The sequence below is a fragment of the Ornithodoros turicata genome, chromosome 2 (assembly GCF_037126465.1).
Source record: "Ornithodoros turicata isolate Travis chromosome 2, ASM3712646v1, whole genome shotgun sequence".
Taxonomy (NCBI): Eukaryota; Metazoa; Arthropoda; class Arachnida; order Ixodida; family Argasidae; genus Ornithodoros; species Ornithodoros turicata.
Window position 1 is genome coordinate 20,064,237 of NC_088202.1, and position 72,089 is coordinate 20,136,325.

Sequence of the window (72,089 nt, forward strand, 5' to 3'; positions counted from 1 at the left end):
CTTATCACGCCGTTTGCCTCCGACTCCGAAATAATCCCCATAGTGTACAGTTGAGGTCGCGAGTTTAAGGCGGCACGCTCCCCTGCGCTGTTTGTCGAGAGGTAAAGTGTCGGACTTTGATACAAAAGGTCCGCAGTTCAATTCGAGACATTCCCGTCTTTTTGCTTGTCTCTTATTGCTATATGAGTGCTTTGTTATTTTTATTTTGTTGTTATATATTTATGCTATAATTATTGCTTTCACAAGTCACTGGCGTCCGTACTGACTGATTATGGAATTTTAGTTGCTCTTCGTATTGTTGTACTAGTGCATACTTACTGTATGCCGACGTACAAGTGTGATCGGATAGTACGGATGGTAATATGGGCAATACACACACAGATGGCATTATAAACGAATGTTGCCAACACTGAGTCTGAGCACTAGTCGATTGCCGATTAAGAAATCAGGAATTGGCCACAGAAAGGTTACTTCATATGCTATCAAAGCTCGCCCGAGATGCCAGTATCTCGGAGGCTCTCGAATGGATGTACCAGCGGCTGTAAATTAGGCTGCACACAGCGCTTACAATGCCAGTCTGGAAAATAGAAACAGTATTCTTTTTTCTGCAGTCGCTTACACGCAATTTGCCTTGATATACGTCTATTATTCATGCAAAAATGACATTTTGGTATGTATATTTCTGGTAAGTAAGTATTCTCAAATATCTGAATTCCTTTTCAAGGCGTTGGTGCAAAATACTTCTCAAAATTTCCGTCGCAAAATAGACTGCTTATTATTACCCGGAAACTTCAGTAACATATTTGAAAGACTCCTTTTGCCCCTGTTTTCCCTTCTTTTATCTTTCACGTTACACCAGCCCAGAAAAATGATGTCAGTCGACAATCCCCAGTGACAGGAGACTTCCTTTCGTTTCGGTTTAGTGTGCTAGTTTGCCAAACATTACAAAGGAGGTGAAGGGTGATAAAGGCTTCGGGTCGACACCAAGAAACCAACCACGGAAGATACGGAAAGGTCTAGCGGCGAGGCCTCGCAGGGGGAGTCGCGATATTCCTAACACAGACTGTTCTCTCTGCCTCTCCCTCTCTTTTTTTTTCCTGGACGCCAACAAAAACGATTCGACAAAATATAAAAGGACACACAGTAAAAAATAATAACAGTGGTCATCTGACAACATAAGAGGTTCTTGTTTGAGTGTAGGAAAAAGTGCGCTTCGATCTCTTTGTCATGTGGGACAAGAAAATATATGCTTTTTTTTTTTTTTTTTAGCAGTACGTTTGAAGCGTAAATTTTTTTCTCCAGATTTCGTTGTGTTGGATGCTGAGGTCTCAGTTAACTCAATTCTAACATGAAAATGTGGAATTCGGTCGTGTAAAAAGCTGAAGAACGGGACACCATGTGAGCCAAATTCATGCGTATTTTAGGCGAATCACTATTCTTGTAGGTCAACACATATGTAATTATAAAATGGGGGTTTCCAGAGATGAATCTGAGCGCTAGCTGCCAACTGAAGCAATGATAACGGAGAAGTCATTTCATACAATGAAAGCTCGCCCGAGAGGCCGGATTTTCATGGAAAAAATGTCCCCAGGAGAAATCGTCTTCGCAAGAAAAGTATCACGAAAGGTAGGTTTTGGGATCCGGACATTTTGGTGCAGGACATTTCGGTGCGGACATTTCGGTGCACGGACGTTTCCGTGCACAGACGTTTCGGTGCACGGACGTTTCGGTGCACGGACATTTCGGTGCTCGGACGTTTCGGTGCACGGAACATTTTAGTGCAAAACGTTGCTGAGGGGTCCCGGAAAAATGGTCCCTGGAATGGCTGTCACAATGTCGACATATCGTAATAAAACAAAGGGAAGAGCGCGGTTGGCATCGGAAGTGATGTTGTCAGGAAATTTGGTCTACATACAGAAGAACCTGCTTTATGCATTTTTTGTGCACTATTATAGGTTTAAGACCTGATCTGCATGTGTCCGTGGTCTGTCGTCGCTAAACTTTTGAGACATTTTCTTTTTTAATATTTTGCGCCCCATGTTCGGGAGTGTGCTGTAAAGAGGGTCATTTTCTTTTTCTTTTTTCAACAGTAGATGAAGAATTGCTTTTTAATTGTGTAGTGAGTATTACCTCGAAAGGGGCATCTTCAAGGTACGCATATAATGCAATTTGAATTCGGTTTGTTGAGGACGTGCCCATTACATCTTTCGTGGAAGCATTTCATTAGACGTTATTCCCCTTGTATTCCTACATAATTCTTCCTCGGTGATGGCCGCGTAATTTCAAGGCCTAAACGTCCATATAATATTACCGTGGTGCCCCTCCAAAAGCTGTTAGACTCGCTAGCCATAAACTGGTCGTCTTTTCAACCGTAAAAGCAATGCTTTCACGGGTTGTGCGCTTATGCTTCATAGGTATGTCGAAGAGGCCATTGGGGAAAGTATTGCTAAAGTAAAATGCGATAGTCATACATTTAATTTTAATAATCAACAATTTTCGCTCGTTTATTTTTAACATAGTTCATCACAATAAATCACTCACGGGACGGCCATAATGCGATAAAACTGCTTATTTCACGCTTGAAGACTTTTGTTCCATTTATGCAAAGTTGAAAAGCCACGGGAAGATGCAGAGTTGTTATCGAAACGGGAACAGAGGGACTGCTATATTTTCTTCTGAACACCGGGACATGGTAATTTGGTAATTGTTTGGAATATAAGGGGAGTAGCGTCTAATCATATGCTTCCACCAAAGATGTAACCGGCACGTCCTCAACAAATGTAATTCAAATTACATAATATCCGTACCTTGAAGATACCCTCTTTGAGATAATACTCACTACAAAATGACAAAGCAATTCTTCATGTGTTCTTGAAAAAATAAATAAAAAATGAATATCTGTACAGCACCGACTAGAACATGGGGAGCAAAATATTGAAAAGAAAATGCCCCAAAAGTTTAAAAGCCAGGACAGACCACGAACACATGCAGATCATGTCATAAATCTATAATAGTGGACAAAAAATACACAAAGTACGTTGTTCTCTATGTAAACCAAATTTCTTGACAACACTACTTTTGATGCCAAGCCGCCCTCTTCCTTTCGTTTATTACGATATGTCGACATCGTGACAGCCATTCCCGGGACTATTTTCCCGGAACCCACGTTGGAGTGATCCCCCGCCGCTGTAACGCTTTGCACCGAAATGTCCGTGCACCGAAATGTCCGTGCACGGAAATGTCCGTGCACCGAAATGTCCGTGCACCGAAATGTCTGTGCACCGAAACGTCCGTGTACCGAAACGTCGTGCACCGAAATATCCGCATCGAAATGTCCTAGACCCATAGTTTTCGTCAAACGGCGCTATAGCGTAGCATATCGGGGGTGCGCAGCTGTGGGTAGGGCTGTACGCCGAAATAAATGTTTTAAAATAACACATTAAAAAATCTACGACAAAAAAGTCACGGAAGCTAGCAACAACTGTGCAACAGGAACTTTCATTTTGTACTGAGGGAAGGCAGCCGGGGATATTTTGTCCAGGGATACTTTCGGGGACATTTTGTCTGGGGACCTTTCGTCTGGGGACATTTTGTCCGGATCCCCTGTAAAACCTGTGTCTGACCAACAGTAGAGACATACTAGCATCAAGCGAACGACATCGTTAGCAAACTAATGCAGCGAATTATATCCATTTTATGTTGCTCGTTGAATGGAACGTCAATTTAAGTATTCATTAACACATGAAAAAAAAATTAAAAAGAACCCCATGTCTCCCAATTTCAACAAATCCGCAAAGCGAATGATAACACTCGGTCGGGGGGGGGGGGGGGGTATATTTATTAGACGAAAAGGGAAAAAAAACGGGGGAAAGGTCAGCCAAACGAGACGTCGGCTTGCTATTCCAGAAATAAATAAATAAAATTAAGAAATAATAAGTAAATAAAAAGAAAAGAATTAAAGAAATAAAGAAATAGAAAGGAATAATAAATAAACAAATAAATAAAATTAAGAAATGGGAAATAAATAAAAAGAAAAAGAAATAGGAAATAAAGGATAAACTAACAAATGACGAAAGAAAGATGAGGTAGATTAAAGACACTCGGTCGGCTGTGATGTGCTTCTTCGGCTATCTAGATTTTAGTTCATAGTTGCACCTATATCTCAAGGGCTTTTACTGCACAATTATCCGCACTTTACCCACCACACACTTTCTTTTCGTAGTAAACATGATGCCATATTATTGTTTTGTTTTTTTATCTTCTCTGGCTAGTCTCTTTCCGAGCACCAAATTCTATGCGTTCCCGTTATTTGATTTGTAACACAAGAGTAACAACTTTTTCATAATCTGCACCATCCAATTCAGTGGTCATTCACTGGGGTGTCCACCCTGTGTCTCTTTGTCCTTTCCATTTTCAGCCTTCTGATTTTCGGCCTTCTGACAGTTCGGCGTTATGAGATTTCGGGCTTTTGGCTTTCGGCCTTCTGATAGTTCGGCGTTATGATTTTCGGCCTTTTAATAGGCTCAATATTACACTCAATCAGTCTAAATAAATGCATTGCATTTAGCAACAGCTATTCAAAAAAGAAAAAAGGAGAAGAAGGAAGCTCCTAAAAGTCCTTGAACTCCGTCTCTATGTATAAATGAACAAGATAAAATGAAAGGAACTTGACGCGCGAGAAGCTCTCGGAGCACAAGTTCCGTCTCATAATGCGCTGTTTATTACCCGGAAACTTCAGACACTTCTTGGTTTTCACAGGGCACTTCACATTACACCAAACCTTTCGTTCAGCGTTGTGTCACTAGCTCAGCGGAGAATCCCCAGTGACCCGGTGCTTTTCCTTACCTTCGTCAGTAGGCCTCCCTTTGTCCGCGGTACAAAGACAGACGGGTAAAGGTTTTGGGTCACCCCACGCGCAACCAGCAAGCAGTGTCGAAAGATGGGACATCCGGGGAACCGGTATGGAAAAATAAAATAAAATAAATGTTATCTTGCTATAAAATGCACAGTTTTGCGCGGGAAACTGCCAAAGGGCACTTAGACTAACTTGAACATGAAAATGGAAACACCGAATTTATACTAACCTAATCATAAACTAACCAACCTGCTGTTCCGTCTTGTCCGCCCTGCTAAGCATAAGTCGCTAAAATGTGGCTTTCGTTCGCTATAATGACTTGGACAGACATCGAAATTTCGTGAGTTTGTGTGGTAAATAGTGATGTCGGATTTTTAAACGCGGCATATCATCGTACGAAGCGATCGAGCATTGTCATTGGTTTTCCTTGTTTCGAGAATGTGAATTTGCGTTCCGGAAAAGATGGTTCCTCATTGTGTGGGCGGAAATAATGGTGCAGCGGTCACTTGATCGTTTTTTCTTATTTGCTCACCTGTTGGTTCACAAAAATAAAAATAAAAATAAAAAATAAATAAAAGAAGGAGAAGAACAAAGAAAGCTGCAGTTGTAAATGCCGTTATCCTAAGTTCCTCAACCTTTTTTCAAGCAATAATTGACGTCAAATAATAAACATTTTTAACAAATAAATCATGCAAATAAATAAATGACATCTTTGGATGATGCTCACTGGGTGAGCATCATCCATATGATGCTCCTATATCACATATGGTATTTCCTGTATCGTATTTTCTGCTATTGTATAGGTCAGGCACAGACTTTGCAGTTGTTCTCTCATACTTTGGATGTCGATGAGCCGTATCTTCAGCAGAAGCGGAGTTGTACGGGCCATGAAACAATGAATAAATGGGTGTACAGCTTTCATTGTACATAAACATCGACACAGAAAAGATGCAGGGGACAACTGTAAAACCCGTGTCTGCCCAGCTGTAGAAAAATACTCGCATCCGAGGACGGTACCACTAGTGAACTAGTGCAGCGAATTATATCGATATTATGTCGCCCATTGAATGGAATTTCAAATCAGGAGAGCGAATGGTAACACTTGGTCGGCTGTGATGTGCTCCATCGTCTATCTGCAACTGCGCCCCTGTAGTTTTGGCAGCGCAGGTGCTTGCGGGAACATTTTTTCCGTCTGCACAACCAGGGACCATTTTTTTTTTCTTATACCCTGCAAATTTCGAGATCGTGGATTTCACAACCGGGAGTATCGAGGTCCTGCCGAGGCGTGCGCTCTTAGCGAAAAGAAAAGGAAACGGCGAATTATTATTATGAGAGGCGACGGTAGAATTTCTAACATTTTTTCAGCATTAAGAACATTACAGCAGAGTCATGTTGAACGTTACTCTAAAGAATGACTGTAAATCTCGGCTTGCGCTAACCGGAAATATGTAGAGATTCTCGTTAGCCTTATCAGACAGTTCAAACAGTTAACTGAGTCCGCACAAACTCGAACCGGCAAAATCGGGCAGATTGACGTTTCACGTGAAACTCATAAACTCGTCTCACTCTTCTATACGCGCACCGTGCGCAGAGAGAGAGAGAGAGAAAAGAAGAGGGTACTATGCAGGGAATGATCCCTTTACGAGCAGCTAAGCAACCTTTTGTACTGGTCTCCAAGGCCATGCTCTAAGTCAGTGTGCCATGAGAGTAATGAGAAGAGAGAGAGTGAGAGAGAGAGAGAGAAAGAGAGAGAGAGAGAGAGAGAGAGAAAGAGGATGCAGGAATCAGCATGCCATCCACACCCCATACGAACTGGCACCATGATGCGCATGCGCACCGCTTGCTTGGCGGATGGATACGGTCAGCGCGGTTTCTCCATTGCGTCACCGGAGGGCGCCACAGAGTGACATGCTTTGAGTCAATGTGTATGTGTACTCACATTTCATACTTTTTTATAAAAACGAAAAGTGGCAGACATATAAATTTGGTGTCCATCGCTTCCTGAAATATTCGAGAGAAAGTGAATGGGAAGTTTTTTCGGAATGCTATAGAAGTTTAACAAAAACCTGTTTCAAAGAGGGAGGAGAAAAATTGTGTATTTTTTTTTCGCATTCGTGACGTCGCCGTAAAATACATACGATATGTATCAGCAATGTATCAACGTTATCCGATTCACCTCGTGTTCTTCTTTGTAATGAAACCACCCGCGTTAAAATCTGCGCGGTGGCAACTGAGAAAAGGCATAACATATGTTCCATAGGAAATACATTTTGACGGAGGGCTCGTATGCCCTCTTAATACGCCTGGTTTGAAAATTTCTCATCAGTTACCCACTAAGCAGTTGTTTTGTTCTTGCATGACAACGAAGGTCCTGTGGGAGCATATAAAGTCTGCTTGGAAGTGTGACTCCAAGGCTTCCACACTGAAGGCTATGCCTACACCCGTTCGGCGGCGCAGTTCCTGTATGAAGCTGTATGAGCTTTTACAACCTTGCAAGAGCTCCAGAGGGCAGCGCTGTCGGCGAGGGAGTTGTTTCCGCATTGCTATGCCCCGGAGTACGCATCACCGACACCCCCTTTTCTACGAGAACGCATCGGCGCCGTACTCGACGTAGGTAACGTCAGGGCTGCAGAAACAGCAATGGACCACCTGCCTTACGTTTCCGAGCAAAGCGACGCACGTATTCTAATATAGCGAGCTATGCTGCGCGGAGGTGCTTATCAAAACATCTATGCGCCGTGTGCAGAATGTTGTGCTATGGAAATCAAGAAGTGTCGAGAGACCTGCCTGATGAGATCACGAGGATGTTTGACAGGGGCGGGTTGTTGTACCCGACGTCTTCTCTGTATAACCTGGTGCTCACCATTGAGAATGCAGTGACTCAGTGCTTCAGCACGATGGAGCTTCACTCAGAGGCCATACTCGACATCATAGCGTCTGTTAACAGGGCCTACGTGCCAACCGTTCGCTGCCCCGAGCACTCCGACCTCATAACCAGAGACGTTGTGAAATTCTATTGCCTGACACTGGTGCATTTCTTTGTAAAAGACGCAACCGCGAAAAGCAAGAGCGCGAAAAACGGTGAAAACTAAGTAAGCTTGCGAAGTGCTGAATTGCAGGTAGAGATGTGAAGTGGCCTAACGAGTTCTGGAGTGTTGCAACTCAAATGAATCTGTCTCCAAATTTAGGGACTCTTTGCTGTACTTCTGTTAGTGATAGTTCTCGTTATACTTGGAGTACCTTCTTTTTTATGACCTTTCCGTTGTTCGCTATAGATTTTTGGCGGAAAAGTGTGAAGCAAGTACACTGCACACTGTTTAGTCTGTACAATCGTCACCCAAAATGTCCTGGCTCTTCTCATGACAGAAGTGATCTTACATGGGCAATACTTAATCTAGTCACCACAGTCTGCAGTTCGAGCTAACTCATGGTTCATGTTAGTCTTTATGTAATGTTGCGTGACGCTTTCAGTGCAATTTGGATACTCTCACTTGAGAAAAAGTGGGGCCGATGGAGGTCTGGGTTTGTTCAAGTGCCCTTGGCAGTTAGCACCCATCAGGTTGCTGGTGCGAATGCCATCGCGCAACTGTGATAAGTAAATACTGTAGGATGTTTTTTCGATGCACAACTATATACGCAGCTCTAGTTTTCTGTAACAAGCACTGTTGCGCAGTTCGAGTACGGTACTGGTAGAGCGAACGAACTTCTGGAAAAGCAATGTACCAGCGGCGGTTAATCCCGGGTCCCATCATCATCCCATGTATGTGGGTGCACTGTGTGCATGCGGTTGCAACTAGCGTGCAATTATCTCCACAAGCAACTAAAAATCACGTCGGTTATCCTTGGGATATGCGCGCCACTTGGAATTCAACCTCATCTTACGATGTTCACAAAGAAAGTCGTGGCATCCTTGTTACTCGTCACAATACCTCCTCGAATCGAATACCTCGTGTAGAATCAGGGCCGGCGATAGGGGGGGGGGGGAGTAAGGCGACCGCCTTAAGCCCCGCGCTTGCATAAGCCCCGAGCACGAAGCCCTCAAGCAGGGATTACTTTTTTTTTAAATATCAAGTATGCACTTAATCGTGTGAAACAGGCCCCGTGATGTGCCTTTGCCTCAGGACCCGCACACCCCTAGCACCGTTCCTGGGTACAGTTTACTAATTGTCGTACTCATCCTGGCAATCCCTTTTCCAGGAGTCTCATTGATGCTCCTTTTACTTTTTTGACGTGATGTACTGCATCATTTCGGGAATGTTGATGGCATGTGGCAATATTAGAGTCACTAAATAAGGACAGATCTAAATAAGGAACTGTTGTTACTAGCTCGTATCGATTCAGCGTTATGCCTTCCCCCGATGGTTTCGCGATAAAACTGTATCCGCATATTTGTCTTTGAAGCCGGACAACCACGGCAATGTAACGATCAAGCAGCGTTCCATTTGTCTTCCTGCAGTTCGACCATACCACCTCCTCCTCTTCTGTGTGCTGCATTCCTTATTCACTAAGGCATTATTGAATGAGTATTTTCTGTATTTTTTTGGTCTCAATTCCGACACCTTCTGTTCATAGATTTTGAACGGACACCTTCTGTTCATAGAAACATAAATTTCTGATGATCCTAGCATTCTTCCCTTTCTGTAATTGGATGACACCAGTTGGTTTAGGTATTAGATCCTCGACAATTTCAACCACTCGGAATGTATTAACATGTATCGCTATGTTTTTGAAAATGGAAAATAGCTGATCTCAGCGGGAACGGCGTCAGTTGATTTCCAGAGCATATACTATGTTTATTCTCAATGTGTCTCTATGTGCGAAACTTATTCCCACCAAAGAATTCCACGGACACCTTAACATTTCGCACACAAGCTGCATTCACTCACTCCAAGCAGCGTGGAACGGGGTGCATAACGAAATCCAAGCGTAACCAAGTAAGTCAAAATGCTGTAGCGAAGATTTCGTCACCTTCTTGCAATGTGCCAAAACGGGAGAATCATCGAGTGACATTTTCTAAGTGAACATTAAAGGGACTCTGACCAGAAACTGTGGGAGCTCTTTCGTACTTGCAGTCGATAAAGCACCCAACAAGGACTCTCCATGCGAAAATGCATGCATTAAAACCCCACGGTTTCTCTAAACTCGCATTTTAAACATTCGACTTCGTCTGAGTGCAGCACGCCTAGCGTCAAACCGAGAAAACATATGTTTATATAGAATATCCACCCTGGCCCACCATCAAGATGACGTCAACACGAGGGCCACTGGCAACACCCACAATTGGCTCAAACGCGTCACGTGGTCACGCAATACCTGTGAATTTCCTTAATGAAATGGCATTTAAATGTTAATATGTTTTTGTTACAGAGAAACAAAAACAGAAAAATATACCCTGAATTTATCACCTGCAATAGTTTCTATGATTTTCTTTTCAATCTGTGCGCGGCGTTCCAGATGCTTCTGTATATCCGGTGGATGCCGTATGCCGATCTTGCGAACTACAAACTTGTGTGACTCCCGGCTCATCCTGCTTTGTTCGGGTCATTGGGTTGGTGTTGGAACATTTCACCTATCGTTGCGGTGTACTGCTCTTGATCTGCTGCGAAGCAACGAACCGCAACGGCAGTCACTCGCCTCAGCGAAATTCTGTCTGCTGCATCTCAAAGGAGCACCGGGACCTGATGATACCTTCACCTAAACCTTCAACTAAAGAAACCAAGTGTGCTCTGAAGTGGTCCTGACGGAAAAGTAGTTTCAACAAGGTTAGCACATTAATTTTTCAGTCCCAAGTCTACGCACTGAAAACCATGCAAGTGCAGTCGATCATTCTCGTAGCTGTTGTGTAACGAGTATGCTTTCTTACGTATCCCACAGAACCCTCCGCTTTTTCAACCCAGTTATCCTTATGTGATCCTTCTGATGGCTTCTTACTAGGCTATGGCCCTCTGATTATTGAGATGACGAAGCGTCGTGGTGGCTGCACCTCTGCTTTCGAAAGATGAAACAGTCTTTCCACACTGTGTTTACTGGCTTTGTATAGAGTCTGGCAAATCCGACAGACTTGGACTGCCTTTTTCAAGAAAGCTTGAAATGCAAGTATGTGTATATTGGTTTCACATATCCACCACATATTGAGTGTGTGTATGATTGTAGTTTATATGCTACAGCATATCAGCGTACATTATTATTCGACACCTAGTGTCGCAAACTCGACATCAGTCACACAATGCCAACAATTGTTTCTGCCTTTTCTTCAATTTCTTATTTTTATCATATCATGTTTTTGTCTATATCTCAATTTACCAACCAACGAAGTATATTATTTTAGTATAATCGTCTGATTTTTAACTAGTCACAGTTTTGCCATGGTTTTTGCGCACTATAGCCCGAGTTGCTTATGCGCCATTCAATATAATCATCATCATCATCTTCAACTGCCATCATTCACTTGAAGTGCCAGGTCTCAGCTGGATACAATGATATGGCGAGATATATTTTTTGCTTTCATCCTGGAATTGCTCATTTCAGAAGAATAGTCACCGTGAAGTTTGTTTTCGTTTTCGGAAACATTAAGAGGAATAAAACCAAACACTTTTCTTTCAGAGCATCCCTTATGCATTTCAATTCCAGTCTGTATGCTCTGGTCTCCCTTCAAATCCGCGTATTGATCTTTCGATCTTTCGTGGTGGAGGGAGGCGAAAGGGAGCCGGTCCTCCATATTTCGAGAAGGGCCCCTTGATAACGCGGTCCGCCCCCGGGTGGGCCGTGTCTTAGAATGCGCGGCCCGTAAAACGGTCGTCGGGGCAGCATCGCTTGCGGTGTTGTTTCCGGGAAGATTTTTCCTAAAGATTACAAGGATGACAGACCACTCAACAGCGATGAACATCTGAAAGTAAAAGAGCTGGAACGAAGATGCGTTAATCTGTGTGAAAGGTGCTTTGCATGTGTCTGAGTCGAGGACATAGGTCTCAAGCTAATTCCTGTCTTCAGAAGAGGTGACAACTATGCTCCTTCTATCTACTAACCAGCTCCACTTTTTAGGGTTCCCTGTAACCTAATGGAGCACATCATGTATTACCACGTTGTCAACCAAGTTGAGTTTATCAATTTCTTTTTTTAAAATTCCAGCATGGCTTTAGAAAAGGGTATTCAGGCAAAACTAACGTAGTGGAATTCGTTCGCAGCATTTTAAACTGTCTTGATTACTGGGTCCACGTAGATGTAGTATTTTTTTGTTTTGTAAAAGCTTTTGACACTGTGCTTTATGCTCACGTGTTGGCCAAACTAGCCTAATTAAAATTTGATCCTGGTACCATTAACAGGATATACACTTCCTCAACTAACCGCAACTGTGGCAACAATTCGTGAGGAGAACCTATCATATCGCCACCATGCAGCATTTTGCATGTTACAATCACATCACATTTTAATCTAGTCAAAAGCAAGGTCTTTTGGAGATCGGTCTTGTATAATTACATGCCCCTCCATTATGTAACACCACACTGGGTTCTTCAACCTATAACAGATAAATAAATATATTGCCAAGTAATTTGTTTACAAGGCTCGTTATTCCATTTCACCACACTACCACAAGCAATTGTTATAGTAGTGGCCCAGGGTATGAAGCTCGCCACTAATGATCATTCAAACAAAGTTCATAATGTAAAATCCTTTACTCAGAACACCAATTGAACACAACAATTAAGAACAATGAGAGTAAACGTTTCGTTGCCTATCCAGGTGGCATCATCGCTGCAACAGAGAACAATCAAGAACAACACCAAAGGAGTCAAATCGGTGGTGTGCATTCCTTTATCCAAGGTGTTTCATACCCCATTTGGAGGGCACTGTGCCCATGAGGCATTAAGACTGTGCATATCAAGTTGAGCGCATAGAATGTGATGCAACCTACATTGGAGAGATAGACAAAAGATGTGGGACAAGACTAAAAGAGCACACAAGGGATGTTGCCAGGGCTACGAATGCTACTCGAACCAGGACCGAATTAGTCTACCATTGCTGGCCTGAGGGCCATTTATTTAATTTTGATGGTGCAGTAGCCTTTGTACATGACTAGCGATGGGGCCCTAGAAAGTTCTTAGAGTCCTGCTTTATCAGGTGTTATCAGGTGTGATGCTTCAGCCTGTAATACAAACCGTGGCCCCCTATCGGATGTGTATGACGCCCTCTTAGATAGGCTGATGTGCTCATCTTTGGCCTCTGTTGTACTGATGCCATCCGGATAGGCGGCAAAACGTTTACGCTCTGTTTTTAATCGCTGTTTTGAGCGGTGTTTGCAGTAAAAAACGTTACATTATGGGGTCGTCACCCGGCTTTTGGAATATATTTTCAAATAAAGTTGCTGTTTTACAAAGCTCAATACATTGCAGAAACCATTCTGATTGTCTACTGTTTAGGGGATACCATTGTTGCAGTCACATGAAGCACTGAAGGGCCAATTTAAAAAATAAAGGCAATCTGATTTATGTTCTTGCCGACATGGCACAGCGTATGCACGAGGTAGCACCATTTCAGAAGCCTGAGAACACTCAAAGCAATTAGTGTTCTAGAATTAGATCTGGTGTGCAGCATTACATATTTGCTTTTGCTAGGGAAACTAAGAAGGGTGGATAGAAAGGCAGTTACAATCTGTTTCTACAAAAGACACTCAGATTCATTAGCAATTTCCTGCAAGAGAGCAAAGGCTTTTCCAGATTACTTGCACATGAGTACCTGGTTATAAATAACAAGAATTCATCTACCAGAGGTCAGTGTTTCACACACCCTGCTCTCCATCAAAACTTTTAAAAGGTGTGACCCCCAAACCTGCGCAAAATTCCTGGAGAGTCTTCATTGGACACTGTTGCTATCCCTCTCCCCAGGTGCTCTCTGTGAACCTGACTCACAGTTCTGGATGCACTGCCTGAGCTAACTTCAGCATGCTTTCCCAACACGAATGGTGGCAACTTCTATGAGCAGTGTTGTACTTACTGAAAGCAATATGAAATGCTGTGCCTAGACAGGTAATGTTGATATCCTTCTTAACACCATAGAGGGATGTTCCTTGCTCCCTTTATTCCAAACTGCACTCTAAGACGCAAGCCCACTTGCCACCAAGCCAATGAGTTGTGCTCACAGTCAGCGCAATCAAGGGAATTTATCACTGAGGCTCAGAAAAGCTGTTTTCCATCGGGATCTGATTCAGGAATGAGCCATGAGTGGCCCTGTGAAAACACCAGGGTTTCTTCGAATTTTAGATGTGCCAGCTTTTATTTTCCTCCCCCTCCTTTTTTTATGTAGTAGCTGATTACTTTAGCCTTGTACTACTTTGGAGGTTGAAGATGTGGAGATGATGTAAGAGGTGAAACTAGGCTTTAGACACAATGAGGCAGTGTGACTACATATCTTCTGAGAATGTTTATGTATCATTCACACAAAGAGAGGGTAGGTGTTACAATGGATGTTACATTTTTATCTGGTTTTGATTATTTATTTATGAATATACCTCAGAGGCCCTTGCGGGCATTACATGAGGAGGAACATCAACATGGGTAACTTACAAATACGAAAGTTACAAGGAACATACATACGAGTATTTGGAAGACAGACTCTGCTTGTCGTTTGTTCATCAGTCTTGCTCAAGAAATCGTTCATAGTAACAACGGTGCACAATGTCACGAAAGGAGTGCTCATCTATCGTTCCACAAGACTCATTAAAAGGGACTAGTGTTGTGTTTCAACACAACATATTGAGCTCATGAACCATGCATCATCCTGAGAGCTATAAATCATCCTAAATACAGATGCTGATTTATTTTAAATGCGATAGACGAGCTGTGCGAAGAGGTACCTCCAGTTAGGATCTTGGGCACTTGAAGCCTGTGGCAGTTTCTGTGGCGAAGGCTTGCCAGACGCTCTTCACTGCCAGTCATGGGCAGTGTCGAAGATGCATGCATCTTCGATACTATCTTTCCATACATTTTGTGTATCGGTGTTAGGTATCGCCTGCCAAAAATGAGAGTATCGGTGTATCGGTATCGAAAATACATTTTTAGCGTATCGTGTAATTTAACGATACTCGATACTAACAAAAGACGCAAATATTGAGGCTGTTGTGAGACTTAGGGTCAGCGTCACTCGCTCAGGTGGTAGTACAATCCAGGCCGCAGCGGTGTAGGCATGTCGACCACAAATTCGCTCCAAGCTTATGTCCGCGCGTGGCTCCATCGTCAAGGTCGCCTGGAGAGGCCCTGGGCTGTGCCCTGGGACTCGCGCCCACGAGTGCGTCCCAGAGCACGGCTCCCAGGGCAGGGCGGCAGGGCACGGCTTCTAGAAAAATTTTCCAGAATTTTCCAGAAATAGGTTCCAGAAAAATCTCTTGCGTCTCTTTCTACGGCGGGCGCGTCGAAAACTCTCGGCGTCATCCATAGCGGCCTTACAGAGGACCAACTTCACGGCTTCTGGAACTGCGCTGCCCGATGTCCCCCTGCGCAGTGTGCAAGAGCACGCCCACTTATCTTGAAGTTTGGATTCTACATCTGTCATGCCGAAAGAATAGCCGCCCGCTTAGTCTGAGCGCTGTAACCCATTCTACAACTCACAATTCACAACGGCCAACTAAGGAAATCAAGTCAGAAGCAAAGCCAGAGGCTACCGGGTAAGTACTGCAGTACCAAACGAAAAGCAACAGAAAAAAGCTTCAGATTTACTCGTCGGTAGGTCAAGTGCTCACAGACCGGTACGCATGAAGAACATTATCTTAAAGTATTGTTTTTTGCTAGACTGCCTATTGAAGCGATCGTTTCAACGTACCCATGCCTTCAGTCCAATCAAAAGTTCTAACAAGACTAGCTGCTCAGACAGTGCAGCTTCATTAAATCCGTGCGTTTAAGCCCTTTCACAAAGTGTGCACTATAAGAATACAGCAAAGGTTCGAGAAATAACGGAGAATTTTTTTTTTTACTTCCCTAATCGTATTACCAGCTTTATTATATTCAGTGATCTATCGAAGTATCGACGATACAGTACCGAACATCTGTATCGAAAATCAATTTCAGTTGCGTATCTTGTATCGGCATCGGAAATACAATTTTTGAGGGTATCGAGCATCGGCATCGAAGATAATTTTTTGAAGTATCGTGCCCAGCCCTGTTCACTGCACAGACTGGGATGACCATGCTCTTGTTTTTTCCAAGCTTGTGCCATACTCACCTTGCAAACTGGCAATGCGCAGTGTCCTTTCCACATGTACCTGAGAGCAACTGCAGTTTACATGCCCACACCCTGTATATTACTACACATGCTGTATTCTTTTAGAATCCAACATTGTTTTACATTTCACTGAATCGACAATCAAGAACACTCAATATCGCTAAAAACCAAAGAACAGGGCAATACATAAAAAGGCGACTCAAGACACAGCACACTGACAATTACAAAATTACCTATATTGCTTTTCTCCAGTTCAGAGTTGTGTATTGAATATATTCTTTTTATGTGCTGCGCCGTGTACTGGAGTTTTTAGCGACTTTAATGCATGACCAAACCAATTCTGAGCGCCCAGATTTTAACATCGTTCGACAAGAACACATGTGACTTACTTGTGAATATATTCGCTCATAGGTTCCCGCCGCCCACGGAGTTCAAAATATGCCAGCACCAGGACAGTCATATTGAAGAATAGAAGTTGGAAATCTTCGTGGGTTGTAATGCACTCATACTGCAGTCATTCGGCAGTGTTTTTGAGCTCCTTGCAGTACAAGCTCATCGCTTACCAGTCCGTCGATGACAGGCGACTGATGCTGTTTGCTTCATCTGTGAGCGATGTTCGTAGAGCTCTAACTTCGTCTCGCATTCGCGGCATCAGCGACGTTTCGAAAGCAAGGCTGTAACAAAAGCCGGCCTTTGGTATATTTGGTCTTTCTTCATATTTTGGGAATGTTGACCTTGCTTCCCCCCAAACTGTATGACGCCCGCATATGCCTGGGGGGTTATGTGTGGCTCCGTCATTCCCCTCCCATCAAGGAATCATCGAAGGAATCGTCAGGACTGCCACCCACTTCCTCATACAGATAAGACTTCTTGTATCACAATTTGCAAGAACTTTGTTAGTTGAATCGAAATTGTTACGCAATTGCTGCAATTAGATTGTCGAATAGATATTGTAGTTTCCCCACGAAATCATTTGTGTGCAATTCCGTGCAGCAGAATCCCGATGTTCAACCGTGCAATTAACTGTTCAACCATAAAATTAAATGTTGTTGTTAGCTTTACTAGCATCTCTCCTTTGTCTCATTGTGTGGCGCATGGGGACGTGTGTCGATTGACATAGGACAGTCCGACCACTCTTCTGCATTTATTTGTCCGGAACGGTGTTGCTGAGTATTCGTTGTGCGGCCGGAAAACTTTCGCCGGTGAATTCGTCCTACTTTTCTCCAGAGGTTACCTACGGAGGGTATTTCACCAGGTGCGATAGCGAGTAGGTCCCAGTGGTGCAGCATCCCGGGAATGCACCAGGTTTCCGTGACAAAGGCCACCGAACTGTTCAGCACGCAGAATTCCCTTCTCGATCGCAGAAAAGCCAGGAAAAAGTTCCGGGCTCGAAGTCTCCGCATTTCTTGCTTCGACGTCCATATTGAAGATCGCTTTCCGGATGGCGCCGCGCGCCGCTCTCCCAAACTCACTAACAGAACTTCCGGTTCGGACGCCCAATGAAACATGGACATCGTGCTTTCGTCACGCACACGGAAATTGGCGGATGTCCACTACAAAGAGGCTAGATTTCGGTGCCGATTGCGCCAGTTGAGGAGGAAAAGCCAACCCGGTTTTCAGCCCCCCGTTTGGCAAACTTTGCCGCCGCGCACAGCCAAAATATTGCGCTTGTGGCTTGGAGGCATATTATACCTTCGTAATAGATGCAAACGAAAGATTTGTCGAGCTTCTGGTCAGAGTCCCTTCAAGGCGCTACCTCTACCCCCACCCCCCGCCCCCCATACATTAAAAACGAAAACAGTACTGCCAATTCCTAGGTAGAACCCTACACCGAGTTCAAGCTCGCCTCGTTGTCAGCAGTTTATCAAGTTTATCGAGTTTATCAGCGTGATGCTTCAATTTCGCCTCTCGCAGGTATTCTGGGGTCCTCCGCGTTGCTCTTTCCACATAGGGCCACGTGACCACGAGGGCGCGCGCAGCGAGAGCGAGCCGAGCCCTTCGTAGGCACCTGTCGGCACGACCCTTTTGCAACCGCCGTTCAACACACCAGCCCCCCCCCCCCTTCCAGCTCACCATAACTCGTATTTCTATTTTCCGAGAGATGAACATCGTCGTCGTCTGTGGGATGCAGCGAAAGAGAGATTTAAAAAAGTAGCGTACAGGTGCATAAGCAGCCGAATTTGTTCCGACAATTTCACACCTGATATGTTCGACATCAGAGCATGTCTTATGCGTAAGCTGGGAGTACCTAAAGTACGAAAAGTCCTAGTGAGTCATGCCATACCTATACATTGCTTCCTGACTTTCCGAAGCCGACTCAACGTAGGGCGTACATCAAACAAGAGCGCAAAGAGGTATGCATTATCAGTCATGATATTTCCTAGCGTGTTAGTGGACACATGCCCGATAAATTAAAATATATATACATTGTGCATCAAGCTGTGAGCTATACCACTAGCGTTGAGTTTGGTGTTTGAGCTACACCAAAATAGCGTTGTTGTTTTCTTTTTTTTTGTTTTCGGTTGCGGTTTTCGATTCGCTCCGACACCCTGGGTTTGTCTTCACGAACAATGTGGATCCTTTAGTCTCAAAGTAATCGATTACTTGGTAATTGATTACTGAAAATTGTAATTGAATTATTCAAAAAATTACTTGACCAGATAAGTAATCGATTACGTTACAAAATTACTCAAAAAAGTAATTGATTACTAGTAACGCAATCACCCGTTACCCGTTACGTACAAGTCTGAATGCGATCAACTTAAACTAAGGAGATGGGTTACTACGTCGCGGAAGAAGCACCGCATAGTTTACGCTGGGAAAATACTTTTATCTCTTGGCTTTATGCCCACCCGAATATGTCGGCAAGCGCTAAAACAAGATTAGACAAAGTCACATGACCTCAAAATGACGTTTCATATGACGTGTGACCAGGACAAGCACCCGCTTGAGGGTAGTTACAAAAATTGCGGGTTTATGTCACACCTGCGCATACTCATTCTATCGTCATCGTCATGCATTTGGTTGTTTCTTGCTCTACGACAAATACGTAAACGAGAAAAATGCGAAGGCGCATTTGTGACAGCCAAGCAATAGCAAGCCGAACACAGGAGGTTAAGGTTCCGTATGCTTCTTAGTTTCCGTCGTGACAGGAGCCATTGTGCGTATACAGAGATAGCATATAGAGATTGTGACTGAATGCTGACGTGATTTGCTATGCAGACGCAAGATTGCATTTGTAGAGCAAGAATCACAAACTATAAGTTATTTAAGTTTTCCTTCCCTCGTCCTTTTATTTTCATTGAAAGTCTGCACACATACCCGAAGGAAAGTTAATTTCGCAGCTTTCTAAATCGTTCCCCGCTGACAGCTGTCCTGAAAGCACATTAGTTCATTCCACTGGAGACTGCACCGAGGTCATTCCCGAAAGTGACTAGGAGGTCGAAATGGAGAAGTAGAAAGAGAAATTATGAGAACCACGAAGGAAGTCGAAAATTTTTCGATCGAATTCAAGGTTCATTGTCCCTGTTTTCCTATCGATTGTTTCAGATGCGACGGACCCGAAGAGAATATCTCGTTGCATATATCGCTGGTGCTCGTAAAACTTTTTCATAGAATCTTGTTTTGTAATTGGAGATGGCGGTAGAGTCAGAATAACTGGTTCAGATAAGTACAGTACAGCCAGACGTAACCAACTGCCAACCGTACCTGAGAGATCACGTATCTCGGCTTATGTGTACCTGACGCAATTCCACCGTAAGTTATTAACACCGGATGCACATTCTAAAGTGGCCGAGTTCAACTGCTTCTGCTTTAGTTTCGACCCTGCATCAACGAGGCAGCAAACTCTTGCAAAATCATGTTGTGGATACCTGTCTAATATTCAGTAACGCTGAACTTGTATTCAGATTCAAGTGTCCTTGCTCAACCAACACCACCTAGATATAGAAATCCTGATTATTCGTCGATGTCGCGTAACAACTAAGAGGGGGGGGATATATATTTATTGAATGGAAAGGTCTGCACAACTAAGGTAACAACTAAGAGTCAATCAATTAGGAGTGTGTTTCCAACCAACGGCCGTAGCAAACCGCGAACGTGCTTTAAGCGAACGTGCTGAGAGCGACCGCCTCTGAATGCGGCATTGGAAGGAGGTCTGGTCACGCTATCTTGTGTTGTTCGATCAGAATTTGAGCACGGCACACTAGGGGATGAAGATATGTATCCGTATTTCTTTTTATCTTGCAAGATGTACGCATCCGACCGATGCCAATTTACGTTTGTAGCGTGTACGCGTGACACCGAGAGAGCAGTTGGGAAAAATGGGCTGCTGACAGTGCTGAATGAGCTCTCCTGCCGCAGTTCTGTAACAACCGTTCCATTACTGGAAACAGCAACGGAAACAAAATGGAAAGTCTGGTATCAGAAAAGGATAACCGAAACGAAAATGCTGCAGCAACCAAAATGGAAATGGTAACGAAATTACGCCCGTTACCCTTTCCTGAGTAGAACAAGAGAGCTTCGGTTCTCATATGGTCACATACTATATACCCACACAACGACGGAAAGACACTGCATGTTATCTCAACGTGTTTGCTCAGTGGATTGATAATTGTTTGCAATATCTCTTCGATCGGTCGCCAAGGCTGTGTTCGGATCAGACATTCTCCCAAATTATTACTACAGCTAGTAGAACCGTCCTTTCCTAGGTGATCTCGGGAATGTCATCAACGCGTGTCGCTTCTGTGCTGTGCATGGTAGGTACAGAGAAACATGGTATGCAGAGAATACATGGTGGCTGGAGAAAAGTTTACGCAACGCACGTGCGGTGTATTTTGAACACGGCGCGACACCCTGATGGCGACCAGAAGCTGACCCGTTCACTCATTCAGTGGGGTGGGCGAGTCGAGGCCCCTGTATAAAGAACTAAATAGAGGACCTTTACGGCGAGCCAGTGCCGTGTATTAAAAGGGAGTGTGGCCATTATGGGACATGCATATACCTGAGACTCTACCCACTTTTTGAGGTATCTATCGAATTACAGGTTGGAATAAGTTTCCTATTATTGCAGGCCATCTTCTTATACCTCACCCTTATTTACGGCGTGCCAACATTTTGAAGAAACTGAATTGACTGGATTGAACCGAATATTACTGGTGGCAGACCAAGACGATGGATTTCGTTCCCACTTTTATCAACGCCATCTGCATGGAGAGAGGCGTGTTGGTAAGACTGAGAACTGCAGGAGTGGTTGCTGGCAGAAGTGACAGGCCAGGAGAGCGGCAGAAACGCTTCTTCGTAACATACGGCCGCCAGTATCAACTTTCGATCATGCAGTTTAAGTCGGTGGAATCAAAAATGCGCAAAGATTATGTGTAAATAAAATTCAATGATATAACGCAAAATCTTACGCATCAGGGGCGTCTTTCTTGCTATTTCATTGGGATCGCGTTCTTAACTAGGCCTAACGTTATTTACGAAACATCTCATTTTCGAGTAAATAATGGTGGCGGAGCTAGAGTTGAAGATGGTTTTGCAGATCGAAGAGGATATATACTCACAGAATGAAATTAGAATAGTTTATGAATTTGTCACAAAATATCCGCTTCGCAAAGCCCCATCCCCCATGTTAGTGAAATTTTGGTGTCATGGCGGCCCCCATGGGAAACAGCAACCAATGAAATGCAACCAAGTTTGATTGACAGGTGGAGCCTCTCTTTTAGGCTCCTCCTAATGGCCAGACTCCCTTTTCATACACGCACTGGCCAAGGTGAGTCTGAAGCGCCCTCTGTGAAACGCGAGCGGAAGCACTTTTCTGGGTGCCTCAGGCCCGGTTGCACCAACGTTGATTAACATTTGCACCAAGATCAACGGTCCCTTAACTTGAATTTAACGCTTAACTCTGCTTCACTAAGATCATTTATTGCAACTGAAACATTCATCAGGTCACTAACTAACGTTTGTGAAAAAGAACTTAGCGTTAAGTTCAAGTTTTAGCAGCCCTTGATCTCGGTTCAAAGTAAACCAGCGTTGGCGAAACCGGGCCACAGTCTTCCACCTAATGTGCAAACGCAGTGGTTTGCATTGCAGTCGCTACGGGGCACTCGTCTCCCTCACACTGAACCAGGGGAGGAGTCCACTTCCTCACGCCGCTAGGGTGTTACGCAGAGGAGAAAACGATACGCTCGCGCGCTCCGCAAACTTCTGTCCAGCGTTGTACGTAGCTTTAAGGAAGTCATATTTTAAAATCGCTACAATCAGAGACATAGATACATAGACAACACTACACCGAGCGCTTACTTCCAATAGCTTTAGTTAGAGGACTACGGTTCTTTCTAAGCTGAAAGAAATTCTAGTTTCTTCTTTTTGAATGAGAGATATGCTGTGCTGGCACACATGTACCCCTTTTGCCCTATCAGAAGCATCTCCCAAATCACCCTTTCCTTCTGTTTTCTAAGGTGTCTTCGTATCATAGAACCCCCTAAGAGTACGTCTTGCCTCTGCAAGCCCCAACAAATGTTATTTCATACGTTGTTCTTGTGTGTTCACGTACCTGCTGGTTTGACCTATATAGGTCTCTCTACAGGTTAATGTGGTATCATAGACAACCTCAGGAAGGCAGGCAATGACATTGTGTTCGTCCATGATGTTGCGTCTATCCTTGTTATCCTAGGTACCTAATAAGGCAATATTTAGGTTGGTTCCAACGTTGACATAATGTGAAACCTTTGTCAACGTACAATGCTGGTATTCTAAAACTGGCGAATCCAGCAATTCAGTGCAGGTGGATCGAAGTGAAAGCCTGATGTCAAAAGCCGCCGATGTTTCGAACACAGTCTGTTCTTCTACTGGATATTATTGTCTGCTGTGGCTCGGGCCGTGTGCTAATGCTACTATGTGTAGCATCATCGATTCTGATGCATTGGAATAATTGACGGCTATGAATAACCAGAACAATAATTATGAAAAAAAAGCCGTTATAGCATTTGCCTGGTCCGACGTCGATTATGCCCATACTTTCCCCATTTTGCTATTCTGGAATCCAGAGAGGTTCGGCAATTCAAATACCAAGCGCATTGGTCGTTTTCTTAGTGCTATATCGGAACTACTTGTTCAAGTGAGCACAAGCCAGTATAAAGTTATCGAGTAAAGTAAGTGGCAAATGCACGTCAGTTCGAAAGTGATATGAATTTTACTGTATACAATGTGTCATTGAATAGACAGGAACACTACTGTACACAATAGCATGTCTAGTCATTGCAAGGAGCTGCGCTGCGGGTTCCTTTGTGCTTGACGAGCTTGACCTATCGGTATACGGGTTACCGCCTGCGTTATTCAGGTAGCGTGGCCGAGCGGTCTAACGCGTTCGTTTAAGACACCAACCCAAAAGGGCGCTGGTTCGAATCCCACCGCTGCCATCAGCTTTTGATGGAAGAAGTGCGATTTCAGAGAAAAAATTGCAGGAAATGAGACTCTCCTTCAGAACATTCGCTCGGAGCACTCATCATTATTCAAATAAGGTTACTGTTCTCTCCGAGCTAGGCAACGAACGTAAGTTCACGAGAAGATCGCGCGATGCACCCATTGTAATTTATGGCTCGTTGAAAGCATCGCAAGAAGTTTCCTCACTCAAATACTTTGCAAGAGTAGTCTGGGGTTGCGTGTCCTTGACGTTTACCTTTCCGTATGAAGGATTGACCGTGTTATTCAGGCAGCGTGGCCGAGCGGTCCAAGGCGCTGGTTTAAGGCATCTGTCCGAAAGGGGGTTCTAATCCCACCGCCGCCATCGGCTTTTGATGGAAGCAGTGTGATTTCAGAGAACAGATTCTAGGATTTGAGACTCTCGTTCAGAACATTCGCTCGGAGCACTCATCATTATTCAAATAAGGTTATTGTTCGCTCCGAGCTAGGCAACGAACGTCAGGGCACGAGGAGATCGCGCGATGCACTAATTGTAATTTATGGCTCGTTGAAAGCATCGAAAGAATTTTCCTCACTCAAATACTTGGCAAGTGTAGTCTGGGGTTGCTTGTCCTTGACGTTTACCCTTCCGTACGGAGGATTGACGGTGTTATTCAGGTAGCGTGGCCGAGCGGTCTAAGGCGCTGGTTTAAGGCACCAGTCCGAAAGGGCGTGGGTTCGAATCCCACCGCTGCCATCAGATTTTGACGGAAGCAGTGCGATTTCAGGGAACAGAATGCAGGAATTGAGACTCACCTTCAGAACATTCGCTCGGAGCACTTATCATTATTCAAATAAGGTTATTGTTCGCTCCGAGCTAGGCAACGAACGTCAGGGCACGAGGAGATCGCGCGATGCACTAATTGTAATTTATGGCTCGTTGAAAGCATCGTAATAATTTTCCTCACTCAAATACTTGGCAAGTGTAGTCTGGGGTTGCTTGTCCTTGACGTTTACCCTTCCGTACGGAGGATTGACGGTGTTATTCAGGTAGCGTGGCCGAGCGGTCTAAGGCGCTGGTTTAAGGCACCAGTCCGAAAGGGCGTGGGTTCGAATCCCACCGCTGCCATCTGCTTTTGACGGAAGCAGTGCGATTTCAGGGAACAGATTGCAGGAATTGAGACTCACCTTCAGAACATTCGCTCGGAGCACTTATCATTATTCAAATAAGGTTATTGTTCGCTCCGAGCTAGGCAACGAACGTCAGGGCACGAGGAGATCGCGCGATGCACTAATTGTAATTTATGGCTCGTTGAAAGCATCGTAATAATTTTCCTCACTCAAATACTTGGCAAGTGTAGTCTGGGGTTGCTTGTCCTTGACGTTTACCCTTCCGTACGGAGGATTGACGGTGTTATTCAGGTAGCGTGGCCGAGCGGTCTAAGGCGCTGGTTTAAGGCACCAGTCCGAAAGGGCGTGGGTTCGAATCCCACCGCTGCCATCAGCTTTTGACGGAAGCAGTGCGATTTCAGGGAACAGAATGCAGGAATTGAGACTCACCTTCAGAACATTCGCTCGGAGCACTTATCATTATTCAAATAAGGTTATTGTTCGCTCCGAGCTAGGCAACGAACGTCAGGGCACGAGGAGATCGCGCGATGCACTAATTGTAATTTATGGCTCGTTGAAAGCATCGTAATAATTTTCCTCACTCAAATACTTGGCAAGTGTAGTCTGGGGTTGCTTGTCCTTGACGTTTACCCTTCCGTACGGAGGATTGACCGTGTTATTCAGGTAGCGTGGCCGAGCGGTCTAAGGCGCTGGTTTAAGGCACCAGTCCGAAAGGGCGTGGGTTCGAATCCCACCGCTGCCATCAGCTTTTGATGGAAGCAGTGCGATTTCAGAGAACAGATTCTAGGATTTGAGACTCTCGTTCAGAACATTCGCTCGGAGCACTCATCATTATTCAAATAAGGTTATTGTTCGCTCCGAGCTAGGCAACGAACGTCAGGGCACGAGGAGATCGCGCGATGCACTAATTGTAATTTATGGCTCGTTGAAAGCATCGTAAGAATTTTCGTCACTCAAATACTTTGCAAGTGTAGTCTGGGGTTGCTTGTCCTTGACGTTTATCTTTCCGTACGGAGGATTGACCGTGTTATTCAGGTAGCGTGGCCGAGAGGGCTGTCCGATGTCTGCAGTTCTTTTTGCCTTATATTTGGAGCCACTTTGCCAGAACATCCTACATAACCCCAAAATAGAAGGGATACGTATAGGAGAGGAGCGCGTCAAGCTGCTTGCATACGCAGATGATCTAACTTTTTTCTGTGGGAAGTGTGAAGAACTCGACGTATGTCTGCAAGAAACACTTAAATTCTGCGACTACTCAGGTGCTCAGGTAAACCCCACAAAGTCACGAGGTGCTTTGCTTGGTAAATGGGTAAATGCTCCTGAAGTCGTGCAGGGCATACATATGGGAAGTGAAGTTGAGTCCTATTTGGGGGTACACTTTTTGAAGCAAGGGCAAGTTGGCAGTAAATTAGGAGCCGCCGTGGATAAGCTACACGGTAGAGCTTCGAGGTACAGAGGTCGAAGGACCACGCTGCTAAACAGGGCTTACGTAGCAAACACAGTTTTTTATCCCGCCATCTTGTACAAAGCGCAAGCGATAGCGTGCCCTGCGGAAATCATAAGTAAGTACCACCGAATCGTCGCGGTGTTTGTATGGAACTCCCGCTTTGAACGAATGAGGCGCTCAAACATTTTCCTACCTGTTAAAGCTGGTGGTTTGGGCGTCATCAATCTCGAGATCAAGCTTCTCGTAGTGCGCTTCATGTATTTTCGAAACCAGCTAGATCCAGTGTTGCGGAGCGCAATACAGACCCTTGCAGCACAAGTCCTCGATGGATGGGTAGTCACAACCAGTGCACAAATATGTGATCCAAGGGAACTGCGGTTCTTTAAGGAGATCAGAAGTGCACTCATCTTTTTCCAAACGCATTTCTCATGGGGCTACCTGAGCACAGTGTCCAGAAAAACATTGTATTGGGACACAGTTGCGATAACGTTTCCTCCGCCGCTCTATCGTACCTCTTTTCCGACACAAACAAACAACGATGTTCTGATCCGCCTACGCAAGCTTCCAATTGCTCCCGAGTGCAAGGACGTTTTCATAAAGTTCCACACTGAGGTCCTCCCTGTACAAACATGGTGTGCGAATAAGGGATTTGTGGTTCCCTACATGACCTGTTCTGTATGCGGGGAAGTCGAGACACTGGAACATGTGTTTATAAACTGCAGGAGTGCTGTTTTGTTTTGACACGACCTGCGCACAACACTGGAGATTAATTTCGATGTGTCATGGCATGTGCTTAAGTTTTTGCTCACTGGCAACAGCAGAAACGGTCAGGTTTCACAAATTGTAATGGTCCTGGGGATGAAGGCATTGTGCCAGGCTTGGACATCGAGGACAGAAAATCTCCCCAATCCAAAACCTACATGGCACTATTTAAGAGTAGAGCTCCTTTGGGTATGCAGCTTAATTGACACCCAGGCACTCGATAACGACACTGAATGGATGCGAATCCAAGTTATCGCAAATTCTGTAACGGCAGACACTTTTGGCCGCAGGGCCTGAAGCCAAACCCCCTTTGTCCTCAGGGCCACATGTCGGGGGCTCAGCGAAACGGAGTAAAAGTCAGACTCCAATTCGCAATGCTTTGTATATATCATAGTGTCACCGCCTATCATTAACCTATGCATCGGTCTCTTGTGTAGCCTGTATAATGTTTTCATGTATCATTAAATAAAGATTTAAAAAAAAAGGTAGCGTGGCCTCCTATGCCTCCTATGAAATACTTTAAGATAGAAATATCTCAACTTAAGCTGTGCCTTATGCGATGTTTAGAGCTGCCAGGTTGGTTAGAAACATTGTCTGATGCCCTTACGTACTTGTAAAATCGTATGTACAAATTCAAAAGGTCTTCAGTTTCCTCTTTAGACGTTTTGTAATGGCCCACGGCGTTGCGACCGTGTGACGTACCTGTAGTTGTGTGCACTTGTGTGTTTTGTTAATAAAAGGTGGAAAAGAAAGAAAAAAAAAGGTAGCGTGGCCGAGCTGTCTAAGGCGCTGGTTTAAGGCACCAACCCGAAAGGGCGCTGGTTCGAATCCCACCGCTGCCATCAGCTTTTGATGGAAGAAGTGCGATTTCAGAGAAAAAATTGCAGGAAATGAGACTCTCCTTCAGAACATTCGCTCGGAGCACTCATCATTATTCAAATAAGGTTACTGTTCTCTCCGAGCTAGGCAACGAACGTAAGTTCACGAGAAGATCGCGCGATGCACCCATTGTAATTTATGGCTCGTTGAAAGCATCGCAAGAAGTTTCCTCACTCAAATACTTTGCAAGAGTAGTCTGGGGTTGCGTGTCCTTGACGTTTACCTTTCCGTATGAAGGATTGACCGTGTTATTCAGGCAGCGTGGCCGAGCGGTCCAAGGCGCTGGTTTAAGGCATCTGTCCGAAAGGGGGTTCTAATCCCACCGCCGCCATCGGCTTTTGATGGAAGCAGTGTGATTTCAGAGAACAGATTCTAGGATTTGAGACTCTCGTTCAGAACATTCGCTCGGAGCACTCATCATTATTCAAATAAGGTTATTGTTCGCTCCGAGCTAGGCAACGAACGTCAGGGCACGAGGAGATCGCGCGATGCACTAATTGTAATTTATGGCTCGTTGAAAGCATCGAAAGAATTTTCCTCACTCAAATACTTGGCAAGTGTAGTCTGGGGTTGCTTGTCCTTGACGTTTACCCTTCCGTACGGAGAATTGACCGTGTTATTCAGGTAGCGTGGCCGAGCGGTCTAAGGCGCTGGTTTAAGGCACCAGTCCGAAAGGGCGTGGGTTCGAATCCCACCGCTGCCATCGGCTCTTGACGGAAGCAGTGCGATTTCAGGGAACAGATTGCAGGAATTGAGACTCACCTTCAGAACATTCGCTCGGAGCACTTATCATTATTCAAATAAGGTTATTGTTCGCTCCGAGCTAGGCAACGAACGTCAGGGCACGAGGAGATCGCGCGATGCACTAATTGTAATTTATGGCTCGTTGAAAGCATCGTAATAATTTTCCTCACTCAAATACTTGGCAAGTGTAGTCTGGGGTTGCTTGTCCTTGACGTTTACCCTTCCGTACGGAGGATTGACCGTGTTATTCAGGTAGCGTGGCCGAGCGGTCTAAGGCGCTGGTTTAAGGCACCAGTCCGAAAGGGCGTGGGTTCGAATCCCACCGCTGCCATCAGCTTTTGATGGAAGCAGTGCGATTTCAGGGAACAGATTGCAGGAATTGAGACTCACCTTCAGAACATTCGCTCGGAGCACTTATCATTATTCAAATAAGGTTATTGTTCCCTCCGAGCTAGGCAACGAACGTCAGGGCACGAGGAGATCGCGCGATGCACTAATTGTAATTTATGGCTCGTTGAAAGCATCGTAATAATTTTCCTCACTCAAATACTTAGCAAGTGTAGTCTGGGGTTGCTTGTCCTTGACGTTTACCCTTCCGTACGGAGGATTGACGGTGTTATTCAGGTAGCGTGGCCGAGCGGTCTAAGGCGCTGGTTTAAGGCACCAGTCCGAAAGGGCGTGGGTTCGAATCCCACCGCTGCCATCAGCTTTTGATGGAAGCAGTGCGATTTCAGGGAACAGATTGCAGGAATTGAGACTCACCTTCAGAACATTCGCTCGGAGCACTTATCATTATTCAAATAAGGTTATTGTTCGCTCCGAGCTAGGCAACGAACGTCAGGGCACGAGGAGATCGCGCGATGCACTCATTGTAATTTATGGCTCGTTGAAAGCATCGTAAGAAGTTTCCTCACTCAAATACTTTGCAAGTGTAGTCTGGGGTTGCTTGTCCTTGACGTTTATCTTTCCGTACGGAGGATTGACCGTGTTATTCAGGTAGCGTGGCCGAGAGGGCTGTCCGATGTCTGCAGTTCTTTTTGCCTTATATTTGGAGCCACTTTGCCAGAACATCCTACATAACCCCAAAATAGAAGGGATACGGATAGGAGAGGAGCGCGTCAAGCTGCTTGCATACGCAGATGATCTAACTTTTTTCTGTGGGAAGTGTGAAGAAATCGACGTATGTCTGCAAGAAACACTTAAATTCTGCGACTACTCAGGTGCTCAGGTAAACCCCACAAAGTCACGAGGTGCTTGGCTTGGTAAATGGGTAAATGCTCCTGAAGTCGTGCAGGGCATACATATGGGAAGTGAAGTTGAGTCCTATTTGGGGGTACCCTTTTTGAAGCAAGGGCAAGTTGGCAGTAAATTAGGAGCCGCCGTGGATAAGCTACACGGTAGAGCTTCGAGGTACAGAGGTCGAAGGACCACGCTGCTAAACAGGGCTTACGTAGCAAACACAGTTTTTTATCCCGCCATCTTGTACAAAGCGCAAGCGATAGCGTGCCCTGCGGGAATCATAAGGAAGTACCACCGAATCGTCGCGGTGTTTGTATGGAACTCCCGCTTTGAACGAATGAGGCGCTCAAACATTTTCCTACCTGTTAAAGCTGGTGGTTTGGGCGTCATCAATCTCGAGATCAAGCTTCTCGTAGTGCGCTTCATGTATTTTCGAAACCAGCTAGATCCAGTGTTGCGGAGCGCAATACAGACCCTTGCAGCACAAGTCCTCGATGGATGGGTAGTCACAACCAGTGCACAAATATGTGATCCAAGGGAACTGCGGTTCTTTAAGGAGATCAGAAGTGCACTCATCTTTTTCCAAACGCATTTCTCATGGGGCTACCTGAGCACAGTGTCCAGAAAAACATTGTATTGGGACACAGTTGCGATAACGTTTCCTCCGCCGCTCTATCGTACCTCTTTTCCGACACAAACAAACAACGATGTTCTGATCCGCCTACGCAAGCTTCCAATTGCTCCCGAGTGCAAGGACGTTTTCATAAAGTTCCACACTGAGGTCCTCCCTGTACAAACATGGTGTGCGAATAAGGGATTTGTGGTTCCCTACATGACCTGTTCTGTATGCGGGGAAGTCGAGACACTGGAACATGTGTTTATAAACTGCAGGAGTGCTGTTTTGTTTTGACACGACCTGCGCACAACACTGGAGATTAATTTCGATGTGTCATGGCATGTGCTTAAGTTTTTGCTCACTGGCAACAGCAGAAACGGTCAGGTTTCACAAATTGTAATGGTCCTGGGGATGAAGGCATTGTGCCAGGCTTGGACATCGAGGACAGAAAATCTCCCCAATCCAAAACCTACATGGCACTATTTAAGAGTAGAGCTCCTTTGGGTATGCAGCTTAATTGACACCCAGGCACTCGATAACGACACTGAATGGATGCGAATCCAAGTTATCGCAAATTCTGTAACGGCAGACACTTTTGGCCGCAGGGCCTGAAGCCAAACCCCCTTTGTCCTCAGGGCCACATGTCGGGGGCTCAGCGAAACGGAGTAAAAGTCAGACTCCAATTCGCAATGCTTTGTATATATCATAGTGTCACCGCCTATCATTAACCTATGTATCGGTCTCTTGTGTAGCCTGTATAATGTTTTCATGTATCATTAAATAAAGATTAAAAAAAAAGGTAGCGTGGCCTCCTATGCCTCCTATGAAATACTTTAAGATAGAAATATCTCAACTTATGCTGTGCCTTATGCGATGTTTAGAGCTGCCAGGTTGGTTAGAAACATTGTCTGATGCCCTTACGTACTTGTAAAATCGTATGTACAAATTCAAAAGGTCTTCAGTTTCCTCTTTAGACGTTTTGTAATGGCCCACGGCGTTGCGACCGTGTGACGTACCTGTAGTTGTGTGCACTTGTGTGTTTTGTTAATAAAAGGTGGAAAAGAAAGAAAAAAAAAAGGTAGCGTGGCCGAGCTGTCTAAGGCGCTGGTTTAAGGCACCAACCCGAAAGGGCGCTGGTTCGAATCCCACCGCTGCCATCAGCTTTTGATGGAAGAAGTGCGATTTCAGAGAAAAAATTGCAGGAAATGAGACTCTCCTTCAGAACATTCGCTCGGAGCACTCATCATTATTCAAATAAGGTTACTGTTCTCTCCGAGCTAGGCAACGAACGTAAGTTCACGAGAAGATCGCGCGATGCACCCATTGTAATTTATGGCTCGTTGAAAGCATCGCAAGAAGTTTCCTCACTCGAATACTTTACAAGAGTAGTCTGGGGTTGCGTGTCCTTGACGTTTACCTTTCCGTATGAAGGATTGACCGTGTTATTCAGGCAGCGTGGCCGAGCGGTCCAAGGCGCTGGTTTAAGGCATCTGTCCGAAAGGGGGTTCTAATCCCACCGCCGCCATCGGCTTTTGATGGAAGCAGTGTGATTTCAGAGAACAGATTCTAGGATTTGAGACTCTCGTTCAGAACATTCGCTCGGAGCACTCATCATTATTCAAATAAGGTTATTGTTCGCTCCGAGCTAGGCAACGAACGTCAGGGCACGAGGAGATCGCGCGAACCACTAATTGTAATTTATGGCTCGTTGAAAGCATCGTAAGAATTTTCGTCACTCAAATACTTTGCAAGTGTAGTCTGGGGTTGCTTGTCCTTGACGTTTACCTTTCCGTACGGAGGATTGACCGTGTTATTCAGGTAGCATGGCCGAGACGTCTAAGGCGCTGGTTTAAGGCTCCAGTCCGAAAGGGCGCAGGTTCGAATTGCACCGCTGCCATCAGCTTTTGATGGAAGCAGTGCGATTTCAGAGAACATATTCCAGGAGAGAACTGATGTTCTGAGGCTGTAACAACATAGAAGGGACAATCACATACAAGGCTTCAAGTTGCCTAAGAAATTAACGATGAAACATGGAAGTCAATGAAAAGGTTAGACAGCTGTAGGACTCGAACCCACATCTTCTGGATAACCGGTCCAGCGCTCTACCAATTCAGCTAAGCTCACACGAGTTCTCAGCGTCTTCCAGGGCGCGTCACCTGAAGGGACAAACCAGTCACTCTCTCTCACTCATCCTCCTTTCACTCTTACATTTTTGCACACTCATACACACATTCATACGACGGTAATCCCGAAGATATGGGTTCGAGTCCTACAGCTGGCTAACCTTTTTAGTGACTTCAATCTTTCATCGTTAATTTCTTAGTCAACTTAGGCAACGAACGCCAGGGCACGAGGAGATTGTGCGGTGCACTAATTGTAATATATGGCTCGTTGAAAGCGTTGAAAGAAGTTTCCTCTCTCGGACGCTTTGCAAGTGTGCTCTGGGGTTCCTTGCCTTCCTGTATATACCAGACGAGCTGGGGTGCTAAGAATCTTGTATACGATCCCATTGAATGCATCTCAAGTAACATCAGTAAGAGAACTGATTGTTTCTGCAGTTTGGTGGGACAGCTGATTCTGCTTGACTCGATGTCTCCCATTTAACTACCAGAGTTGTGGCAAATTGGTATATTTGTGGTTTGAAACTGACGCACGCTGTGGCAGTGTGTGGCATCAACATTATCTTAGTGGTTTTTGACCACAACACTAAAATACTGGTGACTATTCTGCACTGGTTTTTCCCCAGATGAAGTAAAAATAAGTAAATAGTTTTTCTTTCTTTCTCTCATCTACTTCTTTTTTTTTTTTTTTGCGACGTTGACCTAATATCCCAAACCACCAAAGATGGGGGAGCAAGACGTTCATTAAGCACTCTCCATTCGTGTGTCTAAGAGTTCGAAACGATTGTGCTTCTAACGCAGATCAACAATAAGCCCGTGTCGTTAAGACGCCCATTCAGTGAACTCTGGCTGTGCAGATCATTTTCCTGAGCGCTACAAACAATTAATGTCTACGTAACCATCACCTCATGTAATTTCCACAAGGAAACTTCTCCATCGGTTTCCTTGGAGGTAACGCACTAATTAAACTGCCACTCGATGCGGCTAACTCGTTGCGAGCAAGTGCACATATTACCCTTATCGACCGGTGGCTTTCGGTGCAGTGAGCTGTTCGCTCTTGGCTGGCTGGTGTTCCACTTCGCAAGCCATCACGTCTTACATACTAGCGAGAAATGTTAACAGAAAGCAGCAGGTGAAGTCAACAAATATGCAATTAATATCTTATTATGCCAGCACGGCAGTAAACAGGAATGTATGCCGTATGAGTATGTTTGCGAGCTACGACATTGGAAAAGAGGTTCGACACTGCGCAAAAATAATGGGGAGACGATGTATGAAGTCGGTGCTCTTTCTGGCGGGCACCACAAATTAAAGCGAAATGTATTTTGCTACCAACGATGACGCCATTTTCAAAGGGAATAATACCAACCTCACATGTCGCAGTGAGGAACACGAAGCTTTTAGTTTGATGCGTAGAGTACGGGGTCCTCCCAATTAATCGCCGTTTCTTAGACCTCATTTCGTGGAACGCTATAGTTAGATGTCTCGTTGAATGTAATTCTATCTAGTTATCATTCAACATTGAGGGTGCCTATTTTAAGCGATTGTCAAAGATATTATAACTGTCTTTAATTCCATAATAGTTATTGGCTAGCTTTTTAAGTTCTGTGTTAGCGCCACGAAGCAACTGTGGCTGTGAGCGGCGTACAGACGTGGAAGGATAGAGGAGAGCAGGAACGAGTGGAATACAGGGCGGTTAGCTACCTCTCTTCTCTAAACTACTAGAACGTCTTATATCTAATAGACCAGGGATCTCCAGCACGCAGCCCGTGGGCCGCAAGAAAAAGAAATGAAAGAGAGAGAAAAAACAAGCGAGTAGACGATGTGTGCAATCGTGGGCCTGCGGAAAGTCCTTTAGTTCTTGGATAACGTCGAAATCACATCATTCATGGACCTACTTGAAATAATACACTTCAAACGTGTGCTCTCTTCACTACAATACACGGGAGCTCGAAGATCGTCCTTAGTTTCAGAATTCGCAGGTGTCAACGTGCCTCTTCTAAGATCACGTGTTGAACTGTCAAGCCTCCAGTGGACGTCGGTTTGCGCTCTGCAGTGTTTCCATGGCTTTGCGACTGATTGCAAAAAGCACAGGGAGCATATTCTGTTCGAAGCCACATCTGAAGCGGACGGTAGAGGAGGAGAAGCATACTATCCAAGAGCATTCGGAGGTAAAGTAACTGTTCGTGGATATAAACAACGTCATGTCTGAATGTCTGGTGTGCCAAAAAACTGTTGCGGTTCCGAAAAAGTACAATCTCCGACGTCATTACGAAGCGCTTCACAAAGGACAGTACGCGGAATTTACTGGAAAGATCCGTGAAGAAAAGGTGATACGGCTCAAATTGGCAGCCACAAGACAAAATGACATTTTTCGTCAGGTTAATAGGGAAAGTGAGGACGCCGCTGAAGCAAGCTTCTTCCTGTCGCAGTTGATCGCCAAAGCGTCAAAACCCTTCACAGAAGGTCTTTTTATGAAGAACTGTCTAATACGTGCAGCTGAAATTGTGCGTCCAACCGCAAAATATTTTTTTTTTTAAAAAGAAGATTCGCCTTTCTGCAAATCGTGTCGCCAGGCGGGTTGAGAACATGGTTGCAGATGTGGAAATGCAGCTGCGCCATATTTCGAAGAATTTTTGCGCCCATTCCTTTGCACTGGACGAATCCACGGACATAAGTGATATTGCTCAATGTGTCGTGTTCATCCGCGGTGTCACGCACGAGTTAGACATATACAAGGAACTATTTGATCTGCTTCCGCTGAAAGGGACAACGACGGGGAGTGACTTGTGGAGTGCGGTAAAAGGCAGCATGGAAGCTGCAGGTGTTAAGTGGGTGAATCTCGCGTCAGTACCGACTGATGGAGCTTCTTCAATGGTTGGTCGCAATCTAGGTCTGGTAGCCCGGCTTAAAGAAACGCTTGCAGAGGAAGGCGGATCCACAAACCTTCCAGCAATTCACTGTATCCATACATATCATTGTACTGCCGCTTAGTTAAGTTTAAGCACATCCTGGGCGTTGTCCTCAGGAGAAAAAAAAACAAGCCAAGATAAGAGTAGTTCCGATAGCGTCACCCGATACATTTGTTTTTGTTTTGTTTCCGCAAGTTAAAGTCCCTCTTCGACGCATGAGGCGGCACTATGCTCCTTCACCTTTCACACTGGGAGTGAGTGGAGATGCGCAATGAAGAAAATGGTGTTCCTGTACGAATTTTTTGCGGACATTCTGTCGAACGGATTTTTGTTCTACAACCGGCTACGGTATCAAGTGACCAAAGGGACCAGATGTTCTCATTGGGACAACTTGGTAGCTTTTATAATTAAAAAGTTAATTAGTGAAAATCAATTAGGACATTGCCTCAGGAGTTTGCTGGTGCCCTCTTAAGGAGTGCCCTTCAGCATATGCTATATTGCAACCGACCGAGAAAACGAATCCGGTTTCTTCGTGTTCAACGCTCTGCGTGATCATCCAGACTTATTGAAAACCGTTTCCACGACGTAACGACTTCTTCCTGACGCTTAAAATTGCGTGCGAAGGATGCATTCGCGGTGAAAGAGTCTCAAAGGACTCGGGCCCGTTGTTCGTTTCTGATACAGCGACTGTAATTCTATTCGCCGCCTAGACTTCTCCGATGTCTCTATTGCGACACGTAGCATTGGTGTTGTAATAAAATTGTCGGACCAGATAACAGGCACGAAAGCTCCTTGTGCACTATCAGAGGGACCAAGTCAATCGAAGCCAAGGATCTTATTGGAGTGAGAGCTCTCTTCGACATTGGTCGAGGGCACTTCGCTCTTTGTGTTCGCATTCTGTTATTTGTAGAACGAATTGGACTCATTGTACTCCCTACAAATCCTATTGTGCAATGCTAGATAATAATAAAGGAAAACGGAGAATGCTAATGTTTCACTCTGAGTCCACTCTCGATTTGACGTTCCGCCTGTTTTCCAATACAACGCTCAAAGACGAACGCTCAAACACGTCATTCGACTGGTTTTTTTTTGTTTTTTTTGCTCACTACATTTTGCGCTGAATATTTTCAAATTGTTTTATATTTGTAGCGATGTCTGTGTATTTCCACTTCCAACTGCGTGGTAAGTAATGGCTGGGGTTGCAACGCTTCGTGTTGAGAAAAGTAACAAGCGATGTGCATTCCGAACAATTACTTACGCTGGTGAGGAATGAATGTTCTGACGGTGACGAAGGTCAAGTGCGGAAAGCGGACCGTAACCATAACGCAATCATCGCTGTCCCTACAGATGCAATAACGTTGGATACTATCGACTCGAGCAACTTGGGGCGAACTGCAGACTGAGTACGCGGTCATCGAACGAGATACTCCGAAAAATTACGAGGAAACAATGGTAAAACAAAAGACAGACATTCACTCAATGCTCAAACCTACATAAGGTTTCAGTTAGGAAAAGACTGTACCAGAAGCGGTTCGAAGATGTCCAAAAAAAGGGGTTTATATGTCTTCAAGTATCCGAGTGATTAATGTCCATATGTTCAGGTGTGCTGTGGCTAACTAAGGCCACATTCACGCGGGCCAACTTTCTTCACCAGCAATGACCAACTTTGGAGCCGGCCGACAGCAGCGCCCCCACATCTCTCGCAAAATAAGTGTCAAAATGCGTGTTACTGTGTACGGAGCAATACGTGCCTTTCCACTGGTCGGACGCAACGGGCGTGTTCGGATTGGTTGCCCGAATTTGAAAAGCAGCACTTCGCGCTTCCTCGCCTGCGTGCTGCGTACTCTCGCAGCGGTTTCATTTGAAATTTGAACGGGGAACGTCGGGTCGGTGGTGTCTTTCGTTGGGAGGCAAGGGCGTTCGCCGTACTGTGTATTATGGTGTCCTTGATCGTGTTGTACTGTTTCTCGACACAAGCATCTGTCTACGAACAGCCAATCTGATTTGAAACTGAGGTGTCGTCGTGAATTCTGACTCGATGAACACGTTCGAGCGCCATGAGATTTGCAAAACCGTGACAAGAAAATAGGATTCACGAAGCAGCATCATTTTCTGTTTGACGTATTGCGTATAGCAGGCAAGGACATGCTCATCAAGAGATTATGTGCAAGTACATGACAGTTGTTCGTTGTTTTGAATAGGCTGTGTCGATATGCGTGCTTTGCAAGGTTGGACTTGGTTGCAGTGCGCCGGGAAGCGCTACGCAATGAACTAAGTACGCTGAGTGCATGTAAATGCGTCAACCTCCCAGGCGATTGTGTCAGTATAATGTCTTAATTAAATATCTGTTCATTATAACACTTTTCAGAGTTTTCTTGGAATCACGAAATAACTGTAAGGTGAGCATGAAATACTTAGAAGTCAGTGGTAGCCGGGACCGGCCAGAGCTAGTATATGACCTACGGCAGTATGGAAAGCAGAAGCCAGGAGAAGGCAACAACAGCCAGAACCGGCCAGGCTGCGAGCCAGATGGAAATATTTCTCATTGGACCATTTGCGTGAGATGTGGCGCCCTCTCGAATGTCGTCTGCAACTGGCTGAAAACAAATGCACGTGAGGAGGCGCCGTGGTTTCGTTTTGGTGTCTTACGTTCCAGCGTACAGCGTGTGTTCACTTTTTGAGTATCCATTTTAGGTTTCGAGCCCTGTTTCTGCTACTTCTCTCTATTTTTTTGGTCCGTGTTAGCGCCGCGAAGCAACTGTGGCTCTGAGCACAGATGGGACAGATGGAGGGAGGACAGCAGGAAGGAGTGGGGGACAGCGGAGTTAGAATGCGTCTTGGGCCGACTTCAGGGGAACTATGCGACATTCGTCTGGAAAGTGTCCGGAAAACCCAGGGAAAAACCTCAGAGAGCACAGCCGGTGACAGGATTCGAACCCGTGTCACCTCCCAGTCTCGGCGTGGAAAGCGATCATCCTAACCAGTATGCCACGGGAGCTGGTGTGTGCTTCTCTTTGTACGAAGTCCGTTTGATATATGCAACATGGCCCTGGAGCCCGCGGTGCCATTCCGTACCAGACCAGTAAGCTGAGCACAACTGTTTTGAAGAAGAGAAAGACGTTTCTTTCGCTTGTTGAGTGGTAGTGCAGCCTTTCCGCATTAAAGCTGTTCGTTATCGCTCCTGGGTCCTTCTCCTACATTTTTGGTGCCGAAATCCGGGGAGCCTAGTCTCACTCATTGACGGAAGGGTTAAGGGGATAACGGTATATAGTACAGTTAGCATAGTAATGGTTCCGGCTATTTTCAGCAGGAACAAGAGCCGCACATACGCTGTACAATCTCATGCAAATGGTCGATTAAGGGAGTAACCGCTACATTCTCATAGGTCGTGTTCCCAGTGTTGTGCGAATTTTCTCATACTATGGGCTCCATGGAGAGTTGCGGAAGGCTGGCCGACACCACCGAGCACGACCAACTCGAGTTGGTCCTGTAGAGGGTGGTGTTCCTCTACATGAGTCCTGACCGGCGATGATGGAGTGTCCCAGCAGGCAGATGGTCCTTGCCTCACGCTAGGACGGTGCCGGTAGAACTGGCTGGCAGGCGCAGTGGCGCGCGCCAGCAGAGGCACGTCGTTGTCATCGTCGTCCACGGGCCGCCACATCACTCCCCCCCTCAGACGCGGAGCGGTACATGCGGTTGAGGTCCGCGTCGATACCATGAAGAGGAGAATGATGACGGCTCGTACATGGTGGACGACTGGGCACACGGCTTGTGCTTGTGGCTGTTGTTGCAGCAGCAGCGGGATGGCGGGAACAAGAGCGCTGCGATCCGGGCGGGTTCCAGTGATGGGATGTGAATGCCGATTGGCTGAGTGGTTGGGTGCTTGAGTGTCTGCTGAGTGCGTTGAGCCCTTGTTGAGTGCGCTGAGTGCTTGCTGAGTGATTGCGGCCGAGCGTTGATTGTTGCTGAGTGAGTGAGTTGCTGAGTGCTGATTGTTGCTGGGTGAGTGCGTTGCTGAGTGGGCGACAGTACTGCGACAAGTACGACAGCGTGAATGCCGGCTGCCGCCAGAGAAGTGCCGGGGAGGACTATCATGAAGCAGGTGGAGGCCCGAAAGTCAGCTTACTGTGGTCTCCCTGCTGGTCCCCGGTGGAACAGCGGTCCCGGTGCGCCTTGCCTGCTAGAGGGTGGTTCGCTGCTGGTTTGTCGCCGAAAAAATTAGGATGTTGAATGGCCGAATTACACCGAACATGGTGTTCGTTGTTCGGGTCACCCAATGTAGCGGAGGTGGTGTTCCTCTACATGAGTCCTGACCGGCGATGTTGGAATGTCCCAGCCGGCAGATGGTCGTTGCCTCACGCTAGGACGGTGCCGGTAGAATTGGCTGGCAGGCGTAGTGGCGCGCGCCAGCAGAGGCACGTCGTTGTCATCGTCGTCCACGGGCCGCCACAGTCCGAATCGTTCACCGACCGAAAACGCCAGAAAGTTGGTGGTGTTCTAGCCAATCACAACGAGGATAACTGGCACGTGATCTATACGCGACGTTTTTCTGACAAACGTCTTCCGGAGCGCAGGCCGGAAGTCTATTCTCGATGACGATGAAATTTTACACCTTTTGCATTCCTGGCGAATTAATTATCAATTCTAACAGTTTGGTAAAGAACGAAGACTGCACAGATTTCTTTCGCAGAAAAGTAGAAGCAAATGTTCACAAAAAGATTATTAAGATTATTATTATTATCATTATTATTATTATTACTATTAATTATTATTATTATTATCGGAATATAGCCCTGTCGTCGTGTCGTCCTTTGTTTAATATATCCTGTCTCAGAACAGCTTTGGTCTCGATGAAAGATTAAATTTGTGTAATGCTGTTCTTTAATTTTTTTCCTCAGTGTAATGACGAAATGAGGACATTTCATTTTTGTTAGAGGTGGGCGTATGAGCGCAAAACTGTGTGCTTTAGCCTCATCGCCATAGTCATAAGCAAACTATAACGCTATAGTATATAAGCGTGCGCCACGTGCCCATGTATGTTCTTCAGCTGTGTTAACATCATCGCATATGGATTTTGGATCCTGCTATTAGCTCATGCCGCCCTTCGACGCCCAAATTGTTAGGTAATAACTATCTTCACAGTTATTCAACTCAATTATTTATTCAACTCATACAATTCAATTGTTTATTTCAAATTCAGCGATGGGAGGGGCCGGCGAAAAAGCCGCAAGGTGCAGCTCGACTAGCCCACCGGCCCCTAACAACTATGGGTGACAGCAGAAAGGAAAGCAACTGATAACAAAGTAAAACACACCCTAGACCAAACCAGACTAAGTAGACCATTAATAACTACTGATCTAAACACAAAAAACGACTCTACTAAGCATTAAACAGATAAAATACACACTTAAAATCCATAATGAGGGAAAAAATAACTATACATAACTGAATTTTCAGTAATTATGGCTGGTAGCTGCTTCCGAGAGATACGTGAAAGGTCAATACCTCTTATAGTCACGTTATTTAAAGCACATGGTAATTATGTATGACCTAAACTTTGAATACCATATGTTGTGTGAAACCTCGAAATACGCCGATGTTCAAAATGCCTAAGAATGGGTACGCGAATTCAATTGTAGACCCGCTAAGGCACTGATGTTAGCGACATTTATTGCAATCATTTTTTTCTTTCACCGTTCAAGTAACGTTATATCATAAAAATTAAAGGTACTTATAATTTTAAACTTCAGCAGTAACTCTGCTGGTCGATGCACATGGTTCTGATTAACTAAAGCAAGTATAGCGCTTTTTTTGTTTTTGGTAACATATGGATTTTGTTCTTATTGCCGGAGGTAGTTGTGCCCCAGACTAGGTGGGCGTACTTCAAATGCGAAAAAAAAAAAACAACAACAGGGAGTTATATAATAAAAACTTAACCCTAATTGGGAGCAGGCAACGAGTACGGGAAATAATTCCCGTAATCCGAGAAAGCTTAATAACAAGACCATTTATATGGTCATCCCAACTCTAGTGGCTAGTGAAAACAACTTCCAGGACTTTAACGTTGTCTACAACTTATATTTTTTCGAAACCTAGGTGTAGATCGACAAGTGTCGAAACTATTTTGTTTTTGGTCGAAACGTAATTTGCCTCGAGATCGAGCAGCGTCGCCACCATGCGGCTGCTCCGTAAACTACCTTTAGTGGGGACGCGCCACTTGAGCCGGTGCTTTCGCTGTGGTCATCGTGCTCGAAAACGCGCTCGGAAGGATCAATTTCTGGACATTTGAGCTTTTAAGACCGCTTCAAAATGAGTGAAAATGACTTGGTGAAAACTTTTTCAACTTCTCTAGTTCTCTGCACCAGCGTGCTTAGCAGAGAAGAAAACAACAGAGAGTGCATACGTTCCAGTATACGGATTCCACTCGGCCTTTGTTATATTATATTTGTCACTGCTGTTCTGTGTGTCAAACAAAATGTACCAAGAGCTAAGGTCAATGTTGCAACAGTTTTTTTTTTTAATCATGAGCATACAACTACGTCACAGTTATTTACAGAATGGCTTCTGTACTAGCGGTTCGAAATTACTTCATAATGCTGAGTTAGGATATTCTGCACGCTCTCAACCTCTAAACACGAGTTGCATCGAATATATGAATATATGGAATATATGGATGCATGAATATATATATATATATATATATATATATATAAATATGACACGGGTGTTTTCAAATGTGTGAATTTCAAGCTTTAGTCTCATTTCATCTGACCGTATGACAGGCTAGACTTTTATCTTTCACATACGTAATCATCGGAACTCACGCATTCAAGGTAAAATGCACCATCCCTGAACGTTCTATGTAAAACACGCGTGTTTTGGGGGGTATGAAGCACGTCTGCAACAGCGTGTTTCAGAATATACCTGCCACTCGAACCAAAAACGCAGATATGTATTTAGTTCCTGACCGGTAGCACCTCACACAAAGTCAAGTCCACTACACAGGTGTGGTCATCTGCTAACGTGTTTTAGCACCATTTGATGAATGTCCGCATGCAAACAAATCAAACCTGGAACCTCTCCCGGACTCGCACGACCTGAATAACCACTGCTGTTATTCGACGAAAAAATTGTAGCGAAGGACCCTTATGTTGGATTCGTGCACATTTGTACATTTAGATTCATTGTTATTGTTGATTAGTGCATTGTACTTTGAGATCAGTAGAGACAGGAATTTTGAGTTATTTTATTTTTTTAAATCCTTGTTGTCGCGATGTAAGATAAAAAGGCACAGGGAAAGACAGCTATACACAAGCGACGGATAAACATTTGAGCGAGAGCAGCAAAAGACTAAAACAAAATCTTGTTTGGAACAAAAGAGGCAGTGTTTCCCTTCAAAAGCACGCAGGAGATTTTCTTTTCACAACTTTGCGACTTGAGCGTTTCGCAGTGCAGCACTTTTGTCGACTTCCATACCATATCAGCATTCTAAATATCGCATTTCAACACATCCAGAATATGTGAGGCACTGACAGCAGCATTTGGTCCAGAAACACTGCGATATCTGCGGTAGAAAAACCAGAGCCTGCTGCGTCCGATCATGCCGTATCCCCACTGGGGCATCCGTCGCAGCGCCACCTACAGTTCGATCTCGAGGCGAATAGCTTTTGTCTTGCTAAGGTTAATTTTTAGCTTGCTATGTTGGAACTGCTGCAGGCGATGTGCTAAGTATGGCGATGTCAGTAAAGTTAGTATTGGATCTCGAAAACCATATCTATGTAATTTGGTAACAAGACGATGATGATCGTTATAATGGACATCAAGCTTTATGATGCATATAGCTCACCTGACCCGATCATCAGTGCCCTGATGTCTTTAGCGATGCATTCGGTGGCGTCTTCCTTCATAATGAACCTGCTAATATCCCAAGTCTTCCACTGCTTCATTTAGATCGGCCTGCCGGATTTCAGTGTTTCTCACAACGGCATCTGTAAGCCAATTGGTTCTCTCAAGATGTCAGCATCATCTGGTTTCGATGGTCTGAACACAAAAATACGAAAAAGTACGAAGTTCACATCATGTTACTTCCTAACAGACATTTTCAACCAATGTGGGGAGGTGCCTAGGGACTGGAGAATTAGTAAAGTTATTCCTCTCGATAAAGGTGGTCCTAGAACTAGTCCGCTTAACTACCGCCCTATATCACTCATAAGTACCCCATGCAAACTATTAGAACACGTGATCTTCTCGAACATTTGAGATTTCCTAGACTTCCAGTCTTTTTCTTCCCTTTCCAACACGGTTTCCGTCGCGGCTATTCGTGTACCACTCAGCTTGCATCGTTCATACATGATCTTCATTTCTATCTTGATAGGGTTATAAGCAGTGACGTTATCGTCCTCGACTTTAAAAAAGCATTCGATGCAGTTCCTCACAGCAGACTGCTCCCTAAACTATCTCAACTAAATCTTCCGGACAATCTACTCCAGTGATTGTCAAATTATCTGCTCTCACGGATGCAATATACACATGTTAACTGTCCTGGGGCCTTTATTATTTCCCATATACATTAATGGCATTTCACATAGCCTCAGCTCCACAGTTCGCCTCCTTGCCGACGACTGCGTCATTTACAGACACATCAACAATCCAGCTAATCAAACACTTCTCCAGAACGACCTTGAAGCTTTAGAGTATTGGTGCTCCACATGGCTGATGCCACTACATCTATCTAAATGCACATACCTTCACGTTGGGAAACATCAAGATGTATACCCATACACACTGAGCGGCACACCTATCACCAACCGTTCATGTCATAAGTACCTTGGCCTTCACATTTCGTCAACCCTCCAATGGCATGTCCACATAAACCAGGTCATCAATGAATCGAACCGATGTCTAGGGTATCTTAGACGCAATCTCTATCATGCGCACCCCCAAGTGAAACGTTTGGCGTATACAACGTTCATCCGTCCAAAACTGGAATTTGCCTCATGTATCTGGCATCCTCACCAATCCTTCCTCTCTCGATCCATCGAATCCGTCCAAATTCAATTCATCGCCAATGACTACTCCTCTTCCACTAGTGTCACCGGTTTGAAATGCACTTTCGATCTCGACCCTTTAGACCACCGCCGAACTATTCCAACTCTAGATTCATTTCACAACCTTTTCCATCCTTCTATGCCTCTAACCTCCTACATTCGCCAAGTTCATTACACGAGCAGGCGTGTCAACCATTCTTACAAGTGGGAACCATTTTTCTGTCACACCCAACGCATTCCTTCACTCCTTCTACCCGCACGACATCAAGCTTTGGAATTCATTGCCCGAAGAAATCGCATCCATCCATGATCATTCATCCTCCAAGGCGGCAGCAGCACATCACCTTACATCGCAGCGGACACAGTCATCTTCTTATTTTGTATTTCAATTTGGACACGTGTCTAGACTGTCTGGCTTCCCAGTCACATTGATTTTTCAGTGATTGTTGAAATGTTGTGATTGTTGCGATAATTTTCGTTTGTATTTTCTTTACCAACGCAATGCCTCCTGGCCTTTGGGTTTCTCACAATAAATAAATAAATAATCAAAGACCTGTGCACAATCAATTAATACTCCAAGGGCAATATACTGTATATTATTTGTGGTGAAGCAATGCCAACTCACTTGACTTGTGTTTTCTGAAGCCAAACTGCGCATCGGAAATTATTTTGTGTGTCACAGAAAGAAGACGTTCGATCATAAATAATATTCTCAAGCCGTTTAGAGAGGAAATGCAAAACAGAGACCGGTCTATAATTTGCTATACACCGTTTATCACATTTCTTGAACACGGCCACTTGCGCGCGTCTCTTCGCTCCTCCGGCCTGCCGCCAGCGCCGTGATTCCTGTGACGGCGGAGTTTCGTTGTGGATCCGCCGGGGGCGCCACGCATCGCGGATGAGGAGACGACGTAGGGCACTCAGGAACGCGGCGGGGTCGTGCTTCGAAGCCTCGTTTACATGCTTTCCCTGCGTTTCTTTTTCCCCTTTTTTTGTAACTAAGACCTTTCTGACAACGGTATCGCGCTTGTCCAGCACATCGTACAGGAGCCGTGCCGAATACGCTCATGGATGATAATGCCTGTCACGAGCATATGTCTAAGTCAATGAGTGCATGCTTTTTGGTATGTACTCAATGACGGGCCATTGTTTATTGCCAAAAAAGAACGTTCTAATTAGGAGTACCTAGAAAATATTGTTGTCATTACATTTGTCAGTTTCAGGGCTTCATGTTTTCATTGAGAATCTTCATTTCATATATGATATTTCACTTATAATCTCAAAACCTTTCTTGAAAGTTGCTTGTGTAGCAGCTGAGGACACATTGGACACTTTCGTGTAAATTTACTCTCCTGTATGGACATCTCATCAAGGATTAAAGAGCAATAGACAGCTCGGGGAAAGCTCAGTTCCTCCATCTCTACTTTGAGTCGTTGAGTGATCAGCGGTGTCACATCAGTTTCACTGCAAGATTACCCAACAAATTTCTGCAATGTTGATCTTGATGGTAGATCGAGCAGTTGCTATCTCCGTGTCGTTTATGAAGCTCTAGAGATCAAATTTCGTTGGTGACGCTTCGTCTACATTACGAGACACAACGTCGGTTTCAGATGCATAAGAGATAAACTGAATGTAAGAGTGAAAGGAGGGTGAGGGAGAGTGAGTGGCTGGTTTGTCGTCCCTTCAGATGACGCACCCCGAAAGTCGCTGGAGAGGCGTGTTAGCTTAGCTCAATTGGTAGAGCCCTGGACCGGCAATCCAGAAGATGTGGGTTCGATCCCTACAGCTGGCTAACCTTTTCAGTGACTTTCATCTTTCAGATGCATGTTCGGCACTCAGTGTCGGTCGCAGGTTGGATGCTTCTTCATGCGACTACGCACACAAGTTTGGCTGGTTCCGCAGTCTCTTTATGGGAAGAGTAGGCAGGAAAAGCCGTTTGGACCGCTGCAGGCAGCAGAGTTCTTTTTTTCTCCTGGGCTAAGTCGTCTTCTTTGAAGTGCTGGGAACAAACGACCGAGCATAGGGATGGCACCCAGCACGTTCCCTTTTGCTCACGTTCACGCGATACTGCGTTTAGCTATGCATCACAAACTATCTGGTTTTACGGTATTTCGTGGTAGAAGCATGAACTTGCGTTTGAGTTTATTTAACGAAATGGTTATTTAACATACACATGAATGACGAGGAAAAAGCTGTGCCAGCAGCAGCTTGAGTAGCCTCGCCTTTCAATATACTCTGGCAGCAAAGACAACAGCTTGCATGTGATCAAACAAATATCAGTCATAACGCAACAAAAGTACCAATAAATAGATGAACATTGAACATACATAGCACTTCTACAAAAACATATGTACAGACAATCAACCATGATATATGCACTCAAGCCCTACCTATCTCCGAGGGCTATTTAGGAAACGTACGTGTGTCTTATTTTTGTTCATTTAACAAGAACATCTGGAACATAGTGGATTTGGATGTACGACGTAAACGTTCCTCAGTAGAACTCCATTTATTTAGTACCCTAGGCAATTGATAATGTAACGTCTGTAGACCATAGTTCGTTCTTGGGCGCGGAACACACCAGTGTTCTGGACTCCTATAGTTTGTCGGGACTGGGGCTTTTTTTGTAAGTTAGCACAGCTACGCAGTATTGCCTTATTCTGCCGAATGTCCGACTTCACAGAAGCCAAGACTTGGTATTCGTACAGTGAGCCCAGTCTCATAACATTAAAATTTAAAAAGAGACTGGAAGAGTGAGCTGCACGGGGAAGATTTGCAACAATCCGAAGCGCATGTTTTTGTAGTGTTACTAATTGGGTAATTGACTTCTTCGTTCCATTTCCCCAGACGAGATGGGAGTAACGTATTGTGAATCGAAAAGCGTATAATATAATAACAATTTTTGTTTGGTTGGTAGGAATTGGCATAGTCTCATCGTGCCCAATACCTTACATAGTGTAGAGCGTATGTGGTCACAATGGTGATCCCACAACATGTGTTCATGGAAAATGACACCAAGGGTTTTAACTGTAGAAGAAAGACTTACTTCAGAATAGTCTGATCGTAAGGGATGTGGCACGACGCATGTTGACGGCTTTGGACGAAACAAGACAGCCTTAGTTTTTGCGTAGTTTATCTCAAAGCAGTTCCTAGCTGACCATGCGCGTAGTTTATTTAGGAATGTACTACCTTCCCTCATGAGTCTTGTCACATCAGTGTGAGTAATGAATAAACTGGTGTCATCAGCGTAAATGACGAATTTTATGGTGTTACCGATTATAATTAGGTCATTGATGTATACATTGAATAACAAAGGCCCCAAAATGCTGCCTTGAGGCACGCCATGAAGGATGTCGTCGCGTACGCGGACTTGAAGGGATACCTGGGCATCCATCTATAGGAAATCGGAAAGCCATCTTCGTCCGTGTCTCAGCGAGACATCAGTGTTCCACGGTGACGCCGACACCTGTGGACGGCGCAGTGCAAGCCAGAAAGTGCATATACAAAGGGAAAGTAGCCGAAGCTTTGAGGTTGCACGTGGAGAATATTTTTACAAGTTGATCGTACACTCCAAACCGAAGATGGCCGTTTCGGTTCAACCAGGCCACAGCCCCGGCCTTCCTGTTTTTATGCGGACGGTCCGGTGGCCCAGTGAGCAGAGACCGACCCGGCCAGGCGACTGAGCGAGTAGAGCCCGGCCTAGCATTTCCAGCCTTCACTTACGCGTTTCTAGTGTTTATCAAGCAAATTTGCAAGTAAATTGATAGCAACAGAAGACAAGGCCACAAAGATACAACACCCCGAGGTTTAACAACGCCACAGCACGAGACCAAATTAAATCCAGAACGCACACAGGCAAGCACGTTATCGTTACAAAGTTTATGTGGAGGCAGATGATGCTGTCGACAACCTGCTTCTCCCAATCCTTACCCCTCTCACCAAGCCTTGCGCAAGTGATTGTGAAATATGTGAGGAGTCGGGAGCAATGTGAATTGGCTTTGGGCGAGATTGGGGATTTGGGATTTGAGGAAGTTCTGGAGGGTCGAATCATACGCATAATGCACTGTCCTTTGCTTCTTTTTGCAAATATATGCACATGAATGACGCAAGCCTGTGATGATATGAACTAATAGTCCTCCATTGTATGGAATTAGGTGCCTAACCCGGCGGAGCCAAGCTCTGGGAAACATGTTTGTCGGCTCGGGCCCGGCGTTGCCCGCGGTGTTGGTGGCCTGGTCCGGCTCGCTCTGCTGGTGTATTTTGTCGGTTCGGTCTCGTCCCGGCCCAGAACACAGAGCAGTTTCATCCTAACTTTGAAATTTGACTTCGCACGCTTACGAAACCTCTGTGTGGCGGCCCGTGGACGACGGTGACAACGACATGCCTCTGCTAGCGCGCGCCACTGCGCCTGCCAGCCAGTTCTACCGGCACCGTCCTAGTGTGAGGCCACGTCCATCTGCCCGCTGGGACATTCCATCATCGCCGGTCAGAACTCATCTAGAGGAACACCACCTCCTCTACATTTGGTGACCCGAACAACGAACACCATGTTCGGCGTAATTCGGCCATGCAACATCCTAATTTTTTCGGCAAACCAGCAGCGAACAACCTTCTAGAGGGCAAAGCGCACAGGGATCACTGCTCCACCGGGGACCCGCAGGGAGACCACAGTAAGCTGACTTTCCGGCCTCCACCTGCTTCATGATGGACCTCCCCGGCACTTCTCTGGCGGCAACCGGCATTCACGCTGTCGTACCGGTCGCGGTACTGTCGCCCACTGAGCAACGCACTCACCCAGCAACAATGACCACTCCGCAACTCACTCACTCAGCAACAATCAACGCTCGGCAGCAATCGCTCAGCAAGCACTCAGCGCGCTCAACAAGGGCTCAACGCACTCAGCAGACACTCAACACACCAGCGGCATGGCCGAGTTGGCTAAGGCTTCCGCTCGTTGGTGGTAACCAAGGTCGTGCTGTAGACTGGGAGGTGGTGGGTTCGAATCCTACCGGCGGCTGTGCTGTCTCAGGTTTTTCCTGGGTTTTCCGAAGACTTTCCAGACGAATGTCGGCACAGTTCCCACTGAAGTCGGCCCAGGACGCATACTAATCCCCCTGTCCCCCACTCCTTCCTGCTGTCCTCTCTCCATCTATCCACATCTGTACGCCGCTCATAGCCACAGTTGCTTCGCGGCGCTAACACGGAATAAAAAAAAGACACTCAACACAATCAGCAACCACTCAAGCACGCAACCACTCAACCAATCGGCATTCACATCCCATCACTGGAACCCGCCCGGATCGCAGCGCTCTTGTTCCCGCCATCCCGCTGCTGCTGCATCAACAGCCACAAGCACAAGCCGTGTGCCCAGTCGTCCACCATCTACGAGCCGTCATCATTCTCCTCTTCATGCTATCAACGCGAGCCTCAACCGCATGCACCGCTCCGCGTCTGAGGGGGGGGGGGGGGGAGTGATGTGGCGGCCCGTGGACGGCGATGACAACGACATGCCTCTGCTGCAGCCAGTTCTACCGGCACCGTCCTAGTGTGATGCCACGTCCATCTGCCCGCTGGGACATTCCATCATCGCCGGTCAGGACTCATGTAGAGGAACACCACCTCCTCTACATCTGTTTTACACGTCGGGACCTTCATGACCTTCAGCGAAAAATATTGCAAGAAAAAAAAAACGGCATAGACACTTAGTGATTTTTCCGAGTAATTAATCAGTTTCGGTTTACATATTTCTTGCGCGAAGCAATGCACCAATCACTCTTTGGATCAGCTATCCGGCTGTCAATTTCGTGTTCATCCGCCTGGTTCACGGACGGGGGCGACGGAAGATAGGAAGAGCCGCAAGAGATGCTTTGATATTCCTTATATATTCCTTATCAAAGCGACTGGTAAATAGCGCTGGCGGTCGTTCCGTAAGTAAGATAGCGAACTCTTATCATGGATGATGACGAATGCGCCGCGAGCGCTATGAACTACTACTACACTCTTAAAGATTAACTACTCCACATAGCACGCTCCTAGTCAACCATCATCCCGAATGACAACATCCTCGCCCAATTTGTTGAAAACGGGAGGCGAAGCCGGTAGAGAAGGAGAAGGAACGCAAAAGCGTCTCCTGCGGTCTTGCGGTTGTTCCATATCTTCCGTCACCCCCGTGTGTCAACCAGGCGGATGAACACGAAATTTACAGCTGGATAGCTGATCCAAAGAGCGCATTGGTGCACTGCTCCGCCCAAGAAATATGTACACCGAAACCAATTAATTACTGGGAAAATCACTAAGTGTCGACGCAGTTTTTTTCTCGCAATATTTTTCGCTGAAGGTCCCGATGCGTAAAACAGAGGTTCCGTAAGCGTGCGAAGAAAAATTTAAAAGTTAGGATATGAAAGAACTGATGTTCTGAGGCTGGAACAACATAGGAGGGACAAATGCATACAAAGCCAAAAAGCCAAAAGCCAAAAAAAGCAAAAATGTAGGAGTGAAAGGAGGACGAGTGAGAGAGAGAAGCTGATTTGTCCCTTCAGATGGACGCACCCTGGAAGTCGCTGAGAAGGCGTGTTAGCTTAGCTCAATTGGTAAAGCCCTGGACCGACAATCCAGAAGATGTGGGTTCGAGTCCTACAGCTGGCTAACCTTTTCAGTGACTTTCATCTTTCACCTTTCAAAAGTTAGGATGTTCATTTAATTAGTGAGCGTATGCAAAAGGGCCGCTCACTATTCAGTTCATAGCCGATGTCCCAAGGATTTTACCAAAAACATTTTTTTTCGATGACGCAACCTGTTCACGGATTATCCAGCCGGGGGATTTCGGTGGGACGCCCTGTATATTAGGTGACCTCATTGAGAGCGCTGGAATCGCTACGCGTGGGGCATTCACACGTGGTATTTCGCGAAACAAACCGATTTAGAACTCGGAATATTGACACTTCTAGGTATCTGTGGAGGCGCCATATTAAAGAATACTAATATCACCTCGCACGTCGTGTGGTGACAGCAATGTGCTGCATATTTGTGAACTTTCAATTGTATTGAAGAGGAAACTTGATCGTCTTCGGTTGTCGGACTTACAATCACACTGCACGTAATGGTATTTTGATGTAAGATCACGCTATAGGAGTGCTCTCTTTTTGGGGGTATACCAGCACGTTGGACGTATTCATGTTGGATGGTTGGAGCAATGCGCAAGCGACTGAAACCGAAGCGTGACCCGACCTGTGAGGATTTCTTCTTCGTCACAGCGGTAGCATCAGTAGAAGAAACATTTGCGTGGCACTCAAATAGAACACAAGTTCACTGTGCGCGCTCACTTTATAGGGATAGCGATTCTCTAGGGGTATATAGGGATTCTCTACAGCTTTAAAATATGCTTGTTGCTATGCGCGGATATTCGCGAACTGCAGTGAAACCACAGGTGGTTCCACGCGTAAACATGCCAGAGTCTGTTTGACGCGTCCCTGAACGTATTACATGATGAAAAGCTTTACCGAGCATGGAAAACTCATGTTGGGAAGCCATTTCGTGGAGGGCTGCAAAATTTAACGAATTTTCATTAACTCTTTCAGACTTTTTTTTTTCAGACCCCAGACCATGGTTACGCCCCATTTCGTCCAAACGTTTATTTCGTCCAAGTACTCACAACGTCCAAGTATTTAATTCGTCCGAAAAAAATCGGACGTACTGGACACTTGGACGAAATGAACAGGCGAGGAGAAACTTGCCCAGCGCGTCCAATACCCGTACCGTCCAATAGCTCATTTCGTCCAAATGGGGGGAATTCCCAAAGGCTCTGCTCCTTTCGGCAGGCGACTGCCTGGCTGCATTCATGTAAGCACAGGCCATTTTGACACTGGGTGAATGGCAGGTGACTGTATTCATGAAAGCAAATGGATTATCGATCAAACGGGGAATCACAGAAAACATAAACCCGTTCACAGGGCCGCTGACCTACATTGACCGTCCAGTTAACGATGTGTTGTTTTCTATAACTCTGTTCTCGCTAAGTACTGCGTTTCCCAAATTGAGTGATCTTTCTTGGAAACATCTAGGGATCTGAAAGGAAACTTGCGGCCCTTTGCGTTTACGTAGACTACTTCGAGAGGCAGTGGCTTACCAACGTTCATCTCTGGAATTATTTTGCGGATGAGGACGATCTCCGCACAAACAATCACGCCGAAGGGTGGCATAATTCGCTGCGCATGAAATTCAACAGCCAACCCCACATGACGTTTTTGGAGTTCCTCGTCGAATTTGAGTCAACCATACACAATGTAAGCACAACCAGGTAAGCAACAAATTCGCATAATCAGGGAACATCATCATGATAATTAATAGAATATAGCATATGTACTTCCTCGCTTGCTCTTTTTGTATTCATGCTTCTTACCGCCATTTGCAGGTACGCATTCGGCTGGTGTTGAACATCGCCAAGCAGGAGACGACGCAATTTCGTGGTGAACAACGCGACGATACAAGAGGCTCGCTCTTACTTCTCATGGGCGTACGGAAAATACAGCTCAGGGGAAATGATGCTGGGAAACGAAGCACCCTTCACAGACGTAACAGAGCAGTTTGCTCATGTCATCAAGTCATACCTGCAGCGCATGTCCCACTTGCTGGACCATGCTAACTACTACGTTAGTTGTTCAAATGAAATAAAAGAAGAAAAAAAAAAACGGAGCAGGCTGAGCATTTGTTTCTCGTTTTACTAGGTGTATAACATCTTTCAGTGGGAATGTTTAAATCTTACCTTCAACTAATAAGTCAGTTGTTGGAATGAAAAAAAGAAATAAAGAAAGAAAAATAAATAAACAGAGCAAGCTGAGCATTTGTTTTTCGTTTTACTTGGTGTATGGCATGGCATCTTTCGGTGTGAATGGTTAACTCCTACCTTCAATCGTAAACGAAGCTATTGTTCACTCGCATTCGGAGATCCCCCTCCCTTTTCGGACGAAACAAGCGTTTGGACGGTACGGTTATTTGGACGGGTTTGTCAAGTTTTCCCCCCTTTGGTTCAGTTCGTCCAATGCCCACTATGTCCAATTTTCATCGGACGTGCTGAGTACTTGGACGTTGTGAATACTAGGATGAAATAAACATTTGGACGAATCGGGGTGCTACCCCAGACCATTACGCCGAATCCATCAGGTGTGGCCCTGGAATCCCGCTTAGCTAATTTCCAGGAACCTTCGCGAGGAACAACATGTGCTTCGAGACATCCTGTACCGCCAGATCCAGATATATGGCGTGCACAAAAACGTCCCATTAAATTATAACACAAAAAAACTAGGCCACCTAGAATCATTCGGTCATCTGTCCGTATCAGGTTTTTGCCACACTCTGACGCGAATGTCATCTAATTTAAAGAAGCATGGAAGTTACCCCCAAAATATTTTTGTTTTGTTTTTCGCTGCGACGTCTTCTGCAACGAATAAAATGAGATCCTGCGAAAGAACGACGAGCGCAGCTCACCTGCAGAGCACGCGCAAGGCTCTGTTCCTCACGCCTTTCAAAAAAACCTTCCACATCCAAAGAGCGCATGGGCGGAGCAAACGACAGTGTGACGTATCACGGGCCCCAGCACGTGACCAGTGACGGCCAACAGCACAGCTCAAGCATGTATAAGCGGCGCGCGGCGCGTGAGCCTAGAAGAAAAAACAAAGAAAAAACGCACCGTGCAGTTTCTACGACACGCGGTTCTCGTGTCTCTCGCAACTGCCTTTCTCTGACTGCCTTTTGTAAATCTTACTGCACAGTGAGAACACACCGCAGAGCGGAAATATTTTGCATGGTGACTCCTTGTGGACAGCTTCACAAATGAAGCAGGGTTTCGAGTCATGTTAAATGTCACTTCCATGATCCTGTAAGTTTTAGTATGTCATCTTTTACGATCTCAACTCGGAAATTTGCCAAGTAAAGGCCGTTTTCTTATCCCACCAGTATGAAGTGCATGCCGAATTTCATGATGATTAACAAGTGTATTGAGGAGCTATCCCATCACAAAAAATCAACATAAAAAATAGCTGAACCCGATGCGTTTTGGAGCGCTTAAACTGTAGCGCTCGACAGCTTCTGCGCGGCCTCCGAAATGCATCATGTTCGCATATTTTTACCGATGAAGTAGCTCCTTAACGTCCCTGCCAATTATAATGCTCTTGAGTAAATTTGGCATGCGCTTCACAATGGCGAGGTAAAAAAGCGACCTTTACCTAACAAATTTCCTAGTTCAGTTACGAAAAACAGGCATAATAAAGCTTAAGTTAGATGACATTACATGAAACTGGCAAAACTGGTGGCAAAACTTAGAAAGAGTAAATACCGTGGACCGCGTGATTCTGGGTGGAGTAACTTTTTATATTATACTTTAATGGCACATTTTCTGGGACACCCTGCATATACTTAGGGACGTACAAAAGACCGTCAATCACATATACTGTTTCAACAGGCGAGCATCTTCGATGCTGCCCGTAACGCATGGCGCGTTTCCCTGTATTTGTCCCAAACGATCGATTTCATTATTTTTCCAAGGAAGACTATCGGAAGCTCTGACACAATGTCCTGCCCTCCGATAGCCTTCCTGGGAAAAATAATGAAACCGCTCGTTTTGTCTTCGCTCTCGTCTTTGCACACGTAACATGAAAAACGGTTAGGAGCAACTAAGATTTATTTGAACAAGAACGTTTGTGCAAGAGACTGCACTTCTTCAGGTTACAAAACTAAGTGCGACACAAGTATATATACACAACCCAAGAGAACAGATACAATAAAACAGGTTTCCAGAACCAAGTAAACAGAAAACAACCAGACAGTAATACAATGCATCACGTGAGCAACGGTCACATAAGAATCGGGAAAGAGAAAGTGTACGGGTAAATGAGACATTCGGAGAATTGGGGTTCAAAAGATTTGGTGGCGACAAAACGGGGGCACAGGTGGATGTCTAGCCGCGTATGTGGAGAACACAGCTTTTGTTGAACTGCGTGGGAAGGTCCGAGTGACCTTATGGGCTGAAAGGAAAATGGAGCTAAGAATGCTAAGAACAGAAGGTGAATGAAGTAGCTTAGCTGGGTTGTGGGTTGAACAACTACAGAGGACCGCCATGAACGTTTAGTCCCCGTGGTTTTAAAGAAGAAAACTTAGAAATGAAGAAGGACTCGCGATTTTTGCGTTTGCAATCGGTGGTGTAGCTAGATTCTAGAATTGCAATAGACAGGTGTGTATCGATGACGTGCCTGGGAAGATTAAAATGTATAGCAACGGGTGTGGGGCGATTATTGACAATGTCGGATTTATGACCGTAAAACTTCTGACGCATGGTATTGGAGGTTTCACCAATGTACTGAACATTGCATTTCATACATGTTATTAGATAACAAATGTTAGATGAGTTACAGTGCAATGATTGTTAATTTGAAAGGTGTAGTTGTTTATGGTACTGGAGACCGAGGAGCAGGGAGAAATAAGATTACAAATTTGGCAGCGTGTGCCACTGCAGGGACCTGAACCAGGTGTTGTAGTACGGCGCAAGCGCGAAGAAGTAAGGATATTCCGGATATTTCCCCTCTGATAGACCATTGTATAAAACATGTACCCCCGCTACTTCCTTCATACGTCAAAGACACAAATGATTTTCTCCTTAAAATTAATTCTATTAACAACCAGTTCTCCGATCTGACCAATATGACACTGATAACCATGGACGTAAAATCACTGTATACTAACATCCCTCACGATGAGGGCCTGAACGCAGTGGAATCCTTTCTCCTTTCTTTTCCCTCCGACATCCTCCACACTTCTGCGGTCATCGCACTACTTGAATTAGTCCTAAAGTATAATAACTTTGAGTTTAATGGCAGACATTTTGTCCAAGTCCATGGCGCAGCGATGCGATCCCGCGTGTCACCTAACTATGCAAACCTCTTCATGGGTCAATATGAGAAGAGGGCCCTTGAATCCTTCCCCGTACAGCCGCTCATTTTCCTGAGATACATGGACGACATTTTTGTTGTGTGGCCAGGTGACAACTCTTCCTTGTTGTCTTTCTTTGAACACTTCAACTCCTTGCATAGCACTATCCAATTCACCTGCAACCATTCCAATGTTTCAATCAATTTTCTTGATGTCACTGTCTCCATTCGGTCTGGAAAACTAGTCACCGACCTTTATAAGAAACCAACCGACAGACGTCAGTATCTTCATTTTAATAGTTATCACCCCAATGTCCAGAAAAGAAATATTCCTTTTGGGCAATTCACACGACTCAAGCGCATATGTTCCAATACCGACGATTTCCATAGACGCGCTCACGAAATGTCCGCTAATTTCAGGAAACGTAACTATCCCAGCAATCTAATTGAAAATGCTTTCACCAAATCATGCTCGCTGGACAGAGAGGCACTTCTTTCCTGCCAACCTAACGAGGAACACAGAAACATTACGTTCGTGACCACCTGCAACAAAGCCCTTCGTAACACGAAAACTATTTTTCAGCGCCATCTTAACATTCTACACAGTGATTGAAAAACTATTCCCTTCTGCCCACAGTGTCACATTCCGCAGGACAAGAAATATCCGGAATATCCTTACTTCTTCGCGCTTGCGCCGTACTACAACACCTGGTTCAGGTCCCTGCAATGCCACACGCTGCCAAATTTGTAATCTTATTTCTACCTGCTCCTCGGTCTCCAGTACCATAAACAACTACACCTTCCAAATTAAACAATCATTGCACTGTAACTCCTTTAACATTTGTTATCTAATAACATGTATGAAATGCAATGTTCAGTACATTGGTGAAACCTCCAATACCATGCGTCAGAGGTTTTACGGTCATAAATCCGACATAGTCAATAATCGCCCCACACCCGTTGCTATACATTTTAATCTTCCCGGGCACGTCATGAATACACACCAGTCTATTGCAATTCTAGAATCTGGCTACACCACCGATTGCAAACGCAAAAATCGCGAGTCCTTCTTCATTTCTAAGTTTTCTTCTTTAAAACCACGGGGACTAAACGTTCATGGCGGTCCTCTGCAATTGTTAAACCCAACAGCCAGCTAAGCTACTTCATTCACCTTCTGTTCTTAGCATTCTTAGCTCCATTTTCCCTTCAGCCCATAAGCTCACTCGGACCTTCCCACGCAGTTCAACAAAAGCTGTGTTCTCCACGTACGCGGCTAGACATCCACCTGTGCCCCCGTTTTGTCACCACCAAATCTTTTGAACCCCAATTCTCCGATTGTCTCGTTTACCCGTACACTTTCTCTTTCCCGATTCTTATGTGACCGTTGCTCACGTGATGCATTGTATTACTGTCTGGTTGTTTTCTGTTTACTTGGTTCTGGAAACCTGTTTTATTGTATCTGTTCTCTTGGGTTGTGTATATATACTTGTGTCGCACTTAGTTTTGTAACCTGAAGAAGTGCAGTCTCTTGCACGAAAGTTCTTGTTCAAATAAATCTTAGTTGCTCCTTAACGTTTTCCAAGTTACGTGTGTGATTCCCTCTTCGCGGGCTCCTTTACAGTGTTTCTTTTCTTTTTTTTTGTTCCCCTTTTCGACGTATCCTCTCGTCTTTGGTAAGATATAATCGTCAGGAAGACATAAGGCCATATGAAGGAATCTCATAGGAGTAAGGTCATCTATTGTGTGCCATGCATTCACGTTGATGCAGGCCGACTTTAGAGAATGGTGTGCGAAGCTGTCAAGGTCATCTAGCGGATGTAGCTGCGTACATTTGAAGTTTCCTTAAATGAAGCTGCTTTCTGTGCGAACCAGAATCTTCCGTAAATTTCCCATGACGTAATTGAGATCGCAAAAAAAAAACGATAGGGGGCAAACGAGCTAGTATAGGACGAACAGGAAAACCGTTTAGACGCGTAAACAAGGGAAGACGACTCAAACACTGTAACTGGGAAATGTGACTTTTTATTATACATTGTCACACCAACATCTAAGCAAAGACGCAACGCAACAGGTGAATGATGCCTGGGACGTTCGTCGACGCCAAGGTGACTACCTTTACGCGCTTCAAAATGCCAGTTCATTTTGTCAGCACACAGTGAGCACGCGTGGGACGACTTGCGAACCGCTCTACTGAGCTATGCTCATCCTGGAACATCCACAGTTTTTGAGGATTTGGGATCCTAACGAGATTGATAATGCATCTTTTCTGTTCTCGAAATGTTATGTGACGTTTATCAAATTACACCGTTCTGGAAAAGTACACAAATGGCGTCTGTTTAAATTCTATACCCATCGTTCCTGGTGACAGAATTTCACTGGGCCTCGTCACATATGAACTTCTTGTTGAAACCTGATGGGTACGCTCATATGTATTTTAAGGTGCCGTGGCTCTCCTTCTCAAGCTGCACCAGAGCCTCTGCTGAAACCAGAAGGTGGCCTTGTGCATACGTGAGTATTGTAATTGTTTTAAAACATCTACACAAAATGAATTAATTAAAAAATGAATACGTCAAGACGCGAACCGCGCACGATCTTTTGAGAAAATCCTGTTTTGTTAGGTATTCTGTGGCTGATCAAACTCTGGTCGGTACGCAGCAGCAATTTTGACGTCCATTCCCCGGAACGAAAAACCGCATGTTTTTCGCTGGGTTGTCTACTGGTAACGGTAACGGAAACGTTAACTGCAATCGCTCTGCCGCAAACGAAAATAGAAACCGAGAGAAAATCATTTCGTTTTCATTACGAGAAACCCAAACAACCGAAACGGACACGAACTTCACGGCTAATACCGATAAGGGAGACTGAATTCACCTAACGTATAGAAACAACTCAGGGGGAAAGGAGATCCTTCTGATCTTCTGATGTTGGTTCAGATATGCTAACAGGTACACCACACCAGCACGCCTTTCCCTTGGGCTAGTATGCCTGAAGTACAGGGGGGACGGACAACCAACCACGCTATTCCCGTTCTCTCTTACATCTTTCTCAATCACTTTCCTTCTAAATGATTCGTAAACGACGTAAACAAGGAGAATTGACCGAGGCAGACCGCAATTACCTAAGCAGCACGCAATATTGGTACTATCCCTGTTTCATTAGGCCTAAGGAGGCCCAATCAAGCCAATGAAGAGCCAATAAATGGTAGTTTATTGACTATATTGGTGTTATCGTAGCTCAACCGCAAGTACAAAAAATTGAACAAAGAAGGTGCATCATGTTAGAAAATGACCAGGATATCATTGTTATGAAGTTATTGTTGAAGTTTGAAGCCATGTCGCCTATATGTATAATTACGTTCTGAAACTGCTCAATCAACGATAGCGCTTCATTCGCGTTAGATTGGTCTGCCGTCGAACCAAACTGCCAATGTAACCAGCTTTCAACCAATGCACCTTCATTGACTCCATTGGTAATCCTGAGTGGAGCATGGCTGTATTTTAATATTTCGAAAATGTGTTATGTGAGGGATAAAAAATAGTATCGATAAAACCTAACTTGTGGTCACGTTCAATATACTGGCAATAAATATTTATTATTTGTATGCTCCATATGCAGCTAATTTTGAAATTATTCGAGTAACACTCTTCAGGTCACGCACAAAAAAAAAGAAAGAAAGAAAGAGAAAACACCGGTTTTGCGGACGGCGAAGGAGATAAGGACACCGGAAGAGGCAGTTCAAATAAAAAAAAAACAATACTCTATAGGGATCCATACTGCTGTGTACGTTAGGCGCCTTGAAGGAATTAAGGCGGGATACCATAGCCTCGATTTGAGCAGCAGCAGCAGAGCTGCAGCGACACGAGCGGTCGCATAGCACTGGGCGAGAGCAGCAGCGCTGCCGAGCTGCAGAAATGCCCTGCTGCTCCCGTATCCGAATATTTGGTTGCTGTGCTGCCCTGTTGCTCTGCAGCCTGAGCAGACGGTCTCGCAAGCCAATCAGGAGGTTGGTTGGTATTGTTTTCGTTCGACGGCGTTTAGAGTTAGCAGTGCGGTGAGTGACGGCAAAAGGTTTGTGTCTGGTTCTTCTGTGATTTGTTTCTGAAGACCTGGACACACTTATGATTGGCAGTAGTTTGGAGCGAGTGTTCAATCATCGGGACTGCGTCAAGTGCGCTTTCAGGACATAATTCAGTTCATCAAGTTCAATAAAGTGTTCGACCGAATCCACGTGATACGTATGTCGTGTACCAGAGTTGTAGCTAGCGTGTTCGCTTGTTTTCTGGAAAGTACCTGACACCCTGATAACATACAAGCAAATTACTTTCACGTCCATGCTGCGTGAAAACCATACCGACCACATTTCTTGTGAGGGTCGATGACTTGCGAGCTAGGTTGTTGTAAATGAAACTGACCCTTGACAAGGGTTAGATAGGGATAGACAATGTTCAGACAACAAAAAAAGTTCGATAGAGATAGATAATGAACCCATTTCTTGTGAAAACAAGCAGAAAGCAGTGAAGACTAGCAGAAGGGGCCTTTGTTTTCGTTAGACAATTTTATTTCACTAAGAACAACGTACGCAGTTGACAGTCACAGTAAATCAAAAACTCGAGTACTAGTAACGAGGCGATATTTATACAACAAAATCTCGTAGAAGAATCTCCACACAACACAGCAAGGACTGTTCTGCACTGCAGTGGGACGAACCTATGTTGAATGTCACGAAACTGACTACACATCAACGAAGACTCAATCAGGTAATTCGAGGCTCAGACCACCACCACACTCATAACGAAGTCCACTTATGAGCTACAAATCCACAACATATCTTTCACACAAACGCCTTTCACTATAGGATTGCGTTCCTAGGTGTGTGTACTAAAAGTCTTAGCTGCTGCGTACGCCTTCGAAATGTGCGAAATGTAAACAATGCCACAGTTGCCAAGACCTTTTGTGTTTCCTAAGCCGCTGCTGCCGTTAATTCAAAAAGAAGCTATGGGACGCCTCCAGCAGCAGAGCAGCGGCAGCAGAAAGCTGCTCTGCTGCCATGTTGTCGTGCTGCTTTGCTGCTGCTGCTGCTGCTCGCATAAAGCTATGGGACCCGGCTCTTACAGATCCATTGTAAGTTGCTAAAGCGTATGTCCCTCACCGTTACAGGAGCATTACGCTCCCTTTTACTCCAGGTGTGGGTTTCGTGTACAATTTGCTAGCTAACTCCCCTGTCCCCCACTCCTTCCTGCTGTCCTCTCTCCATCTGTCTACGTCTGTACGCCGCTCATAGCCACAGTTGCTTCGCGGCGCTAACATGGAATTTTAAAAAAATTGGTAACTTTTCCAATGATTCTGGCTGATACCGCGATTAATTCAGTGTCTCCCCTCAAATCTTCTATGTTTCCTTTCAAATCCGCATAATCGGTGGAGGAAGACAAAGGGGAGCCGGTGCTTTGTATATTGGAGAAGGGCCCTTTGATATCGCAGTCCGCCTCCCGCTGGGTCGTGTCTTTGAATGCGCGGCCTACAAAGCGGTTCTAAGCGGTTCTAACGTCTCTGGGATCTTCTGACGTCGTTTACTGCGTGGAGAGTGTTCACAGTGGAATGTTCTTGTAATCTTGCTAGCCTTTTCTTTTTTTTTTTGCGAAATTGGATTGAATATTGGCGAGACTGAATATTGCGAGATTGGGTTGGATTGGTGCATTGGATAGACACGTTCACGAGTCATTTTCGTAATATTTGAAGAGATTACGGATTCCCAGGATGAGCTACGCAATCTTTCTTTCACGGAGTTCAGCCACTTCGTGCGTTTGAGTATACATGAAGCAGTTGGTTCCACATCGTAGCGAAAGAATGCAGCAAAGGAACTTCCATCAAAATATTGACCATCATTTCACGGATAACGTTCATCCGGATCAATATTTACCCGTGGTATTCAGTGATAGAACCCTGATCCACGAAAATGGGGTGGAAAATGAATAGAAGAACGAGAGTAAATTAGGAGGGGAGTTAATTTGCTGGCTCGTAAAACATTTTCCGTTGGGTGAGTTCGAAATCAAAGGAAGCCGCATCTCCTGGCGTCGTGTTGAGTGCCCTTTGCACAAGGTAGTCGTGATCAGTGTTTGCCATGGAAGCTGGAATAAAAGAGTTGGTGCGGGCACTCGATATTAAGTTTGAAGAGGAAGAGGGACAAGTGAGATGTTGTGTCCTGAAAGTCTGTCAATGAGTTGAGTTGGCGGCTGTTAAGGAACTCGAAGTACTTTGCTAGTGCCACATAAGTGTAGTTTCGAGTAACGGACAAAAAATAAATTATCTCCTGTCACACCCGAGTGTGAACAGAGGGACGGATGAGAAGGAGAATCCCACACCTGTGACGATGTTGGGATAGAGATGTTGCTTTTTATCGCCGATCAGTGAATGACCACACCACTTCACTAGTATACAATTTCAAACAAAATATTTATACAAACAAACAAGTAACGTTGCCAGCTAACACAGACAATGATAACTGTATAGTTCGGGAAGAATGAAATAAACTTATATTACAGTCACGTAACACGTGATTCGTCCCGTCAGGGTGAGATAACTCACTCACTGAAAGCCCAGTGCAAAGCCAGTGAAGTATAATACGAAAAAAATAGCCGCAGCTCTTTGGCTGCACGTATAGCATATGTCTGTAAATCAAACATCGCCACGCCATGCCAGTACTGAACAGCTGTTTCGGCCTTCTTGGGCCTCATCAGCAGTACGCAGGCAGGCGTACTGCTGATGAGGCCCAAGAAGGCCGAAACAGCCGTCCAGTACTGGCAGGGCGATGTTTGAGTTACAGACATATGCTATACGTGCAGCCAAGGAGCTTCGGCTATTTTTTTCCTATTATACTTCACTGGCTTTGCACTGGGCTTTCAGTGAGTGAGTTATCTCACCCTGACGGGAGGAATCACGTGTTACGTGACCTTCTGACGCCATCCACTCAAACGTTGCCTGCCTGCGTACTGCTGATGAGGCCCAAGAAAGCCGAAACAGCTGTCCAGTACTGGCATGGCGATGTTTGAGTTACAGACATATGCTATACGTGCAGCCACAGAGCTTCGGCTATTTTTTTCCTATTATACTTCACTGGCTTTGCACTGGGCTTTCAGTGAGTGAGTTATCTCACCCTGACGGGAGGAATCACGTGTTACGTGACCTTCTGACGCCATCCACTCAAACGTTCCCTGCCTGCGTACTGCTGATGGGGCCCAAGAAGGCCGAAACAGCTGTCCAGTACTGGCATGGCGATGTTTGAGTTACAGACATATGCTATACGTGCAGCCAAAGAGCTTCGGCTATTTTTTTCCTATTATACTTCACTGGCTTTGCACTGGGCTTTCAGTGAGTGAGTTATCTCACCCTGACGGGAGGAATCACGTGTTACATGACCTTCTGACGCCATCCACTCAGACGTTGCCTGCCTGCGTACTGCTGATGGGGCCCAAGAAGGCCGAAACAGCTGCCCAGTACTGGCATGGCGATGTTTGAGTTACAGACATATATATATATATATATATATTCTGCAGCATCCTTGCGCGACCGAAGAGCTTCGGCTCTGGACAACTCTCTCCCCTCTGAACAACAGCTCTGAATGAACAACGTACGGATGTGTTGTGAGCATTCGAATTCCATTGTCTATTATATGTAAGCGATCTTTGGAGTTGCTCCCCAGAAAATGTGTGCATCTTGTAAAGACCATCGTGGAATGTTGATGGAGAGCCCTTCTGTATTTTTGCATGTTTAATTGAGTGTGAGCATGGCTAAACGCATACAAGCTATCCATTCACAATGCTTTCGAAAATAGATGCACAAGGTTCTACCTCACTGAATACTGCTACAATTCGGCACACTCAAAACTCGTAAAACGTGGCACGGCCTTGGCCGCTCTCAAGAATGCCCTCTACAGATCTTGCCCCCATCAGGTTTCATCTAGCCTTGGCTCTCAAGTTCAGCGACTTTCCGCAGTGGCCTTCCGTCCAACCCTGTGCAGCTGCTTGGCTGCGTCTCTTCTAAGACCAAAGGTTTGCGCCAAGCCCAATATTGAAGGCCACCAAGAGTCGCTGTAATTCCCTACGTGCATAAGGTATCCCATATGACCCATATGATCAAAGACGCAGCTGAACTTACAGGCGTGTATATGGTCCTCCCGGCGCCAAACAAGTTGAGCGGCCTATGCAGGAGAGTGAACCGAAAAGATCCTCCGGCCACCGCGTGTCAAAAACAGCGTTTTGAGCTACTCGGAAAAGACCACAGAGATCAAATATCAGTCACACTCTATGCACAGAGAGTTCCGCTTAAACATTCGAGCCATGGAAGAAGGGTGCTAAGAGGAGATGCTCTACTGCGTTACCCGTCCTATTATAAGGCTAAATTGCTGAAGGAATGGTGAAAGGGAAGCCACTGTCACACAAATATCCCACTTCATTTTCCAGGACGGCCGGAAACATTCCCTGTAAAGAGCATGTCCACTTAGTACCCTTCTTTCCATAACTAATTTAGTATTTAAGAGGAATGATCTATGCAAAAAATATGATTGATTGTTGTGTTGTGACTCTGCTCCAGTTGTCCTTGTGCCTGTACAGTCAGACAACTGGAGCAGAGTGACAACCACATACAATCAACCATATTTGATAAACAACCACAACCACGTAAACAACTGATTTATTTGATAAACAATCACAAGCAAGGTGATTCAGCCCCTCACAGCCACCTCGCATTCTGAACTACCTCTGTTTGCCAGGGCTGTGTCCAAACTCTGGTTAAGTTCCCTGCCAGGGATTACCTGACTGCCGCTGCACTTCTTGGATGCATGCATGGGCCAGCCTGACTGATGTCTTACATGGAGTAGCCTTCTTCCCCCCTCCATACACCCACCACCACACTGCCATGCCCATCCTCAGTGTCAACATATCTATGAGTGCCGGAAGTGCTGCTAGAGTGGTGGATCGAAAAGTTGTAGAGACGCACAATAGCTTTCACATAGTTTGTTCATATTGCTCGATGATTCGCCACCTACTAGCCATGATTCCGAATGTGTGTTTTCAATAGCCTGTAGTTAAAAAGTTTGTGCTCGCACCTGGACAATCTACGTCTCGAGGAGGAACGCATGAGGTATGGAAAGGCGTCATCTCCAACGAACTAATAGAACAGCTGGCGAAGTCCGAGCACATAGGAGGCTGCTGGTTAGTTGAAATGACCATTTTCCAACCCATTACTGAAGACACTTCGAGCAAAGATGCCACCATCACTGTTAGCACCACTGTTGCCTATGTCAAAGACGAGGAATGTGCAGTATGCATCGCATACTTCCATGAGTACCTAGGAGAAATGGATGAGTACTGCAGAACTGCATCCGTTCCTGCCATGTCTATGTAAACACAAGTGTGAAGATGTACCTGTATAGAGGGTGTCTTTTTTTAAGCTTTACATAATTTTTGTAAAAAGGCTGCGGAAGCAGCACAGATGGCGTCTCTGATGCCGCACTGCCTGGCTGGCACACATTTTGCTACGCAAATGAGTGGCCGTGAAGCTTTCTATCTGGCCAACATCTCAGTTTCCGAGTCCAATCAGTTCCATCGCTCCAAAACACGTGGTTATCTGACGTGGAATGTGCATTGTTCCTTTGCGCTTCTTTTGTGCGTAGTTTTGGTTTCGACTCATTTGCATAGCAAAATTTGGTGATGAATATTTCAAAACAAATGTTCTTTCCAGATTATTTTTCAAAGCGCGTGGCTTCGAACAACGACTGGCTACAATTCTGCTATCTCGCAGTCCGCTGAAAGCTGCTAATTAAAAAATAACGAATGTTATTTAATCATGTGAAAGTCATGTCCCTCAAAATCTGTGTGCCAGGCCCTATAACCCACATGTACGCTGACAGCATCTACGCTGCTTTCATAGCCTTTTTATACAAATTGTGTAAAGCTTAAAAAAAGACACCCGGCATATATATACATACATATACTATGTTGTACAACAGTGCTGTTCATTGGATCAGATGGTATGGTAAGAACAATGCTAATTATTACTAATGACAATGGATGATATATTTCATTGGTGGTATATTACCAGATATTTACGAGCTTTCCCCTGCTTACGTTGCCGATTGTGTGATTTTGGTTGTAACACTCTGAACCTGTGTGTGTGTGGGGGGGGGGGGCACTCAGTAACCACGTGCTTGCTGTCAAGGGCTCCAACGCAATTCGGCAAATTCCACCTCCTTGGAAATCCCTCTGCGAGTTTCTGCCACTCCGACATGGATGGGAAGTGCAGGTACCGCACCACCAGATTGATTTCATATGGCCGCACAGTTCTCTGCCACTAGCTTTGTTGTGGTTGATCTGCCAATCCGGAAGCCATACGAGATGCTTTGGAGTGAGTCGACACTTCCTATGAGCCTGCACATAACAGCAGGTACTTGCTGCTTCCAATTTTGTGGGATGAAGGCACGTTTGTCCAGCACATTTGTAGTGTCAGCTGTTAGAAAGCGTCTGCAGCCACAGAGTGAAGCGGATCCTCGAACAAGTCTGGTAACTGTAGGATTCCCTCAAACATCCCAGCAGCTGGTCTTCCGGCACATGGATACTGTTACCCAGGTTATCCTGCAGAAACAAATTTTAAGGATCACTTTGCAGCTAGTCATATTGCACACAAGAATTCCAGCCGATACCAGCCAGGTGCAGCTCGGCCGTGTTAGATCTCACTGAAAAAAAAAAAAAAAAAGAGTAACTGAATAAAATGTGTGCACTTGTGTGCTCGAGAATTAGTCCGCCGTTAGTAAAACGAATCCCTGAAAGCTTTCTCAGATGTTAGAAATCGTCAACAGAAATAACAGCTGACATTTCTAAGTAGGCCAACACACTAAGCTAACATCCTTTGTTCAAGAAGATAAGAAGGCAGAAAAATAGGCGATGTGAAGTTGCCGGTGGTGAGTAAATCAAAGAGTGATATTAAACGGTAGGAGCAACTTATTGATGTACACATGGTAACGAGACTTTCGTGCACGAGACTGCACTTCTTCAGGTGACCAGGCAAGGTAACCTGAAGAAGTGCAGTGTCGTGCACGAAAGTCTGGTTACCATGTGTAAATAAATAAGTTGCTCCTACCGTTTTATATCTCTCTTTGATCCTTTGTTCAGTATAACTTCTGACACATTGCAGCCACACAAATGCCTATCAGCCACAACCAAATTCTATTTCTTTCCCAACAAAGCTCCTACCCAGTGCACTGTCCTCCCAACCACTGAAGCTGACCTCATCGCCTTCCAGAGGTGATTGCAGGCAAGAAGGTATACCAAATTACATCTACTCGTAGCTACACTTTCGTTATAGCAATAGTGGAAACTCGCGCTGGACTATTTGGTCCACGTGCGATATAAAGATGACAGCAGAGAAATCTGTCCGCAGGAGAAAAGCATACAACGCACAGCTCGTGTTCGCACTACTATTTCAATAGTGAACACATAGCATCAGTGAGACATTCGCACAGAACACTTATCCTCACAATGGTGTCACACTGACCGCGTCTTCTTCACTGTTTCAGGAGGTTGCACAGGCTAAAAACATCTTGTACAAGCGACTATCGGGCCTTGGATTCATGAAGAGTACCAACAACCGCTTTCAATATGCATGTGAAGCAGTTACGTACGCAAAGAACACACACCGTCCTCAGGATGTCCCAAAACTGCCATCGTGTCCTTGTCCATTGATATGAATCCGTAGAACGTCATGAGAATGGTACATGCATGTTGTCCGTGAAGAGTCATTCAGGTACGTCCTGTGCGCGTCCCTGTGGGTAACTAGCTGGATGAGAAATATTTTGCTCAGTTTACCTGCGAAGGCTGCCAAAATATTTAGTAATATGTTTGTTTTGTTTTTTGGCCGATCTCTGAGGCTAAATGAGATTTGTCATAATAAAAGGGGGGGGGGGGGCTGTGTAAGATTTTTCTTCGCCAAAAAAGGTGACTGCTTATGATACATGGAGCAATTACCGCGAAAAAGACAGAAACACGCGATTCTCTTGCACTGTTTTTGACCTTCCAATGTCCTAACTGTATCAACCCAAAAGCAGTAAGAAACACAGGCTTTATGTCGATGAAGTGTTAATACTCTAAATAATTCCTCGTTTCTCGTATTATATGTTTGCGCAATCGAACTAAACTTAGCAGCGCACCCTTCGTTTTGATTCGGAGGCGACTAAGACTCTCGAATTTAGGGAAGGTCGCGCAAGAAACGATAAATAGTACCTGTTCCTGGAAATATCTTTTTTCTGAATCTTTGATATTTCTCTCTGTTTCCTTTTTCAATCGCCGCGTTAATGTGCGTTACGGAAAATACGCTCAACAAATAAAAAGGAGAAAATGAAAAGCTAGTGGCTGAGGTTGAAAAAATGCAGGAAAAAAAGTAAATTGGCCTTATACTGAAAATGTGCGCTCACTTCCGAAAATGAATTAATAAATAATTCATCACTGCAAGATATTCTGTTTGGCTCCTAAAACCTTAGTGGGGGTGTTTTTGGGAGACTTCATTAGGAGCTTCTAAAGATAGCCCCAGGCGTTGCATTTTAACGCTTTTCTGGCAAACTCAGGACCATACGGGGATATCCGAGGGATGTTATTCCTGTCTCAAAGGAACATCCCCGGGATGACCCGAGGATATCATTCTGTTCTTTGGGTACATATGCACACTAACCTCGGGGTAATTGCAAGCCGCTCGTTTGGTGGAATCGCCCCTCCGAAATTTTGTGTCGCACTTCCTGATGCTGTCTTGCACCAGACTGAGAAGCGTGTCGAAAGTAGAGGGCGACATCCGAAGAAAGCTGAAAAAAACATATTAACGTTGTGACTGATCATCCTCCGCAGATTTAAATGCACTGCATTGTCGTGTACATGAATAGCCAGAGAGCTACGGTAATTGCATGCGAACCATTGAATACGTACTTCCTGTTGTACCCTTCGTTCAGTGAACGCAGTGGGGGGCAGAAGAGTTGCACATCGTCTCTCGACATCCCCTTACAGAAATATCTCCCGTAGCTAGAATCGCCTTCTCTGCTCTTCTTTGCTGTTTGTATCCTTGACGTTTTGAGAAACAAAGACGTCACAAGTATAGGAGATGGTATAGAGAGTATACAAGAGAAAGGAAGGATCGAAATGCGCCATTTCAGACGCCACGGCTAAACAATGACAGAGCGAGAAAGACCAAATGTCACAGGGTCACGTCGACTATGAGCAACCGCGGGACGGCATGTCACTGTGAGGGGAACATGAAAATCATATGCTCTGACTGGGCGACGGAAAAGCGCCTGTACTTCCACCGCCCGCTTACGACGTCGCGTCAGGCATCGTCAACTGAAAACTCAATAACTCCGCCGAAACGTTTCGTCTCAGCCGAGGTGTCGCGGTAAAGAAACATGCGAGGAGGAGAGTGCGCAACGCGAGTGAGGGCGTCGTTCACCGTCCCCGACCACTGTGACGCGACGCGCCTGTATACCGAGCTCTCAAAAGTGTGATAATTATCGCATTTAATAAGTGCTTAATAGGAAAATGATCCTGTCTACTTCTCCCGTATAGGTTTCTGCACATGTCGCTGTAGCCTACCTTCGTCCTGTTACACAACACCAGATATGTTAACAGAAAGTACTTGCTCTGCACTTTCTCTCTCTTCTGGTCGTTCGTCTCTTTAAAAGCTTTCATATTGCTTATTTGTCAAGGTAGGTATTGATGTAGCAAGCAGAAACCATCCAGCGACAACAAATTAGCTTGCTTTTCTATGTGCTTTTCATACATAGAGCTTGAAGCAGTGGCAGCAACAGAGTTCGTAGATAGCGGATAATTTCAGTGCCCCTGATCATAGTCATAACCGTGCATTCGTGAAGTGCACATTTTTCTCGAACTCGATCGTTTTCTATATTTCAGTGTCCCACTTGGGAACGGCACCTTACTTATTCTCTTACTCTCTTCGCGTGTCAATTGGGTTTTATGGGCTACGTGCCCTTCTTTGCTCACAAATAATAAAGCGCAAACACAAGCTAAATGTTTCGCTATTTTGAGACAAACAAACGACAATAAGTAAGCTGGGGCTCTGGAATCCTAGCCGTCTTATGTGCTCCTTGTTCGCATTTCTAACTCCCAGACGTATTCCACAGCGCGTAATCTTAAACAGTACTCGCTGCATTGCACTAAGGACACAGCAGCGGTACGTCACGTTTATATCCCTACGGAGTGCGAAGCACATCCGTTGGCATCATTAATTCCAATTAGGAGTCAAGCGCTTGAACTCACACGTATCGCTCGTTATGGCCGGTTTTAGGAGGACGTTAAGGCAATAGGGGATCGCAAGGTGCTCACGACAATGGCTCCCAACATGTTAAGCCACTCGCGTTACTTCTTTCAACTCACTAACACCAAACTGCTTATCTTGGGTATCGCAGTGTCCTCTATTGTGTCGTTTTTCGCAGAGTGCTTCCGGTCACCTTAAAGTCGCTTCTGAAGGGTAGAACCTAGGCCTATATGGGGCTTTGAACCTTTCCTGATGGCAATACGACAACTTCCTGAGCGCATAGGTTCATCACGTGGGTGTGCGCAAATATTTCTTTTATTATTATGTCGCACTTGGTAACCCTCCGCAAGACTCTCTCGAAATAAATCAAATATCCTGTTAGCACAGAGATTCGATATGATATTGAAACTGGATACACGAAAGCATGATGCATGAAAAACCGACCAAAAGTACCATTGTTTTCATTCATTGGGAGAGCAGCATTATTTATGCGTTTTACACTTTAATATCAAGAAGTATGGTCACCCACAAATTTCCGACATATTACCCGGCCGTTTGTGTGAGTCAAGATTAAAGTGGTCTTTGTCCACCCCTTCCTCCGCGTGCTCGAACGGTGTTGTAAAGCGGCTCCTATGGGGTCAGTCCGGGCTGGAAGGCTGCAAACAGATGCGTAATTTTTCTTTAGTATCGCATTCCACGGAATTTTCGTTTGCAGCATGGGTAGACTGACGTTGTTCGTACAGATAATATAATTTTAGTTATGTGTAGACAATCGGCTTGAATACGCAAAGAAATTCTGGGCGCGTAGAAATATCGCACGTGCTGTGTCGACACACTATTCCCTTGCGCACGCTGTAAGGCAGTGCTGCTCCCATTGCCAATGCGGAGTGGTACTGCCCGCAAGGGCGGCTCGCGCGTGTACGCTATTCACAAATAACTGCGTACGCTACAAGTTCGTGTGGGAACATCTCGCAAGGTTCCGACTAGCATCAGCTGCGCCTTGGACGTCTGCCTATTATTAAATGCATTTTTTAACGCACTTTTGAAGCCTCGATGAACCCGTGGCGCATCACATTTGAGGGAAAGGGGCATCGTAGAGCGGCCGTCTCGCTCTCGCGTCACAGCCTCTCCCCATACATCCCGTACATAGCGCCACGAGCCCTCCACAGCTCTCGCAAAGTGTGTGTCAAAATGCGTGTTACTATATACGCACGGTTTCATTTGAAATTTGAACGGTGGACGTCGGGTGGCCTTTGGGAGGCTACTGCGTTCGCCGACTTTCTCCCTCCCCCAACTTTGTGTGTGTGTGTCTTTGATCGTGTTGTACGGCTTCTCGCCACAAGCGTCAGTCTACTTTAGAGCGCCGTCAGATTTGCATAGCGGTGACAAGAAATATGATTCATGAAGCAGCATCATTTTATCTTTAACGTATAGCGGGCAAGGACATGGTCATCCAGAGATTGTGCGCAAGTATTTGACAGTTGTTCATTGTTGGGAACAGGCTGT

General features: G+C 45.2%; 7 non-coding genes across 7 annotated transcripts; all 7 read left to right on the forward strand.

Annotated features, from left to right (window-relative positions):
* The first annotated feature begins 24,144 nt into the window (after positions 1-24,144).
* Positions 24,145-24,224, forward strand: Trnal-aag (transfer RNA leucine (anticodon AAG)). The gene has a single exon. It is a non-coding gene; the product is annotated as a tRNA-Leu (tRNA).
* A 292-nt stretch (positions 24,225-24,516) lies between these two features.
* Trnal-aag (transfer RNA leucine (anticodon AAG)) lies at positions 24,517-24,596 on the forward strand. Its single transcript has one exon. It is a non-coding gene; the product is annotated as a tRNA-Leu (tRNA).
* Positions 24,597-24,888: 292 nt separating this feature from the next.
* On the forward strand, positions 24,889-24,968 carry Trnal-aag (transfer RNA leucine (anticodon AAG)). The gene has a single exon. It is a non-coding gene; the product is annotated as a tRNA-Leu (tRNA).
* A 292-nt stretch (positions 24,969-25,260) lies between these two features.
* On the forward strand, positions 25,261-25,340 carry Trnal-aag (transfer RNA leucine (anticodon AAG)). Its single transcript has one exon. It is a non-coding gene; the product is annotated as a tRNA-Leu (tRNA).
* Positions 25,341-28,309: 2,969 nt separating this feature from the next.
* On the forward strand, positions 28,310-28,389 carry Trnal-aag (transfer RNA leucine (anticodon AAG)). Its single transcript has one exon. It is a non-coding gene; the product is annotated as a tRNA-Leu (tRNA).
* Positions 28,390-28,681: 292 nt separating this feature from the next.
* Trnal-aag (transfer RNA leucine (anticodon AAG)) lies at positions 28,682-28,761 on the forward strand. Its single transcript has one exon. It is a non-coding gene; the product is annotated as a tRNA-Leu (tRNA).
* A 292-nt stretch (positions 28,762-29,053) lies between these two features.
* Trnal-aag (transfer RNA leucine (anticodon AAG)) lies at positions 29,054-29,133 on the forward strand. Its single transcript has one exon. It is a non-coding gene; the product is annotated as a tRNA-Leu (tRNA).
* Positions 29,134-72,089: the final 42,956 nt, after the last annotated feature.